This window comes from Homalodisca vitripennis, chromosome 1 (genome assembly GCF_021130785.1).
Source record: "Homalodisca vitripennis isolate AUS2020 chromosome 1, UT_GWSS_2.1, whole genome shotgun sequence".
Lineage (NCBI taxonomy): Eukaryota > Metazoa > Arthropoda > Insecta > Hemiptera > Cicadellidae > Homalodisca > Homalodisca vitripennis.
The window spans coordinates 213,616,748-213,688,836 of record NC_060207.1 but is presented as its reverse complement, the minus strand read 5'-3'; the positions used below and the strand labels follow the sequence as shown (position 1 = coordinate 213,688,836).

Here is a 72,089-nt window from a genome sequence, read left to right as displayed (position 1 = left end):
TATTCAGCTTTTGAAATTTTAAGGCATTCTCGATGAAACCAACGATTACAGGCGCCATCACAGGAAACTCCCTCATCCGTGTCCAACACTTTCTTAACACAGAATGGACAAGAAGAAGACATTATGCAGTATATTCAACTTAGCGTGGATGATATACAGAAGGCCGTGGAAAAAAAGTTGCAGCGCTCTTTACTCTGTGACACTGCAGTTCAACAAATGGAAATATGGAACGGAACGGAACGCAGCGGTTTTAGACTTTTAGTTCTTGTTAGATAGAAAACAACGTACAGAGATTGTTGGCAAGCTTGTTAAATATGGATTGTTAAATATAAGCTTGTTAACTAATGTTGTACTTTCTACGTACTCTTCTAATTTTCTCCGATAATCCCGGCACATTAGGGATTGACACAAACGCAAATTTATCATAATTCTGTTTTTCTGACTCAGGAATGATTCTTCCTGGTTCGTTTGCACTTATTAATTACTAATTGAGGGTATCCATTGCTTCTGATATCCGATTCAATTTTCTTAAATTCTTCTTTTAGTCCATCTTTAACCTGAGCACAAGCTCTTTGCTCTATCAAACAACGAGTAGGCTACTCCTTCTTTGACATATTTTTGATGGTTGGATTGATAATTTAAATATTTTTCTGTGTGTGTTATCTTTCGAAAAACAGTTGTCTTAAGGACATCCCTATCTCTTAATACACACACATCCAAAAAGGGAAGCTTGTTTTGGACTTCCACTTCCATTGTGAGGCAGATGGAAGGAGAAATATTATTAATGTGATTCAAAAAATTATTTAATTCAATGTCCTCCATGAGAAAAAATAACAAAGGTATCATCCACATACCTCGACCAAATCTTCGGTTTGAACTGAGCTGAAGCCAAAGCTTTTTCGCTCGAATTCCTCCATAAAGATAGTGGCGAAAATAGGATTACAGTGGAGAACCCATTGCCATCCCCTTATATTGACGGTAAATTTTACCCCTCTAACTTAAAATAATTGCATTCAGTGCATAGTTCTAACAGTTCCATAATTACTGGCACGGGAAGTTTAGTTCTATCCTTTAATATTTGGCCTTCTTTGAGACGTGATTTAATAATTCCGAGAATTCCGAGTTTCTGGAACTGGTACATTGGTACACTGGTACATACTTTCGACATCAAAACTTACCAGTTTGTCAGTTTCAGTCAACTTTAGGGATTTTGACTTCTCTACGAAATCCCTGGAATTTTTGATGAATAGAGTCAGTTTTTTCCTACCAATGGCGTTAAGATGTCCAACAGGACTTTTAGACAATTCCCTGCAAGGTCAATCACGAGAACTAATGATGATGGCCGGGAGAGGGATGGTAGGTTTGTGTGGATTTTTGGGTAAGGCCCATACATATGGGGGATTTTTATTGGAGTGGTGAGGAGTTTTAATTTAGATCTAAATTTATCTGAAAAAAATTCTTTATGTTTTCTTAAGGTGTTTGCTAATTTGCGTTCAAATGAATCAGTCGGGTCTTTATTTGAAACTGTATATTTGCCAGTATTTAAAGTTTCCGCAATCTTTTCTTTATACGCTACTGAGTCAAGTACCACAGTAGCGTTGCCTTTGTCGGCAGGTAAGATTTTAGTAAGATTTGTTTATTTTAACCTAGTTTGTAATTATGTATTAGGTTAGTTCTTTACCTGAAGAAGAGATCAGATTGCAGATCTCGAAACGTAGTGTTACTGTTTTCTTGTTTCACTGAAACGATGGCAAATGTCCGGAAAAAATCCTGTTTCCTTCACAATCCTTCCATCGTCAAAAATAACCTTTAAGCAAAGAACACGATTAAGGTATCCTCGTATTTAAAACACATTAAAAGAGCGATATTAAAAGAAAACATACATTTAGAATGAGCAAATTTTCCAATACAACTGGGAATATACACGTATTTTTACAAGTAACCTTATGTGTTACCTTTTCTTATTATAATATCTATTTAGTGAAATAACTTTTGTCAGAGCAAAAATCTATCTATATATAAAAAGGGATAAAAAAGGAACCTAATATAGATATTTAATGTGATACTTATGGGTGTGATATTTAATTACATAATTATGACGCAGCTCATAAGGGGAAAAGATTTCTTTAAAATAATGGAAATGTATTAGTTTTAAAAAGAGTTATCGTACTCGTTTAGTGTCCAGGGAAAAGCGTGGATGTATTGCATCCTAGAATTTTAAGTGTGATGTAGAAGTCGACTGTAAACGCAAGTCTTCCCGAGATGACCCATGGTCTGGCGTACCTGAAGGTAACGTCTTAGAAATATCAACTTCTAATCATCTGCGAGAGAAGATGAATAACACAAACTAAGTTTCTTAGTGCTAAGTAAAAAATGTACAAAAAATTACATTTAATAGCTGTTTTAATACAAGATGAATTCTTTATTCTAGAACATGGTATGCTGTGCATCATAAAATACTGTTAATTGTTCCTTATTGTATCTCTAGTTGCTTATTAAGAGTCTTTAACATTCATTATTTAGAGTGTAACTGCATCTGTTTTCGCTTGATTAGCTGGTATTTATATATTAGGTATGAAATAATTAATGTTATGCAAGGGGTATGCCGTTTAAAACCATTATACATTGGTGAATTGACTTACTTAACTGTTAACAGATTTTGTTAACACATCTACACCTCTTCTCATAAGTATCAAGTTCAGTTTATTTTAATTTCATATAAATTTAATCAAATGTAAAAATAAAACAGTAAAAGTTTGATACTACTGTCGCATCATTTAAGGTTGCCTTATTAAAGAAAGTAGGCGAATAAAATAAATGTTGCTTTTAATTCTCAGAAACATTATAAACCTCCATACGTAGATTAACACACTCGAAATATAAATGGTAGTTGATGGTCAAAAGTAACACGAATATTATTATTTTCATTCCTTAGATAAGTACAGGATGAAAGTAAAGGACACTCTCTTTCATTTAATCTCAAAGACGTACCGGGAAGTCTTTTCATTCTCTGTTTTGATAAGTTTCAATACAGTTTTCGATGATTACTTTACCTTTTACAGTTAAGCCAATGATTTATAGCTCACTATAAAGATATGAGATCTATTAATTCAAAGTTTTACTATACAGACACTCTTAAAAATCTTTCATAGACTGGTTGACACTTACCATTTCATTTACGACTCACTATTAATTTATCTATAAAATCTTAGTGGATGGATGTATACACAAAGGAAATATTTTATTGAATAACCTCATCTACTAATAATAAATCTAACACTGTGGTGGTAAATGAGAAAATTATTACTCGAATTCCTTACCCTATATTTATTATTGTACTATTCAACAATCCACAGAATAAAGTTTTATTTCAGGCTTGTTTCTTACTTCTTGTTGAACCTAGACTGGGTACTGTACAATTTGTAACTTATGTCTAAGCAACTATACGGATGTCAAGGAGCGATGTATCACTAACCATACTCTTAAGATATTAGGCATTGCGAATCAAATAGGTCGTCTCCTGCAGAGGTTAATTGATGGAGTGGGTAGAGCTGCCTTAGTATTAAATGGGTGTTGTTAGGCCTGGAGAGGCTGAAGAAGAACATCGAGAATATCGAGTTTATATCATTTGTTTGAATTAATAATCCAGGTAACAGTTTATTATAAAAGCTACCCAAACAGTAAGAGTACTAATTATTTTACTGCGAGATAAAATGAACATAAAAAATAAGACAAAATACAATGACATATATTACATTTAAGAACTGAAACTAAACAATAGATGTAACTCTGTGATAATAAATGACAACAATATCTTCCTTTTTGTAACAATGGGATAAGCTGATCTCTTTAATACGCGCCCTGCCGACCGCACCAGTGAGAAAAGAGCCTGATTAATTACAGCAATGAGGTAAGAGAGGCGGTGATAAATAAAGATCGCTGGGGCTAAAATTAATATATTAAATGTAATTATTATATATTTTGTAAACCTTTGTTCACGATTTGTATAGTTCATACGCCAATCATGTTCATTTCCTCCAGCTATATTGTTAATCAAACAATAAAAAATAACAATTAAATTATAAAATGTTTAATAACGGCAAAGGTCTAAAACATCTGAGTTTATTACAGCACCTGGTAAAATAGTTCTTCAGCTACTATGTGGCAACTATGTATTACGTGGGCTGCATTCGCAGTCTCCACTATATCGGCAGTCTGCAATGCGTGGCATTCACTACGAGACCTACATAAAATGGATTCACAGTAATTATTCCCAAAGCAAGCTTCGTGAAAACAAACGATCCAAGCAAAACAAATTACGAAACGATTTCATTGGAACATTTTAAATGAATTATATTTCAGTTAAGTTTGAAGTAAGTTTACACTTTTCACCCAGATAAAAACATTGTCATAGGTAATGTAGGTCTGAGAGGTCTACTTCGGTCAAAAACCATCTGCTTCTGAACTTTTAACCTCCGTATGTGCCTCATTGTGCAACAAAGAATCTAACAACAAATCCAATGCAAAACACTCCCCGAGATTTTTTACACACAAACCTATGAAAATACGCTATAAATAAGGGTATCTTCCATTAAAATATGAATTACCTTTGTTGGTTATAATTTTCCCACGAGGATATATATTTAATATGTAAAAAAACTACTTATAATCAAAATCCAAAATACTCCAAGGTTGCTTTACCTAATGATTTTTTTGAACTATGTCGAGTAGCTCTCCCTAACTTTGAAGGTTACGGTGTAGTGTGAATATATAAAAGCCTAACAATTCTTTTGCACTCTGTGAATGTTTTGTAGTATTTTATCTATATCCCTAAATGTTTTACAAAGCTTCATTTATATACGTACAGGCAAACTCTTGAAAATGTCTTATGACGAAATATAGAGAATTTTTATGTTCTTTTCTTCTATTCTTTTCTATTCTTATTGAAGATACATAACCCACTTGGGATTTCCCATCAAGCATTCAACGTTAAAGCCATTTGGTAAATATTACCTTCTTATATACTATACTTCCTACTTCTTAAACTTTACTCTTATTCCTTATCTTTCAACTTTCCTTTATATAAACAAAACATAATGAACTCAAGCAAGTCATATTTTGTAAAACAATACCGATATCACTTTAAAAAAATGGCCGTATTACACTGTCATATTTTATTTTTAAGTGCATGTTTGAACTTTGGTATTACTCCGCATGGACTACGTCCAAAATTTCCCATTTCTGCTCTTCCTCCAAGTGTGCACAACGAAATTAAAGTATTTGCTACACGAACTAGTTTTGAGCTTACAAATCTAGTTCTACAACTTTATAAAGGATTGTTTAAAGAACACAAACAAAACAGTGAAAGAATTAAACACGAAGCTTTTATAAAATTTCCAGATATATATAATCAATTTAATGAAATAATTAATGAAGCTAACAACATTATGTCCGAAAAAGCCCAATCACTACTAAAAAAACTTTCAAAATTGTGCCTCGAGAATATAAAATTTGGTCATTCTTTACCAACAATATTTTAGGATATGTTTAATCCAAATTCAAAAGATCCTTTAATAATGGACAATCCATCAACCAGTAATACAGTAAAACCAGTCATAGCAAGAAATGATCAACAAAATGCAACAAATGTTAGTGAAAGTTGTAAAAAAGCTGAAGATATCTCAGATATCTGCAAATCGATTGTAAATTTATCCAGCTACATACCTAACAAAGCTGAAATGTCTGTGCTTTCTAAAGGATTGACCTTCTCACCTACTCCTACATTCAATCATATTGACTTAGTAGCTGATGCTCTTGCTTTCGCAAGAGATGTCCGTGTCAAATTTTACTTCTCGCAAAACCAAATTCCACTTCAGTCTCATGTACATGAATCGATTATGAAGTTCAAGACAAATTCTGAGTGGAAACCTCCTAACCTACCGTCTGATCATCCTGTGGAACAGTATATTAACACCATAATATCAAATATAGCAAATCCCACATTTGGTGATTCACTTCCAAAAAAACAAAACCTGAGTTATAATGAAAGAAAAGCAATCACTTCATTAAAACATAATAAAAACGTAGTAATTTTACCTGCAGACAAAAACAACTCGATTGTTATTCAAAATATCACTGACTATACGTTAGAGGCTGAAAGACAACTCAGTGATACTACTACATACAATTAATTATTGTCAAAAGATCCAACTGAACAATTTAACACAGAAATTTCTGAATTTTTGAAAATGAAAGGCCCAACTCAAAATTTGTCCGACCAAGAAATCAATCTATTAACACCAAACTCACCTAGAACTCCAGTTTTCTACACGCTACCTAAAATACATAAACCGATTCGCCCTCCGCCTGGACGACCCCATTGTTTCCAGCTACGATTCACCAACAGAAAGAATTTCAAGCTTCGTTGACGCTCATCTGCAACCTTTGGCCAAATCTTTTACAGTCACACATAAAGGACACCAATCACTTCATTGACAGACTTTCTGAAATACCCCAGCCCCTGGACGGTGAACTAATTTTGGCTGCAGTTGACGTGGAATCATTGTACACAAATATTCCTCATGACGATGGAATAAGAACTGTAGAACATTTTTTAAATTTAAGACCTAGGAATTCAAAACCTTCTACTTCTTTTTTATCTGCCCTAGTAACCTTTATACTTACCATGAATAATTTTAGATTTAAAAAACAAAAATTACTTACAAATGAAAGGAACCGCAATGGGAACCAGAATGGCACCTTCATATGCAAATTTATTTTTGGGATTTCTTGAACAAAATTTTTTAAACATCTCAAAATTTAAAAACCGTTAGTTTGGTTCCGATTTATTGACGACATTTTTATTATTTGGCAACATGGCATGGATAGTTTAACACATTTTATTCAACAATTAAATTCATTTTCAGTTTTAAAATTCACTTTCAATATTTCTAAAAATCTTGTTACGTTTTTAGATGTCGATGTGTTTTTAGAACCAGGGACACCTAAAAAACAAAAATCCATGTCAAAGACACAAATCCAATGCAATATTTTACACTACTCAAGCTGCCATCCTGGTTACGTTAAAAAATCTATTCCAAAAAGTCTAACTATTAGAGCAAACAGACTCTGCTCTAATAAACATGATTATTATTGTCACACTGAAAAATTAAAAAATGTTTTTAGAAATAGAGGGTATCCTAACAAAATTGTAAATGATAACATGCAAAAATTAAAAAACTCTACTCCTAGGAATTATAAAAACCAAGGAAAATTTATTACCACCTATCATCCAGGGCTATACAAAATTAATGGTATAATAAAAACTGCACACAATATTCTACAGGCTTCACCTGTAACCAAAAATATATTCACTAATCCACCTAAAGTAATTTTTAAAAAGCCTCAAAATTTGAAAAACATATTAGTAAGACCAAAACTACCCTCTGATGAGCTAACTCAAAATTTAAACAAACCTTTTGGCTGTGAACCCTGTTTTAAGCCTCGCTGCAAAACATGTAATTTAATAATAAGTTCAAAACATTTCTGTAGCAGCACAACGAAAAGAAAATTATCCGATAATTGGTTAAAATGACTTGTGAATCCAGCAATGTTATTTACCAATTGTCATGTAAAGACTGTCCGAAGGACTACATTGGTCAGACTATAACTCCATTGCACATTAGAATGAACAAAAATCGCAGCGATACAAATCTTGAAATTAAATCAAATCCTATTTCGGCCCACGCAATGGAGCATAACAAAAAATTCGATGAATGCTTTTTCTCTAAAAAGTATTAACAAAATTCAGAACCCCCATAAACTTAAAATAAATTATTTAGAAATAGCTCATCAGAGGGTGCTACAAACTAAACATCCGGATGGTCTAAATTTGAGATACGGATAGCAGTATGTATAAATTACATGTTACAATTTTAATTTATAACTTTATATTCCTTGTAATAAGCAAAATTATTTACTCTTTGTACGTAATTCAAAATTAGTTTTATTAACATATGATGTTTCTTTTGTTTATTATTTTTTGTTGATATATTTGCTTATTTACCTTCTGTATATCTCTTGAAAATGTATTATGACGAAATATAGAGAATTTTTTATGTTCTTTTCTTCTATTCTTTTCTATTCTTATTGAAGATATATATATATATATATATATATATATATATATATATATATATATATATATATATATATACATCCAAAAGAATGATGACGTAAAATTTATAACAAAATATTTTCCTGGTTTATATAAAACAAACAATATTCTAAGAACGGCGCACAAAATTCTTGAATCTTCACTAATTACTAAAAACTTATTTTCAAAACCACCCAGGCTAGTGTTTCGTAGAAATACTAACTTGAAAAATCTTCTGGTACGGCCCAAATTGCCACCTACTGACATTTAAAATTCAGAAAAGAAGAAAAATTTTAAGTGTCAACCCTGTAAAGACAAACGATGTAATACTACTTTTACCAGTAGTAATAGAAAGAAAACTTACCGTATTAGAGGAGAAATTAATTGCAAAAGTAAAAATGTAATTTATCAATTAACATGTAAAAATTGTGCAATGGATTATGTTGGATTGAAAACAAATCCATTGCACATAAGAATGAATAATCATCGTTGTTCGTCTAAAAAACAGGATGAAAAATTGGTTTCACAACACGCATTAGGCCACCAACAAAATTTTGAACAATGTTATTCACTGAAAGGTATTTGCAAAGTACCCGAAGATGGAAACAAAATTGACTTAGAAAATTTAGAACAGGCACATCAGTTAATATTAAAATCAAAAGTGCTCTTTGGTCTGAATAAAAGATGAAAAGATAAATTGTTTTTATTATGTATTATTTTTTCTAAATTATTTTTCTAAATTCTTTCTCTGTTCATGATATTATTTATTTCTCTTTGGTGTTAATCACATGTTCAAAAATTCCTGTTTATTTATTTATTTATGTTAATTTTTATTTATTTACTTTTGTAAATTTTGTTGCTGTGTTTGTTATTTTTTATTATACCTTTTTGAAAACCGTAAAAGCCGAAATATTAAAGGAACTTTATATCAAGAAGTCTAATATTGACATAATAGAGCAATTCTGCTTTTATACACCCGAAGTGTATATATAAATTTCATTTGTATACTTTCTATTATAGACTTGACTTAATTTCTCCGTAGACAAGAAAGATGTACAAGTCTAACTATAGGATTTGGCTGAAAGTCATTGTATAATGTAATCTGCTTTATGTGGATTATAAACTTTAATAATTGTAACTTAGTTTAAAGGTATATCATGCATTCTAACAAGAATCAATGTTAAATTGAAATCAAATTTCTGGAATTATCAACATGAAAATCCGTTCCAAGAGCCTTTTTCTTTATACGTATTGAACTAACATACACACTAGCTGTAACGTTATTAAAATATACATTAAGTGTAAAAATATAGCACAAAACAATGCAATCTATGGCTTTTGATTGATCCCCCGTGTGATTGCTCCTGATAGACCCAATCAGTGCTTCATGCAGCTACACAAGATCAAAACAGCTCTGATTGGGACTATCGGTAACTACCTCTGTGCGTTATTCAGAACCCGTCACAGTTCGCAAGATCAAAACATTTCTGATTGTTTCTATCAGTAACTAACGCTGTACTTTATTTAAGGTCCTATATATCCAACTATTTTATACTAAGATACGACAAAGAACTAACTTGCTTCAGATACTAGTCAATAATATTAAAACTCAAACAGTTAAAGCACCGGGATTCAAAACCTTTTTCAAATTTGTTTTTACTGTCTCTCATAAAAAACTCCAGAAGTTATATTTGATATTTTACGCAAATGTCAATTTGGGTATGCTTAAGTTGAAAAGACAGTATTGAGTGAAAAACAAAAAATTTGGTATAAAAACCATGTGGTAAACGTCAGAAGTAATGTTAAAAGATTCAATACTTATTAGGGTTATTGTATATATGGCAGTAATAAGCTATTACACTCTTTTGATAGTAAGTGGACATAGCTCACCTCATGGGGTGAAAGCGAGAAATTATTTTCACTGCGCAAGTAATAATTACTCAATCCTATCAAGTAAATTCTCGTTTATTGTTGGTTTTAATGAATTTTTATGAACTTTACTTATTGTAAATAGCACTCACAAGGCAGTGAATAACTATCATTGTAAAATAATAAGAAATTAACAAGGCAGGAGTACACCATCCCACTTTTCGTGCAGCAGGCTTCGCCGGAAAACTTTAATTAGCATTAAATTGATTGATTGTTTTTTCGTAAGTGTACTTGTTAATGGTACAAGTTAAAATATTATAATTTATTTTACTTATAAGCCAAAACTGTGGTTTTCAAAATTGATTGTTCTAAAGTAGTTGGTGAAATTCTTTGTTATTTGGTGTTGTAATTTTAATATATACTATATTCTTAAGTATAAAATTTGCTCCTTGAATAATGCTAGTTAAATTATTTTAATTCTAAAAATAGTCTATCCATCTATATTTGCTATTAATTTGTACTAGTTACAAAAATTATAATAGAAATTCTTCAGATAAACAAAAGTGTACAAGGTAAAAAAGAAACTTCGTAGTTTCGAATAAATCTTCCTTTATATTAGAACTAGTAGTTAACTATGACTTCGCACGCGATTTCTTTGGCTTTGCACGTTTACGAGCACTGGTTTGAGTGAATTGTATTTCCACAAATGCTGATTTTGCCTTGTTCTTGGATCAAAGAAATATAATTAATGTATATTTATACACACAAGCAACTTTCTGTCAAAAGACGGTTAAGATAGATTCTGTAACAGTCTTTATATTTATAGTTAATGGTAAATACTAATATTATCTTTAAAATCTATATTAAAGACCTGAACAAACACTGCACACTTAATATTTGCTAAAATGCACAGTTAAAAGTAAAATGGTAATACATTTTTTTTCTTATCTGGATATTTTCTTACTCATTGCTCAGCAGTAGTTGCAGAAAAAGAATAATAAGTGTTGTTACTATCCTCTATGTTTTCAAGACTATAAAATGTAAAGAGATTAATAATAGCGGTTATTCAGTTATTTTAATGATTTAGCTAAGATGAGTTTATTTTACTGAATAGTTACGGTATTTCTTACGAAGTTAGGAACTACATATCAAGTATATAAGTATAAGTATAAGAAAAAACATGCAACGAGTTACCATGTCTCTTTTGATTGAAGTTAAATATAGGTTTCCAACAATTCATCCTCCTGACGTGACAGTCAACCTAAGCGAGTGTCATGTTCCATCAAATGAACATAACAGCTAACACCGACGTTGGCAGTATGAGGCCGAGAGCTGACATTGGCTTTGATTTACTGTGGATAAACACAGTTTGTACTTGGCAATACTATTCTCTTATTTTAGACAAACCGTGCCAAATGTACCTTAAAACAACAATTACCCTGCCGCGAATAGCAACGAGACCCACAATGTTTATTATTGAAATTTTTTTATTTAATGATGTTTTCACACTTTCTGGCTAATAAAGGCTGTGAGAGCAAACCTGTGGGGCCGCAATTGGGCTGTACAGCACCTACCTGTAGAAAACCTACCTGTACAGCAAAACCCTAATATAAAAGGTCGACGCCGAGACCACGCCAAGTGTCGTGTAACTGGCTTCGCTGAAGCTGCATCTAAAATTTAAATCTATACTTAATTTCACTAGTATATCATTGTTACTATGCCAAATGTTAAAATGGCATATTATCGTACCCATTTTGTTCACAAATTTCCTGTTCGCTGCGATTTCTTCGCAGACCAATATAAATGTTTTCGTTAACGCTCAGCCAAACACTATGGAGTGACTTGCACAATCATTAAACTAATGTTACCTTACTAGAATTTCGAAATTGTCCATACAAGATTTCAAGTATTTACCCCAATTCATTTTTTCAGATATCGTACGAACAGAAAGACAGAGATAAAATGTTTATTGCTCCTCGAGCAATATTCTTCGCTAATGCTCAGCCATTCACTGGAGAAAAAAAATTTGAGATCAGCCGTGGAGAAAAGCCTCAGGACATTGAACGTTATTTATATGCATTATGTGTATTTGTTATCATTATATTACATGTCAAAAAGTAAAAGTTAAGGTAGCTTGTTAGAAAAAACATATCCTTCAAAAAACATTTATTTATGAACTTTACATAGTTTACCCTAGCGTACTTTACACTTTACGACTCAGCAGTCTATGTTAATATAAATGTTAATCCTGACATGCTATACTCATGGGACTGAACGTGTTAACTGAAATCACATATAGTCAATGGTCATTGTGTTATTTGAAAATAAAAACTGGTTAAGTCTTGTATAAATTAATTCATTTAAATTTCATCTTTAAATTTGAAGCGTACGTTTATTTCTAACACAAAAGTTACAGAAAATTATACTTAAAACAGATAATATGAGTAAAGAACCAATTGAACACTTATTAGGATTAAAAGTATTTTAAATTTCTAGTACTGTATATAATCAAATATTTATAATCGTATTACTGGTGTGTTGACTGTATTAATAGGACCGGTGTGTCTTGGTTAAATAAATATAGGTCATTTATAGAGGCTAGCATAAATTTAAATATTAAAATGATTAAAACACTTTAATGTAGTTTAAAAATAAAGGATTTTATACACTTCATGTCTATGTTAGTTTGATCCAGTAAAATATGGAATATTTAAACTATTTAATTTTCAATATTATAAATTGTAATATTACTGAAGCATTAAAGGTATTCATTCTTTATTAAGAAAAGTGGAAAGGATATAGAGAATTAAAAATTTGCATATCTCAGCATGTGGCTTGGAATAAACCCAAACCTACCTAATCACAGAAGACGTATAATTTATCACTTATATAAAAATATTTCCTCTTCATATTCACCTTTCATAATAGGTTAAAATGTCCTCAAAACACAAAGATTTTATCAAATACGAATAAGATTCACTAAACAGATTCTTCTCGCGTCCATGTGTAAGTAATATTACAATTATTCCTTATGCTAAAAACACCTTTGTATACTGCTAAGAACATAAATGTTAAAGAGGGGCTAGATTGAATGGAATTTGAATGGAACATGAGATCAAGTATTTTATATGGAACTTCAATGCAATAATAGCAATTTTTCTGCATATCCTTCAAAAAATACAAATGAAAATACATTTACAATAGGGTCATTATTTATTTACTCCTGTATACATTTTCAAGGTAAAAGATTCTACAAATTAACGAAAATACTTAAAATGTACGAATTTGACAATATTTTAATACTATTTTCTTTATTGATAAATTTTTAACTAACAGCTACTTGTCTTCGCACGCAATATCCAGGCTTTTGAAGTATACGGTCACTTCTGGTTCGATTGAAAATATCGAGTTTTGCCTTGCTTTCGAGTTTAATAAATACGTTAAAAAGTGTATATTTATAGTCATTGCAATTAATTCCGGTCTGACTATATTTTTGACAAATAGTTTGCTATTCCCTTATTTTCGTGATCAAAAAAGTATATACATACAAAGAACTGGGAAATTATATTTTGTCTTAAGATAACTAAGATTAGTTCGTAACATTCTTTAAATTTATAGTAGAATTTAGATAGTAATTTATATTTAATATCTAAGTTACTGTACTGAATACGCAGCGTGCACTTAATTTTTGCTAAAATGTACAGTTAAAAGTCTGTTTTTTAAACCAAAACTTTCAATTTTCTTTTCTGTATATTTTCCCACTCTGCAATTACCAGCGGTTGAAAAAAGATTAGAACATTTTACCTGATTTACAGCACAGTAGGCCGTAGCCTGCAAGAATTTTCGAAATAAGAATTGGCCTATTTCTATACCAGGGAGCCTAAAATTACCAAGTCAAATTTCAATACAATAGGTGAATATTTTACGCTTGAAAGTAAAATGAACAAATATAGGAACTTTCTCATTTATAATATAATTAGGATTTTAACATTTATGAAATAGAAAATATATTCATTTCAATCATATGCTTTCAATCATATTATACAGAAAGGCGTAGCCACAGTTTATGTAAACAAGGTTGCCAGTCTGGAGTCAAGTTGGATTACAGCGTAACATCCAGGCGCGCTCTCCGAGGGTCAAATTTGCATATTGCCGCAACTCTTGTTATCAGCAGTAACCTCTCCTTTCCTTTGCCGGTTTCACCGCATCCACTGTTTATATCAGTTCTAAATTGTAACTTATGCTTCTTCCTTCGGTCTTTTCTGAAATTAAAACATTAAAACTTTATTTTATTTGGTTATAGTAACAATGATGTTTAATTCTTCTTTAAAAACTTGTAAAGTGATAAGGAGGCCTGGTAACCACAATGGTGATCCAATGGTGATAAACTCAGCCGGCAAGTTCCTTAAATCTATGCGTTTCCTGGATACCTAATCTCCTGGAGTTTGTAGTATTACTATTCTTCCTACATAAATTTGCACGGTTTTCTCCAAGAATATAGGGCCTGAAGCAGTCAACAATATAGTGTAAAATTCACCAATAATCTCATCCCCACAAGTTATTCAGAAAATACGATGTTGTTATTGGTTATGAACCAAAGATTATAGAAATACATAATTGTAACAATAAATTAATTATATCTGTGTCTGAGTATTTTCCCACCTCTAAAACTACGTAACATAAGGATCCGTTATATCACATTCGAGTTACTGAAAAAACTTCATTCTGATTTTTTTAAGGAGTCAAGTGCTTGAAAGGAGAACAAACTAAACATAACCTATACTCAATATATGAAAGAGATCTGGTCCATATTCTAATATGCTGTTGAAGCAATATAATTCAGGATCTCAACAAGCAATTAAATCTTACGTTCAATTTTGAAACTCTCTGGACAAACTACTTCTCATGTAGTAACTGGTTTACCGTTCACCGCTTTCATTCTTAATGCCAGTCCTCAATCTTAACTGTTGCATCTCTTTTGGGTTTTTAGCAATTTTTGAAAGTAAGAACATTGTTAAACCTCATTCAACTGTCAAACAGATTCCTTAAACCGTAATTAATTTTGATAATGCTTTAACCGTGAATTGAGAGGAATGGAACAGTTTATTGTGTGAATTTCCTAAAAATAGATTTAAACAATTTCTGACTGAAAAAGGATCGTTCATGGAGAGAAAGATTGAGAAGAATTAAGTGTTATAAATATTTAAAGTAACATTGAAAATTGTTTAAACATGTATATCTATATTACTTTTTTTACAGACATTGTTTATTTCACTTGATGATTTTGGTTAAATATATCCATTTAGCTTTTGAAACTATACCATTTTAATACACAGATAAGTTAAAACGTATCTACCTGAAGAATTATCGTCAATATCAAACGATTAAAAAATTTAGTTTTTATTGCATTTTGAAAATATTACTCCTTATTGAACTAGAGACCACATTGTTTAAAAAATATGGTTGTGTTGTCATAAAAAACTGTTTACACAGAACAGTTAATTATATTTATCAGTCTCTTTCAATTAAAAACATTTTTTCTTGTACTACAATTCTTATGGGATTTTACACATTTTGGATCTTGTAGGGCGTATTCCAGTGTGATTTTAGATATAAAAATATGTTTATATGTTAACCAGGAACCTTAAGAATGTCCATCACCAATTTCAGTACAATCGGTACAGTAGCTTTTACATGATTGAGAAAAAAACATACATACAAACAAACACAAAGACAGAGAGATATATCATTATATTTTTATATAATAGTATATATAATGTGAAATTTTCTTAGAAAGCACTGAGAATGTATGATATTTTCAAAGAGTAAAGGTTTTCCCAAGATCAAGTGTATGTGTTTAATAGTTTAATTTGCTGTATTCATATTTATTTAGTATTAATGATAAATAGTATTGTTAAAAAAGTAGTTTATTTATTTTAACTCTATTTATCACAAATTCTACGCTTCTTTATTAATATAATAATATAAAATTCAAAAGAATATTATGATTCCTGTGCATAAGTAAATCAATAAAAATGTATAGAAATGAATTTAACTTACTGATTATTATCGAAAAATAAGTATACAGATTGTAGTGATAATTTATATTTGTTACATGTTGTATCCAAACAGTAACTAGAGCGCTGGTGGTGTGACAGCTTCAGGTTTAGTGACGCAATCTGGGACTGTTGACATTACATTGTATATTCATGCCGAAATGAAATCATCATAAGGCAATGATTGTGTTAATTCTGAATACTGAGCTACATTCTTGTATATTGCTTATGTAATTAAAACAGTATATATCAAAATATAAAAAATGTTGGATTCTGGCTAAAAGTGCTAAGAAACATCTACAAAGGAAATCAGAACTTGAATTCAGAGAGCACAAGTAAATTAGTATATGGTTTGCATCTGTACAATCACCTATACAAATATCGGCAGTTAAATAATTTGTAAAAATAATTCTGTTTTAAAAGTAGGGAAAATTAACGTAGTAATTTCTAATGTAGGAAATAGATTTATAACTGACTTATTTTATGAACTTTGTAAATATGATTTATATAAAGAAATATATTTATATATATGTTATAGAACAGGTGTTAGGAAATAACAGTGTTGTACTAATTCTTAAATTACATAAAACTAACAATATTACTATGAAGTTTTGCGGTAATGTGTTTCTTAATTAGTATTTAACCAAATTTTAAATATTATTACTTATAAATTTGTTTTATTTATCTCATAATTTGATACTTATATAATATAAGCATGTTAATAGTATAGCTAAATACTTTGTACAATTATTTAAAGCTTGTTTTGTCTGTTCTTGTATTAGTCTAATTTTCGTGGATAATTCTAGCAATAAAATAATGATACTTTTCTAAAAAAAAGGTGTGTTTTGTTATATACTTTTAATCTACGAGTGCTCCTTCTCTTTTTTTATAACTTAAGTTACGATTATATAATAATAAAGCGTTATCTGCACAACATGCACTTTTCATTTTAAATATCAATATACGAGTTCACTGTGCAATCACTCTAAAAACTTATGTCAGCTGTGGTTATATTTAGTAGTTTATAAACTACCACTCAATAGTTTAGTATGGGTTTTAATAAAGCATATTACAATCCCTAGCGTTAACTACAAAATTTATTGTAATATACCTAAACAATATCATTTGTGTAAGGGCCTATATCTGTACTTTTCTTACCCAAATTTAAACCACCCACACTAATTCATTTTATACCTTAACCCATATCAGCCCAGATAATAAATAAGTCATGAATGCTCCGTGCAAGTACTCAAATTATCGCTGAGTCTATGTTAACTACAGATGAACGATGTTAGTTAAAGAAGAACTTGGATTGGGGTTATTAAGTATAATATATCTATATGATTATAAAACCAACATTAATTCAAGCGGTTACTATGTTATTACCGAGGTAAGTCATAATGGTTCTAAGTTTTGATTACAAGATCTCACCTTTACGATGAACTGGTTCGAAAAGACCTTTATAGTGATGCCGTCTATAATGTTATCGTTAACTGCTAAATCTGACCAAAGGACGCAATAATGAGCCAATGCTTATCGATAAACACCTCAGTCTCTGTATACTACCCTATCGTAATACATCACATCAAGTTTCATTGAGCTTCCAATGAGGGAATTACTAATTTGATGTATGATATACAGAACTCTGAAATAATGATTGATCAGCCATTTCTATTTGGGTGAAATTACTCCAGTTATATCATGAATTGCTTTATGAAAAATATATAAATAAAACTAGAACGACATTTTAACTCCAACAATGAAATTTTAGTAAACCATTTACTTTTCTAATTAAAAATCAGTAATGATCCGTTGTTATTTTATTTCTATCCCGTATATTCTAAATAAATGAGTATTTTATACCTCTGTCCTTCATAGCTCTAAATGTCTACTATCAGTTCGTGTTCCCCAGCAACGAAGCCAATAACACAGCCATGTGCTCATCTTGTAAAAATTGTTTTTATTTCCACGTTAGAGCATACCTAATGTTCTCACATTTTGTAATATCTCTCATATTTTTATGTAATTATAAGTGTGTAACGAATTCATGGTATGCTTTTGTAAGAGCTGGTGTATAATCCTTCGAGATTGTAACAATATGATATGAAGCCTCAATAGGACACAGCCATTCTTTTTTCTTAGTATAATATTGATTTCTGTATTGAGAATTTATTTTAGTGTGAATATTCTTATTTATTATGTGTCCAATCGTTAGTAGTACCTTTGACTTCAGTCCAAACACTTGCGCTTTCCGTCAGTAAATTTATTGGCATTGAAACGAAGGGGTTTGTACTTCAGCTCTATGCACCCCTGACATTTAAGGGTAAATCTCCACAGTGTAAGATCACCATGAATAACTATATTGCTGTTCTACTTATACCGAAAGGAGATACTACCTAGTTCTAACTAAAAATGTTTTAAAGGTGAAATAAAGATTTTGGATCCAAATAAGTATCATTTCCAAATATATAGAAATTATTCAACTAATTTCTATGCTGAAATGTTACTATTGAATTATCAACGTTATTAATTACACAAATAAATTCACGAGCGTAATTATGTTAACGTAACAATCATAATATTATTTGTTATCATCGGTTTTAATCATTTACCAATATAGACCCCCTAAGGATATAAAAGGTGTGAATTATTTTATTAAATGTTATTACATTAAATGTAGGCGTATATCGAGTATACTTGCGTTTTCAAGAACTACCATTGAACAGAAATATATTCATTCGGCGCTTAAAAATATTTTCAGCACACATTTAAATAACTTTAGTCACAAAAGTATATAAATCACAAGAATAAGGTTAAATACAATTATTAAAGAGTACTTCAAACATCATATCGTAATTTGACATGATCATTATGAAGTGCACTGCAGACATCCAAGCTAAGTTGATCTTCTTCTCATACTTTGATCTTATTTCTAGGGTAATTGACTAAATCGCAGCTCTGGTGCTTGCTATGAACTTTTGATATATGAACGTTATGACGATGCACACTTATAGATAAGTAAAACGTACTCATTATAAAAAAATATGTTTGTAAAATTATAATACAGTTAATTTTCACACAGAATAACAACAGCAGAGTCATACTTCTTTAATTTGTCATGAGATTTTAAAACATAAATATGTGATGTTTGTAATTATTTAATTGAAGTCTGCAAACTTAATCTATATATAAACTGTAACTGTAGACTTAGGGACATCCAAATCACGTCCACAATTTCGAATAGATATTTTGAACTTCTTACAAAACTCTTTTTAATAAACTCATTTCGTCTCATGTGTTGTTTCCATAAAAACGATAGCCCCGCATTACTAGATGACCACAATTCGTAACTCTTGTAATGAAAACTAATGTTTAAAAACAAATATTTACATTTACAACTGTTTTATCGACCTGCGATCAATAGTAGGTCAGCTGTTAACTATAAATTTGTGATATGACCTTCGTGTGAGCAAGTCTCTCGAAGGCATTGAACATCATTTTGGTATTGCCTTTGAGTTGAGCCTCGAGTGGGTGAATTCAGTGAGTCTGGCGCTGGCAAATCACGAAACCGAGGCCGTGCTAATCACCAACACAAAGAAGATGGAAACCGTTAACCTATGAGTCGTTGATCATGACATAACGTACGGACCATTTATTAAGTGTTTGGGAGTAATGCTCGAGCCGTGACTCAAGTTTAAACAAGTAAAGCATGCGGTGCTATGGCGTCTATATTTGCTAAAGTCCTCTCAAAAGAAATTACCCTACCCAACGTGAGAGGTCCCAAAATGAAAAAGAGAGCACTGCTATTATCTGTTGTCTCATCGATCTTAACATATGGCATTGCGATATCGGCTGACACCCTAGTGCTACAACCGCCTAGAAGGAAGATGGCATTGATTTATCGGCTGAGTGCTCTACGCATTGTGAGTGCATTCGGGGAAGAACGCACTATGCGTAATCGCCCGAGTGGTACCTACCGAGACCCTGGCTGAGGAGCGTAGATCTATCTATCAAGTAAGGAAGTGGTACGAGCACAGCCATGAGGCAGTTAAATACTATCTAACGCAGATGCTTTCGGAACACGGGTTTTTTCCGGGCGTAATTTTATAAATACAAGTATGTGAACTCCTCGGAGTGTCCACCCAACAGTTGAGTCGACGAGAATGTGGAGCATGTGTTCTGTATATGCCTCAGATTTGAATCACAGCGCCCAGATCTAGGAAAAACATTACCCCGGAGAACCTCGTTCCGTTAATACTTGCATCAGCCTGGGACGACCTGCCTGGGTGACAGTCGGATCCTTTGTCATGGAAGTCCTCATTGAACTATGACCAGAAGAACAGGATAAGTTCAAACAGACCTGATGCCTTCTCCCGAAAAGTAATACCAAAACGTAGTTTCGAGTGAGGCTATATAAGACGTGGTGAAGAAGGGATGTTTTTTAGTCGGTATGGATCTTGGTTTCAACAACATCTAATAACTGGACCGAGCCCGACACGAGAAAGTGCGTAAACGCTTTTCCCTTCTGAAAAAATATAGTTCTTCTAGGTATTCCGATCCAATTTAAACCTCTATGGATGTTTGATCTTTCAGAAAATGCTTCAGTTTTCTATTCCAGCGACTTTACTTTCTATGATATTAGATGTTTAGAGAATTAGTGATGAGTGTTTGAGTGTGTGTCAGTGAGTGATAGCTTTACATTTTATATATGTGCTGGCTAATATTTTTACCGTTAATATGTGACATACGCTCTGTGTGAAGGTGTTAACGCAATTCAGTAAAATAACAGTGAAGAGGAGTAGCGATGCTGAAACCACCATTCACATATCGCCCATTGTGTCGCGCTTCAATACCGACACGATAATGTACTGCCAGACAAAATGTGTGTAATCCAAAGGAGAACTTATCGTCCGTATTGGGCATTGTTATTGTTATTGACTTCGTGTATGATTCATACTGGTTGTTATTAGCATATAGTACGTCACTAAGTTATCATAAATATTGTAATTATTAGATGGATAATATATTTATAGTATTTTCGAACGTGTTTTATATTATTTTTGTGTAATAAAGTGAAAAATTGATATTATTACATAGTTTATATGTTTAATTATGATACTGACAGCAGTTATTGTGTTAAACAGTGTGTACCTTGAAGCGCTGGAGAAATCATGAAAATTTCATTCATTATAGTAATCTGTTGTAAGCATCTCATTTGAACTAAAAGTTTTAACGAACAGAATGTTTTTTCAAAAATAATTTATTAACTAATTTAATATAAATATAAATAATATATTCTAATAATAATGTGGGTGATGTGCTATATGGATTTTCATGACCATTTATAAACATTATATCACTACAAAACTATAATTTACGAATAATTGAAAATTACTAAGCAGTAAGTTGTTATAAAATTTTGTTCTTGCAAATATAAGTCTCTATTACCTATCTTGTATTGCTAAAGCCAACGGAAAAGAAAGACTGTTGCTTTATATTTTCTTCCTGCAGTAGACCGAAATAATGGTATTTGTCTTATAACATAAGGTCACTGGTACCAAAATCATCGCTGGGTATAACGTCTAATTTCAATGCGATCGGAATAATCAAGAGTTTAGTCTTTAAGTATTGGAAATTGGATTTCATTTTCGTCAGTATATCACAGGTTTTTACATCTCAAGAGGAAAAGAAGAGATTCATTTTAGAAGTTCATAAATATCATAAATGCTGAAATTATTTTTAAAGCTAATTTATGTTGTACATTTATTATAAAATATAGGAACATATCGCATTCTACATACCATTGGATTGCGAGAGAATGAGTTTGATATTCATGCAATAGACCTTAGCATCAAGGACTTCTTCTCATAAATGTCACAATATCGAGTCGCGTATTTTATAGCTGTAATAGACCGAGATTATCTTTAGAATTAATATTTTGCATTATAACAGAATTAAACATTTTCTACCAATTTCTGGAAATACTTATGTATTATTATACGTGTAGGAACATCAAACACCACAATATATACTTGTGTGAGAGATGGAGATAAGTGCATTGTTTCAGGCGAATTTACTTCGAAACATTAGGGCTCTATTTTTAGAGTCACTAAGAACTGTTATATGCCCAGGGATTCAGTTGTAGAACCAACTGAGGAACAGATATACCAATCCACATTTCTTTATAAATCGAAACTTTTTTACATGTACACAAATACAGGGTGTTCACAAAATGGTGTCAAAAACGTGTGTGGCTAATTGTAGTCATCATTTCAGGCAAAACTTTTCATAAAGAAATAGGTCCAGAAATGTCTCGATTAGCCGCTAGACGCCATTTTGTATTAAAAAATTGTTATATTTGAATCTAGTTAAGCTCAAGAAACCAAATATTTGAAGACTAGGTTTAAATAGACAAGAAAAAAATGTTACTTTCTTTTATATTAACAAAATATCGTCTTTTGAAACATTTAAACAGTAAAATAACAAAAAAAAGAAAAAAGTTATTGTCATAAAAAATGCAGAAGACATAAGATGTTTAGTAATTTTTATATAAATTCCAACGGAGTCTTTTGTTTCGAAATTCGTCAATGTATATGCGTGCACGATCAATTATGCTTGCACAAGCCGAAAACAACTAGGATGTTGTCTTTTGATAGGCATCAGCTGTTTCAATTAAAGATACAATTTAAAGAAATTACTATGTTGAAATTTTAAAAAACACTTTTTTATCGAAGTTTGTCAACGCATAAGCGAGTACGATCACTTTAAAGGTACGCTTTAACAAGCTATGAGCACAAACACTAAAGCGAAGTTGGCAAGCATGGTCGAGCTCGGAGAGGCGCTAATGCCTAGTGGATATGGTAGGACGTGGAATTTAATTGTATCCAGTAAGAAGGGGCAGTTGTTAGGTGATTGAGGAGCTTGAATAGGAAGATTAAATCAGCCACCCGCCTCCGACATTCAAGACTCATAATACTATAGGTATCAGACATCTAATCGACTGGGACCTAACGAAAGCCAAGTCAAGCACGACATCCCAGAAATCTGATGAAACATCTTTGCACCGATTGGAGATAGTGAATGTGGCAGAGCTGATATGGTGACCAAACTACAGAGGCATACTCGAGTAACTGGCGGAAAATTGACCTGTAAAGAATCGCACAGGCATGCATGTTCATGTCTTGCACAATGGGAGACCAATCCAAGCATTCGGGAGGCCCTGCCGTAGATGTGGCTCATGTGGTCAAATGAAGAGACGATAATAACCCCAGTGGGGGAGTATTGCATTTCTACACCCGGTTACCATCGAGAAAGTAGTCGGCTACCACTGAATTTAGTTTCCTGTTGAACTTCATCAACTTGGTTTTGGAGGGATTCACAGCCATGCCATTCGTGAGACACCAGTCGAATACGTCATCAAGAGCACCCTGCAAGGACTGGTAATCAAGGAGGGATGCAACTTCTATGAGTAGCTTGATGTCGTCTGCAAAGAGGAGAAAGGGGGCCTTGATGACATGCTTAATGTAGTTCATGAAGATGGAGAACAAGACTGGTCTAATGTGAAACCCCTGTGGAATAACAGAATCTGCATCAAAGCTAGTTGAGGCGACGGCATTAAGGCGCACAATAAGTCGACGATCGGTATGGTAGCTCCTACATCATTGCAACATTGTGGCAGTATACCAGTAGCCTTGTAGCTTAGCAAGAAGATTACGATGGTTGATCTTGTTAAACGCCTTTCTGAAGTTATATAAACGGCATCGACTTGATTTACGTTGATTAACTTGATTACTAGAAGTATTCAGCGAACATAAAACAGTTTTCTCTATAATCAAAAGTGACGTAGACACACAAACACCGCAAACAGACAGACATCAATTATCAACAACTACACAGACGCTCAGATGGTCTAGTGCTCTAATTGCACCCTTGTACACATTATATAGAACTGTTTAATCTATAATGAGAAGTGACGTACACACACAAACACCGCAGACAGACAGACATCAAGGATCAACAACCACAGAGACTCTCAGACGGTTTAGTACCCTAATGGTACCCTTGTACACATTAATCTCCTCTCCCGTACCATCTGTCGCCAGACATGCATTATTTGAATTATCGGTGACATTGCGTTTCTATTTATACCCTGTTTATCTATATGCAATGATCTACTCACTCATATTTTACCCATATCTTGTAGAAAGCATTCCTTTATTTAACAGTGTAAAGAATTTTAGAGAAATAAGCTGATGATAAGTTGATTTGTGAATATTATAACCTATTCATCTGATAAGTTGGTTCAAGAACAAAAACCCATTAATAGCCTTGTGAATAAATCATATATAATTTATTTATCATCTGTTTTTAAACTATGCAAAACTACTCTCATAAGTTTAACAATTGAACTTTCGTCAGCAAAGTAATACATATTTAAGGTCTAAAAAAAGCTTATCTAAAAGTAAAGGTGCTTTCGACTGATAGCAAATATGTATATAACCACTTCAAAAATACTAAAAATCACCATAAAAATAAAAATATACTATGGAGGGATACATGGGAGATATGTATTTATTCTTACCTGTTTTACTATAAATTAAGAAAAAATAATTATTTTGACCTCTACAAAAGTAAATGAACTCCTAAACTCCATGGAAGTGCAAAGATTTTAGTCACACAAAAGTGATTATTGTATCCATTATAAATTCAACTGGAGATTATAAATCAATTAGAAGTGTACTCTCCTGAGGATTGTCTGGGGATCTTAAAACCAATCCTGGCACGCTATATCCTGTAATAATATTGATAAGTACCTTCAGCTGCATATTGTGTATGTAACAATCATTAATGAATGAAAATTGCCCAGATGTTCGGTATCTAAATATTGCCATCCACTACACGTGGGTGAAGTTAAGATAACTACAGTAAAGCATTGCAAAGTAAATACCCTACCTTTGCTGTACGGCTATTGTTTGGGCTCATTAAGGTATAAATCCGTTTATATATCTGTGACGCGTTCATAATGTTTTAGCGTATTTAATAATCCTCTATCGTTCTTCATGTTTAATAACAAGGATATTGTTAATCAGTTCACAAGGTTCCTACTATAGTATAATTTTCAGTATTTCCAATTAAATATAATAAATACATAGTTAATAATCGTATTATTTTTCAATAATTTTAATTTTTGGTAAAGTTGTTTAAGCCTTTTCTAAAGCAGTTTAATAACTCTTCATTGAAAGCTTTAGAAGTGTAGAAGTTCCTATAACAGAAAAACAGCCAAGGCAGATATATAGAATTGGTTTAAAGAATTGGGTCCTTGACGAAATCTAGGAATAACGGTAATACTATTTTACTGTAAGGTTTTTGAAGTATATTAATGACTAGGGTTAATTTGAATTGATAATATAATTTTCATCTTTATCTAAGACAAAAATTGTAACACAGCATTTTGAGGACCAAAATCTATTTTTTTCTACAGGTTTAAACAAATGTCGTTTTGTGATCGCCTCACTTTTATTTTCTTTTTGCATGTTTATGTATTGTCATTTTAGACACCTGAAGAAGAGGGCAAATTTCAATCCTTGAAACGTTTTGTTATACTTTGTGTGACATATAACGATATCTAATGGCAAAAATAATATAGTATAAAGAAATTTAAATTACAATGCATTTGTTTTCTCTTAATTTTTTTAGTCTTTTTTATTGGAAAACAAGAAGAAGGTGGATGAGAAATTACACGAGGCACTTTACGATACGCATTAACAGGAGATTAGCCCAGACCTGGCGCCGAGCCACAACACATTCTCTGCCAAATGCGCTAAAACGCTTGTTTACAAGCCTATTTATCCACACGTTTATCTTTTCAACACTCTTCCAAAATGGAAGTAGGGAATATATGATATTTATAATATGATTGAATTGAATATAAAGTAAATTTGTTTTAAGACTGTAACTTGTGGACTAAGTAAAGAAATACACAAAATGGAACTTTCGTATTAGAATTTTTTATTATATACGTATTTTGTAACTAAATGAGTGACATACAAATATTGATATTGAAACGCCATAAGTAATGCTCAACTCCAAAAGCATTTTCCAACAAACTACGTATTTAAAAAAATAAATTACTACAAGGAATCGAGATATCAGCGTTTTTTGAATTAGTTCTATTATTAAAACAATTGCTAAGAACGTTTAGATAAATTTATGTTAGTAGTATTTTCTTTTTCACTGGGCTCAAATGTAATATGACCTCAGATCTCAGATAAATGTCTTGTGAACGTTGTTCGTGTATACTTGTCCAAGAAAACGTAACTGGTTCTGCTAAACATGGTGGAAAACTTTCTAGTCGCTTCCAATTCTAAATTCTTACATTGCAATCACAATAAAAGTTTTAATCCACAACTCTTAGAGGTCATCCGAAAATTTTATTTTGTGAGTCTCAATATGAGTATTGGTGAATAAAGCAACCATGAAAATAGAATAGAAACATTTTACCAACAAAATAAAGTTATTTTACATCAGTTTCTATGGCGAAACCTTGTCCCTTCTCTTGTGATTTAAAGGTGTGTGGATCTGAAAGGTAATCTGTTTCGAAGGCGAATTAATAAATTGGGCCATGAGTTTCTGACGAAAGTGTACGCGTGGACCCGGGGAGGACTGCAGCAAATACCAAGTGGCCAGTCTCTAGCGACAAACGCGAAGTAATAAGCTTTTTGTGACGTTGCGCGTACTGACGGTGGTTCGTGAGAGGATTTTCAAACCTCACAAAGCTCCTGAGAAAACTTACTTAAATGCGAAGCTTTGTCTGCGAGGAGGACTTCCAAAAATATTTGGCAGTTTGAAAGAACTGGTTAGTAATGCTCCAATCCTCGGATTGCCAAGGCAAGAGGATAGGTTTATATTTTAAACCGATTTCAGTAGCACCGCAATTGTGAGTGTGTTGTATCAGGAGCAGGAGGATGAGCAAAGACCATCGGTTAGCATTCATCAAAGTTTTATCAAAGCCAGAGCAAAACTACTGAGTCACCTGAAGAGAGCTGCTAGCTATAGTAAAGTTCATCAGTCATTTCCGTAAATATCTTTGTCAGCCATTTTCTTATGAGAACATGTAACGCTGCTTTGATGCGGCTGCTGAATTTTAAATCAACGGAAGGTCAATTGGTCCGGTGAATATAACTTCTGCAGGAATGTGACTTTGAATCGGTTCATTGCTATGCACCTAATCCTAAAGGCTCTTCTGCGTGCCCTGAAGTATACCATAAAGCTAACTAGTTAACGGTTTCGGCAATTTTTTACTATTGTACATTTTGAATAAATGTAAAGGTAATCAAAGTTAATAATTATTATTGGGGCTCAAACATACTGACGTAAAGGTGTGTAATTTTATAAATGAATGCAAGTGCAAACATTTATAAAATTCTAGGAGATGACTGATATTTGTTTTATTAATTTGTAACTTCTGTAAGCTGTTTAATTTTTACATTTAACTCCACACTTTTACACGCGGCACTAGCAGCAAGTCTCTGCAGCATTTCAGACCTCAATTTTCTTCGATGAGTGAGTGAGTGATTGAGTGAGTAGTGAGTGAGAGAGAGAGATCTTGTTATATTGTTGATCAGGTTTATATATTGGATGTTTTGTCTCAAGGCTCGAGGTAACTTTGAGAACTCTGTTCTATGGAACAGAGAAGTTTGCAGCGGCTGGAAATTATTGTTATTGTTCAGTTGTTGAGTTTTATTGTTTATTCTAGGAACAATAATGGTCGCTAACTTAATAATTTGAATTAAAGTATCGCAAAATAGATTGAACAATCTGAATAGTCTGTTGGATTCAAATATTTTTTATACAATTACCTTATCAAAACTATCACACTTTTCTCCATTTGCCGTAATTAAAACTTTACTTTACTAAGTCAGTAATCAGGCATAACGCGCTTCTAATATTTAAGAATGCCATTCAATATTAAAGGTTTTTATGCAGAAAGATTATTTTGGATAATTAAAACCTCTTTAAATTAAAAGGTGTGTATGAATGTATAAGAGCTTGCATTAATTTCAACACTGTAAACAGAGCTGCTTTGAAACTTAATAACACTACGAATACAACTAGTAGAGATCCAAATTTATTTCATCTGTGCATTTGAAAAATACGCAAATTAAGTTATATAAGATATTCAAGTATAAGATTTTGTTTATATGTCATTCTTTCTGTAAATAGAATATATTAAGAGCAGATTCTCGTATATTCTTGCAATATTGCTTGAACATTCATTTCTACATATGCAATACTAATTTCCATACCCAGCGAGGCCTCTCATGTAATATGTAGTCCAACATACTATGTACGTATTCTATGTTCGCTGAGCGTCAGCAAAGCCTATTACTCGTGTAGGTCGAAAAATTCAATTTTCTGTATGTCTTTGTATCCGTCCACACGATATCTCAAAAATTAACTGGTCTATAGTCTTTGTATCCGTCCACACGATATCTCAAAAATTAACTGGTCTATAGTCTTTGTATCCGTCCACACGATATCTCAAAAATTAACTGGTCTATAGTCTTTGTATCCGTCCACACGATATCTCAAAAATTAACTGGTCTATAGTCTTTGTATCCGTCCACACGATATCTCAAAAATTAACTGGTCTATAGTCTTTGTATCCGTCCACACGATATCTCAAAAATTAACTAGTCTATAGTCTTTGTATCCGTCCACACGATATCTCAAAAATTAACTGGTCTATAGTCTTTGTATCCGTCCACACGATATCTCAAAAATTAACTGGTCTATAGTCTTTGCATTACGGTTCAATTCTACATTAGTGCCACTGAGTTTAAAGATCACTGTGCATTTCATCCCATTATATTTGGCTAGCGTTAGGAAGTATTTCTACATTGGTCGTGTAGAACGTTCCATAGTGGGAACGAGAAAAATAGCAGAATATATAAATTGTATACAAAATGAGTAAAATAATATGAGATTTTATAACATGACATATTAAAATAACTGGATTATCAAAATAGTTAACATAAGTCAAAGTTAACGTTAAAAGTTGGTCACAAGATCTGACATCAGCGTACTCTAGTGTTGTAGTATCCTTGCTCCCTAGCTCACTGGAACATAAAACACTGCTATCAATCCTAAATTAATGCACACAAATTTTATAAAATCTTCTGGTAACAAATGATAAGATAATTTGCAGTCTTTAAATTCGGTGTGTAACTTCATTTATACGTATAAAAGAATCATTATTTATGAAATGAAAAATGAAAATGAAATGAAATATTTCTTTATTTTAGGCGAAATTACGGCCTCATGGCCCTTTCTTACATTTAACTTCATATAGAAGTTAGAACAAATATTCTTATTTTTCAAATAATAATCAAACTAAATATTTTGCTTTAACCATTTTAAATATGAATAACAAAAAGTATAAATTTATTGAAGAATATAACAAAAATGAATAATGATTAAAAAGGGTATATAAACATATTTTTAAACACATACTCACACAAAATAATAACATATATTTTTATATATGGAATTTATCCAAATGTCATTAAATATTATCACATAGTAGGTTGACAGATATATTTTTTTGTATGCTCGGTATATGTAAATATTTCTTTCCGTATGATGTTTGTCTGTCTATCCGACCGTAGAACATCTCGGGAATTAAATATGCCTACCACACGCATTGTGGTGTAACGTATACCTACCATGCATTATGATACATAGTTTTAAATCTTGTACCATTATTGTAAAATAATTTGAGTAAAAAAGCTTATTTAATACATTATTTGTGTTATTTATCTAATTATAGTATTTTTATTCACTCGCTATCATTACGTGTCTAAAAGTTGTGATTTATACCTGTATATTGTTAAAAACCAGTTTTCCGATTTTAGGAGTAAAAATTCCCCATAAATTGTCCATTGTCCATTTCCACTCCATTGTGAAACGAAAGATCCAGACTCAAATAGGACTGATAATAAATCATTTCACTTCAGCACTCTTTGCCGCAAACTCAAACAAAGGCTGCTTGTCAATAAATATGGGGAACGTGGTTTTACCCTGCCAGCACTAACCCAGGGACAACATAAACACTAAATCCTGTATATTATTAGATGACTGAACAGAACTGCGGCTGTGGTTGTTCTTGCAAATGACAGCTTAAATGTCGATTTAGCACAATTGATCTCTTTGCACAGGAAAGTCCAGTAGTCATACATTTAGATAAATAAGTATGCAGCGAGATACTCTTTATAATAGTTATGTACACAAAATGTTTCCATACTGTGATTTTATTTAATGATTTATATAGATTACTTTACTGACACAAGGTCATTCAATTGTATCGTTTGATGCTCTAAAGTATTGCTTACTTGACTTTTCTTAGTTGTTGATTATTATCAATGTCATACGCATGAATGTTACTTTCAAAAAGAAGATAGGCAATCGATGATTTTTGTTTATATTAAGGGTTGAAAACCTGAACCACTGGATGAATGTAAAATCTACAAGAATTTTGAAATCGAAACCATAAATTTAGGAAAAACGCTTTAATAGCAGTAACTGAAAGGGTTAATTACAGATTCGACAATAAAAAAAGTTAACAGGGCTCCTTATCGATTTTAAAACTGATTTTGACTTGGTTGACCATAAAACGATACTATCAAAATTAAAAGCAACAGGGATTAAAGGAAATGCTTTGCAATTATTTGATAGCTTTTTTAGAAATAAATCACTACATACTACACACAAATTCGTACTTAAGTTCACATCTTTGTGAAGAAGCAGGGGTACCTCAAGGTTAGGTATTATCAGCAACATTATTGTTAATTTTTATGAATGATTTTCTAGAACTGCTGTTTCATGGTCAGTCAAGCGCCTTGCTGATGATATAACATTTTCACGAGTAAAATAACCAAATGTAAAAAATATGTGGGGTATTATGAATGAAAACCTACAGTTCTGAGTGGTTTGTATTTTTATACAGACTGAAATTTAATGTCAGTAATATCAAATTCATCAAATTTAGTTCAGTAAACTGTTTTAGTGTTCACTACATGTTTCGGGACGAAATTCCTATCGTCAGGAGAGTACAAATCCGAAAGTTACATAAACATTAAGCGACATAAACATTAATTTAATAAAATACACAAATTCAGTAAATAAGACATAGACATGATAAGTAATTTACGGGGCACGTAATTCGTAGGCCGAACGCACATGCACAACCACGGATCCGAACTGGCCGGTCCACAGAGCACACACTGAGGTTTGAAGATTATTTCATCACACTTCCTCTACTTCCTGGTTCATTCAGGTTTCACTTAGGTTGAATAAAATATTTATAATTTATAAATCATTTAATTGTCTTCGGCATGTCCATTTGAAAAATTAATTTACACAACAATCAACAGTACATCATGATTGGACAAGTATCATTATATAACACATTCTTGTCTGTTTAGAAATTAGGTTTCATGCAAAATTTGAAGTTCATAGATAAATTATTCTAGATATACCTTGCCACGTGATACATTAACATTGTTTAAACTAAGATAGGTTTCATAGCAAAGTTTAAGTAATAAAATTTCAACTGAGTTCAGGATAGAACTACAATGCAAGAATAAGCTGAAATGGAATCCTATCTCCGAATATTACGTTAAATTTTTAATGTAACAATTTTTCGCCTTAATCTATGAACCGAAATTTCACACACTCGGATCACTTTTAATTGTACGCATTTCGTTTACACATTTATTTATTCAGCTTCTTTTGTTGATACCATTTTCAACCATACAAACATTATTCGATAACACCCAGATCACTTTTGTGTGCTTGCAATTAACTTACAGTATTTGTAGTTTTACTGTTAGGATAACAGTTACGCCTGATTCAAGCTTGTGACATAATTCTCTCCTGTCACACACGGTCCATGTTATGTCACAGTCATTTCATAATGAGTCATTTGTGGCGTTAATTAACAGCTGATATATCGAGCTGCTCATTATCACTGACTGGCTGCCAACCGTCCAAAATGTTGGTTAGTTTACCTTATTACATATAATGTGCTGGATAAATCATTAGTTATTTAAATGTAATATGTTTCTTTGTTACAAATAAAAACGTATGTCTTGCTTAATTATGATTATGTAAGTTCTATATACATATAATTTAATTAGTTAACCATTTAATTAATTAACCAATTAATTACGCGGTAAACCATTTTAGAATTGAATGTAGAGATACATTATAAACGCTTGTTTTCCATTTAACATTATTTTATTAACCACTACCTTCTTTAAATTTCTCATATACGTTCGGTAAAATACATATTGAATATTGGCTAACTTAAAAAGTAAAATTGTTTGTGAAATAATCGATAAGCTATATTAAGCATATAGGTATTGCTTATTGAATTATTTTAAATACAAAAAATATAGTATAGTTAGCAACAGCCACTAATTTCTACGTATTTTAGGTGAACGTATGAAAAAATAAAGCTAGTACTTGGATTAACTCTGGATCAGATAAAATCCTTAAACTTTTTACCTAGAACAAATTGAGTTCAACTGTTATTGAGGTGGTTATTTACTGACACATCTAAGCATTTTCTAAAGGGATAGGGGTGGAATATAATATAGATTAATTCTTTATATGTTCGAAAAGATAAAATTTTATTACAAGATTCAGTGTTAACATTTTATTTTAACAGTGAGGTAAAATTCCAGGAATTTTGGAAATTTGACACCTTAAGGTGTTATAAATATAATATTCATGATTTATTCTGGTATCTATCTACTTTAACGGGTATAAAGGAACTTATAAAAAGCTTAAGAAAAAAATGTATTACAAAAATCACATGGGGATGAACTGGTAAAGGTCAACTTGACATAATTCAAACATCCTTTACTTGTACTTGCAAAAATCAAGGAATTACCTGAACGGTCAAAATAGTCAAAAGAAGGTGAGAGACTATGAAATGAATTCAACCACCACATCCAATGCATTATCAGCACATCATATGAAAATATAAGAATAGTGATGTTTACTAAGGAGGAAACGTAGTCTCCTACATAAGTCTTACATTTTTGTACTACTATTTATAGTGTGTATTGGAATTTTCACAAAGTTTGAAAAGTAAACAATAATTGATCAAACACTTGGGAACTAGATAAATAATGTTGAGGGTATCTCGCTTTCCCCTCCCCAACTATTGTCAACTATTTTTGGTACAGGCATATTGCCTATAGCATAGGCGCACGTAATATGTAACTATAAAGTTTAAAATAAGAACAAAATATTTTAATTTTAAAATAATTTTAATATGAGTAAAACTGTAGATATAAGCAACGTGACTCTATTGTTACATGTTCAAATACATGATTGGCCCTTTAATACAGTTTTTGTTTTCTCTAGGTTCTTGCACCATTAAAGTAATTGACTTTGTTTATAATGTGCAGTTCAAAAATAAGTTAGTTACTAAACCAGTACAAGTTTTCAAATATAACAATGAAAAAGAACTTAAAAATAATCAAAACGAAAAATAACAACAATATTGAATAATATGTTTTTTATTCGTGTTTCCCAGCAACGAAGCCAATAACACAGCCACGTGCTCCTCTTGTTAGAATTGCTTTTATTTACACGTTAGAGCATATTTACTGCACTGTTCTCACATTTTATAATATACGCCATATTTATATGTAAGTATAGGTGTATAAGAAAGTCATGGTGTCAAGAGCTGGTGTTTAACGCGTCTAGGTTGTTAACAATATGGTATGGAGCCTCAATGGGACACAGCCGTTCTTCTTTCTTAATAAATTATTTATTTCTATATAGCGTATTTAAGCTATTTTTATTTTATACTTTTTTTAAATTAAACCTCTTTAACGTCAATTTAATAACTGTGACCACCAAATTCTAAATAGTAAAATTATAAAACCTACTGATAAAATTAAGAAATTTTCGGTCAGGTGTCTAATACATTCGTTAGTACTGTCTTTCACTTCAGCCCAAGCACTTATGATTTCCGCCAGCCAATTTATTGCGGTGGATGAGTTTTCCTTATGTAACTAATATGTTGTGTAACTAATGCACTCAATGTTACTACGTACTGAAATAAAGTGGTTTGTACTTAAACTAAATGCACTCATAAAATTTAAGGCTGAATCTTCCCAGAATAAGGCCACCATGAGTAACTAAGTTCTGTTATGTTTCATATCGGAGGGAGACACTATCTAGTTCTAATTATTAACGGGTCACAGGTGAAATAATGAAATTAGTTACTTTATAATACATTTCCAATAATGTAGAAATTATTTAATTAATGTCTTTGATGAAGTGTTAATATTTGGTTATCAACGTGATTAATTAATCAACGATAACTAGTGTAATAATCACACGTTCATTTGATACCATTGATTATAATGTCATTTACCAATATAGAACCACGAAGGACAGAAATTTAAATTATTTGTTTAAATTGTATTACTTTAAATATAGGCGTGCGTAGAGTGAAGGTAAGTTCACAACAACTGCACTTGAAAAAAAATATACATATAGTGTGTCCAAAAAGTCACTTCACACTTTTATATATATTTTTTTTTATACACCTCACAAGATTGAGGTTAACATTTGATTAAAGAGTACTTCAACTAGTTTTACGTCATCACATCGGAGTTTGACATGAGCATCGTGAAGTACCCTGCATACGTCCAAGCAAACTTGATCTTCTCCCATACTTTGATCTCGACTTCTTGGGTAATTGACTAAATCGCAGCTCTGGTTCTTGCATTAAACGTTTAATATATATGGAAGTTATGACGATGCACACTTCTATATAAGTAAAAGATAACCTCATTATAAAAAATGAGGTTGATAACATTTTAATTCAGTCCATGTTCACACGTAATAACAACAGCAGTCATATCTCTTTAATTTGTCATCAGGTTTCAAAGCATGCAATATCGGGTTATTAATCATTAAATTGAAGTCTGTAAACTTATTCAAATCTTTGTACACTGTACACTTAGCGATATCCTACTCACGTCCTGAAAGATATATTTGGACTTCTTTATCAAACAGTGAACTCACTCGAAGTCCTACCTGTCCAAGTGTTTTCCAACAAGCTATCTGCTTTCTTAAACTTATCATCCCATCTATAAATGCTGTGAGTCACATGGAGCTCCTTACACACGACATTCGACGATACCACGTTGCATTGAAATACAGGAGTAACTTTGCTAGCCACAAAATAAACTGAAAATTTCTTTTCAAAGTCGCCACGCCTATTTTTTTTACTCTTGCAATCACAATTATTCGGATAAAGGGAACTTTTTAATGAAATTATTACGGTATAAAGGCACTATCACTAGGAGTTCTAACTTTAAAATAAATACTAACTTATAAGTTTATTAACTTGTGAAAACAGTTAGTAGACAAAGTTACAATTACAATAAAATAATAAAGGCTTACTGGTATTTTTATAATAGATGTCTTTAAATAGGTAAGTTTTATTTCTATAGCGCTAAGGAATGATGTTTTGTGTCAATATCATAACCTCTTGATATATTAATTAGTATATTTTTTGCATACAAGTGATCTGATTACATTTTTGAGACATTTTTATCTCTCAAGGGTATTAGCGCCTTGATAGTTTTGAAAAGATTATATTCCAGTTTGCATGCTGGGAATAATGTTTCGGCATTGATATAAAGTGATCTCGAGTAAAACTACTGTGGAATGTAATTTTATTAAAAGATTTTTCCTTACACAGTTTTAATTATTTTACACGCCATATAAAAAGAGCTGAGTGTTTATCATAAAGTTTATTTTAATGTATAACAAACAAGCTTCATGGAAATTACAAACATACATCTGGATTATTTTTATAGCACTGACAAGTACGACAAAGGCAATCACTGTTATTATCCCTTGATAATAATTACATTGGACACCCACCAATTTGTTAAGCCGTTCCAACAAATTCAACTCTGACAAGTGTCATGTTCTCTGAAATGTGCATGTCAGTGAACGCCCATCCTGACCATTGTCCGCCCGCGAGCTGCATCAGGTTTGGTGACACTGACTTTGATTTACTGTGAATTTTCAGATTGTATTTGACGTAACCACTACCAATATTTTCAGAACAATTGTTAAATGATATTTGTGAGAGCAATAGGTTTGGTTTTACAATTTAGCATGTTTCAAGGATTAGAATATGTTCTTTTCATCGATTTACAAACAAGGTATGAGGTTAAGCTTGTAACACATTTTTATGGATTATTACTAAGCTGAGATTTTTAGAGTTATCAAACTTATAACACATAGTATAATTTTTTTGTTTGAAGTTTGTTTTTGACGATGGAAGGATTGTGAACAAAACATAATTTTCCTGATATTTGAAATCGTTCAGTGATACAAAAAATCAGTAATACTACGTCTCGAGATCTGCAATCTGATCTCTTCACGTTGCATGTCATTGTTGGTCTGAAGACTGTCACATGGATTGGGATGAAACCAAAATAATACATCAGGATACACATTTAAAAATGGAAATTAATCGAGGCTTCAAACCTTAAATTGCCTCACCAACCTATTAGTCAACCAAAAGTCGCTTTGATTGCCAATTCTGAAAAAAAAATTAATAAAACGAAAACTAAAAGTATCAAACACATTAGTTATTTGTATTAAACCAATGCGGAGTCACAGGATATTTTTAAGAAGTTCATCTAACATGGACCAACAATAAAAAAAGGCTCCCTCCTGTTCCCTCCTTTTTCCCGCCATCTTTCCTCCCTGACGCTATTTATTATTAGACTCTGGTCAGTCGTACGTGGTTGGTTGGCAAATACAGATCTATTGTGACCTGTATTCTGTAATTTAATTTTAATAATTAGTGCTGTATTTTGTTATTTATTAAGTGCATGTTTTACAGTTATTGAAATTGACACACATCATGGTGGTTGTGATTCCTGACTTATGCTTGTCACAACGTTCTGGTATGATTGTTTTATTTAAAACTAGCTTGTAATTATGTATTAAGTTATTTATTTACCTGAAGAAGATCTCGAAACGCAGTGTTACTGATTTTTTGTATCACAGAACGATGGAAATTATTATTTTGAGATAAAAACTAAAACGTAAGCAGAATGGGACTGTCTTTATCCCTTCCCATGTATCGCCTCCTGCTCCCTTATTTGTTTCAGATGTTCCGCCTCATACGCTGACACAGGAAGTGCCCATATAGCTTTTCCTGTCTTAAATTGGCATTCAATTATGGATTTAAGTTAATTATTAATGATATTCTCGTATACTTATTTCTACGAATAGACGTAACATGGGACAGCTATTCGTCCATAAATAAAACAGCTACCATTCCAACTACTTTATTTATGCCTTCCTGCTATTTTTAATTACCTAATCGTTGGCCATCTACTTTTGTATATTTGCGTTTAAATTTAAACAAACTAATCACAGCAAATCTCATAATACATTTGATATTAGATTAGCTGAGGGATGTTTTACTCCTCTACGTTTGATCTGTGATTGTGTAGTGTATGGTTGGTAATAATATTTATAGATTATTTAATAATTCTAAGATTCTGGAATCATGAAAAATTATTTTAATACTGCAACCGCATAGACCTCCCATGAGTTGATTTTGATAAATGCTACATTGTGAGATACTAATAAATTGGTTTTGGTACAGGTAAGACACATTATTAAATCGAATAGTTAAATTTTATAAAACAATTCAGTTTTAATATTACACCATATAACAATTGTTTCTGGCTGAGATATTAGGGGTATTTATTCACTTTAGCAATATATTTCAGTCGTTTATTAGCAATACATATATTAGCATAGTTTCGAAAATAAAGTTTTTACCATGGCATTGAAAGTATATTAGAGACGATTGATTCTTTATTTTATATACACATTTAACAAGTATGGTATTTGAATTTAACTTGGGTTGAAAGCTGTAAGTATAATGTAGAGAACTGAAGCTATACAGATCTGTGTGTGTGGTTTGGAAAGACCGCAAGCCTGTCTGATGCCAGAATACGCATAATTGATGACGCATCAAAGACATGGTCTCTTTATGTGTACGGTTCCCTTATTTCCAAATAGAATCGTATTCAAATATTTTCATTGTTTTTATGCAAAAAAATTCCATATCGCATCCATGGTTAATATATTTCCAAGTACTATACAAAGCCAATTTGATTTGTATAAACACTCAACCTTAACCTTAATCTTTTTTTAATTGATGATTCTTAAACTTAGCTTGGTATAAAATTCAATCGACATTAGATGGAGTTCGAAATGGCAGGGTACCAAAAACATTTGAAATTAGAAATTATAATGTTATTACTACATATATATAACAGTATATATAGTACTTTTCGTTAATTTTTATTGATAAACAAAATAGAATCCAAAATAATGATCATCAATACGATTAATCTTTTAAAATTCCAAACCACACAATTCATTTATAGAACATAAGGTGGGCAAACATTATATGATTTTGAGATTAAAATGTACAACAGCCCTAATTTATCAATGTTGAATCAGAAGAAAATGTAATATTAAATATTAGGCTTGTATATTATACAGGGTGTTCTGAAAAAAGGTGCCCATAAGTCAGGGCGTGATTCCTCACATCAAAATAAGAAAAAAAGGTTTAATTAACATAGGTCCGAAAATGCTTAGTTACCAAGTTATACAGGGTGAAAGATTTCGTCTGAATTTCAGTTCCCCTGCTGCAACGAAGCCCTACGGGTATTTGTTGGCTGTTAATTAAGATGTACAATTTAGCGTACTTTATGTAAAATGAACTGAAAAATTGAATAAAACCGTTTCCAGACCTGTAGCTGTAGTAATTTTTAAGATATGTGACGAAATACGCGAAACTTGGTCCCGAAAAACAAGTTACATTTAGGTTTGAAGCAGATTTACTATGTTAAATGTACAATAAACACAAAATATTTTTTCACGGTACTTGTAGAAAATTTAATTTCGAAGAGAAAGATGTAAAATAAGTCTATAATAGACAAACGCAAACTTTAAAAAATAATCCTTAATTACATACAAAACGCATGAAAAATAGACAAAATCTGTTAAGCTCTCTACAAATGTAATATTGAAATTAAAACAGCTGTTTTATTAAAACAAATTAATGAGTTACTATTATTTTTTATCAAGTAAATATTTTTAACAATCATACATAAAAAGTTATCTGAATTATCATTCAACAAAAAAGTTACACTTGTCCTAAAAAAACTAACCACGTCAGAGTAGATGTTCAAAATGTTTCCCCCTCATTCAAAATACAAGCATCCAGCCGTCTTCTCATAGACTGCCGAACTCTTTCGAAGATCCCAGGTGTCTCACGTATCCTTTGAATCCCGTTAACAATCATTATTATTCGCAACTCTTCTATGGTATCCACAGGCGAGTCGTAGACAAGCGTCTTTAAATGTCCCCATAAGAAAAAGTCTAGAGGATTGAGGTCAGGTGACCTTGCAGGCCATGCTACTGGGGCTCCTCGACCAATCCATCTGTTTGGATATGCTTCATTTAAAAAATTCTCTTACTTGTAATGTGTAATGAGCTGGAGCTCCATCCTGCATGAACCACATGTTGTTGCGTGTGTATAGTGGCTACTCGAAGATGTGCTGTATTTAAAACTAGCTTGTAATTATGTTTAGATGTTACTTGATAAAAAATAATAGTAACTCATTAATTTGTTTTAATAAAACAGCTGTTTTAATTTCAATATTACATTTGTAGAGAGCTTAACAGATTTTGTCTATTTTTCATGCGTTTTGTATGTAATTAAGGATTATTTTTTAAAGTTTGCGTTTGTCTATTATAGACTTATTTTACATCTTTCTCTTCGAAATTAAATTTTCTACAAGTACCGTGAAAAAATATTTTGTGTTTATTGTACATTTAACATAGTAAATCTGCTTCAAAACCTAAATGTAACTTGTTTTTCGGGACCAAGTTTCGCGTATTTCGTCACATATCTTAAAAATTACTGTAGCTACAGGTCTGGAAACGGTTTTATTCAATTTTTCAGTTCAATTTACATAAAGTACGCTAAATTGTACATCTTAATTAACAGCCAAAAAATACCCGTAGGGCTTCGTTGCAGCAGGGGAACTGAAATTCAGACGAAATCTTTCACCCTGTATAACTTGGTAACTAAGCATTTTCGGACCTATGTTAATTAAACCTTTTTTTCTTATTTTGATGTGAGGAATCACGCCCTGACTTATGGGCACCTTTTTTCAGAACACCCTGTATATGATATGGTTTTATAATAGTATCATAGAGTAAACTATACTTTTAAATATTTTTTACTACACAAGAAAATAAATAAAACTGATCGTGGTCACCAACTATCAATAAATGTGATTAAACTTCTGCAATGATTGACATATTACAAGCTGACAAATGCAGACGTGTTCCGACACCAAACATTGATTAGCACTGGTATGGGACTCTTTCCAGTCAAGTTCATAACATTTGTAATATATACTTTTTAACAGTATAAAAACCAGTAACGCGGCCTTTGACAAAACATTTAAGGGATTTTAAGTTTATCAAGTACAATTTGATAAAATTTTTCTTACCTTTACGTAGTTTTTACAAGATTGTAGATCTTCTATTAGTTTTTATCATTGATGTTTGTAAACATAATTATATTATTCTAAACTAATTTATTTTTAGTTATATAAATAACGTGGGTATTCATATTCAATATTTCACTTTGTACTAAGTTCATAAGAATGGCAGTGTGAAGCACAATGTTTGGACATTTGGTGCAAGGTTCAAATAATATTACTCTAAACACATTGTGGTAGTTACACATTGTGTATAAATTACACAAAATAATAATAATTTTTTAGGCATTCTAGCTAAGAATTTGACAAATTTATAGTCTGAAATGTTAGAAAATTAGGGTTACTTAAAGGCGATATTGTTAGACGTTTTTTTATTGACACATGTAAGTAAATTTATACTTAATCAATATAGTAGCAGTTGTATCAAGGAATATTTTTACTGTAGTAGTTGCAAAACAGTGAACCGTTAAAAGGAATGTATTGAATAAATAAAAATTTGCTAATCTATTAATGTTGTTACAAACTACTGGAAAGAAATTATATTGAAGAAATATTTAATAAAACATAAATAAATTGTAATGAAAAATTATTGTAGAGGGAAGTGAAATACTTATTTTTTAAAAGAGTAACATTACTTCTAACTTAGCTATATAATTTGCAAGAAATAAATTGTTAATTTAAGATGTACAAAGACATGAATTAAATCTTTACTAGCTTTAACAACATTACCCATCGTTCCGTTACACAACAAATCCGTAACACAATGATTAGTCATTTGCAATTTGTTTTTCCTCTTAGGTAGACGGCTAAACACAGAGAAAAATACCATTTAATTATGTATAGATATAAAACATTTTAAACTGCTATTGAAATTTAAAAATTGCTTTATATACTTATTTCCAGCAGTTTACTACGATATACTTATTGCGGTTCTTAGTTATGTTAGGGGAACTATATCTGGGAAAATTAAAAAGAAAAAGATCATTTAATTAGGTATAGATATAACAAATTTTTAACTTATATTGAAATTTAAAAATTGCTTTATATATATATATTTATTTACAGCAGTTTACTACGATATAGTTATTGTGGTTGTTAGTTATTTTAGGGGAACTATTTCTGGGGAAATGATACTTTTACCGACTATATCATTATATAAACGTTCTAAACATGAAATGTGCAACTAATCCTTTATAATTTATAAAAATATTTCCATTCAAACCTCTTTAATAATTTGCAATTATTTTAGTTATTAATGTTCCTACACAGGTATATATTAAAGCATGTATAATTCAAAATTTCGGACAGTTCCCATTTTTATTGGTCGCCAGAGCTTCCATTATTCAAGTTCTGGAAGTAAAAGTATTTTTTCCCAAATTATACAACAGAAAACTAGGTCACTGAAGATTATTCTTATTAATAAACCTTCTTAAAATAAACAAATTAGATTTCACATGGATATTCATTTACGGTGACCAAGGATAATTAATTGCATTGTCTATAAATTCAGTCGCACAGCCTATGAAGGATTCATAATTCACTTGTCACAGAGTATTTATTTCCGGTTCCGACCTTAATTAACTTTGGTAAATAAATGCCTGAATGGGGTTAGGTAAAAATATGACAAATATTTGTTTGAAAATAATGCGTGATAGTAAAACGCAAATAAATAATCTTTGTTGGGGTTCATGGGAGAAATACGTCCCACAGCAGCGGGAAAGGTTAGAGTGTGGAGATTAAGGTGGATTTCTCCAATCCTCACTTACTTCAGAAATACAGGGCAAACTTTCCTGTTCCACCTTTATAGCAGTCCTGATTACCGAGTGTAAAATTGTTTTTAGACAATATTTTTAATTCAGTTTTAAAATCACACATTATTTTCATTACAAAATCCTTTTTAGTGTAGCAGATGATTCTTTTTATCCACTCGTGTCAATTCTTTTTTTCAAATTAACGCAATTCTGCAAGGTCATTAGCATTTCTCTGTAATACTATTACTGTATATTTACTTTTTAAAACTTTGTTAATATATCCATTTCCACGTATAAAAAGAAAGACATGTTAATTCATTATTGATAAATTGGATGATTTGGGTGAATAGTTCTTATTGGATGTTAATAATTGTTCGTCACGTTTCAGAAGAATATGCATAAGTTAAAAACAATTATGTAACTTTTGCCCTAACACGTATCCACAATTTTAAATTTTTATGTGGCGAATTCAATCTAAAAAAAGATTATGTTATTTTAGATTTATATCCCACACTATTCGAAATATCAGGGGCCTAAAACAACGTCTTTGGCCAAACAACTTATCAAAATTAGTGTAGATAATGTTTAAACATCCAATATAAAGTAACTCTTAGGTTAGGAACCTAGTTATACATCAATCTATTAGACACCAAGTTATTTTCATATGGAAATATAATCGTATACTGAAACAATGAATAAAACCAACATATATAAGCATTTGTTTTAATTTACGCAATAAATGAAGGCTAGTGCTGCAAGACATTTTTACTTTTAATTTTTCACATAAAAATATATGCCTTCTACGTAAATCGTTCGTTGAATACTCAATCTGCCTTAGTTTTATAGTGGGAGGTAAAGAGAAGAGTAAATATTTGCTTTCACAAAAATTTCCTGTCGTTTAATAAATAATTATATACAATACCTAAATTTTGTAACGATTTAAATGTTTGTTTTAAAATTTTCCTTAGCTGTTATTCGGTTTGAATTGATATAACTCTGATAACGGGCTTTCAAATTGTTTTTTTTTTTTGTTGTAAAAGCAAAGATTCCAAAAAATGAATAAATCATATTGTTATAAAGTTTTAAATACATGCATAAATTACATGACGTTGTTTTTTATTCCCAGTAACAGCATTATAAGTACATTTTAATAAAAACACTAAAAAGTAGACCAGTTTTGACTGCTATGATGCCTGTAAGAACTACAGACGGATTGTTAGAAAAATATTAACTCAAAATCTAATGAAAAGATAGTTTATAAGGCTCACCATGGTTTCAATTCATTTAAATTTATCCTAAAATGTTCATATATTTTTAAATGCGTAAAATATAAATGCATATGTTCATATACCTTATTTTAATACATACGCTACTTATAAATTCCTTGCAAATAATATGAAATTATCATATGTTAAAATGTAAATACTTAATTTTCACTACATTAGGCAGGAAAGTGTAGCCACAGTTTATATAAACATGGTTGCCAGTCTCGAGTCAAGTTGGATTACAGCGTAACATCCAGGCGCGCTCTCCGAGGGTCAAATTTGCATATTGCCGCAACTCATGTTATCAGCAGTAACCTTCTCCTTGAATTTGCCGGTTTCAGCGCTTCCGTTCATTGTATCAGTTGTAATCGGATTATATAGACTTACTGGTGTTTTGGATTTATTTAATTATTTACACAACTGAGATTTAATTATTACTTGCTACCACCCCTGGCACGAGTTAGTTCTCCTGATAATAAAGACTACCGCATTTAATATATCCCGATTATCTTCGTATTTTAGTTAGTTAAGCCTACTTTGTGTTTGTACAGTTAGCTTTTATTAAAAATTAACCGCTGTATATTTATGCATTGATAAAAATGTTTGAAATCGGTTTATTGACCTTTTTCATCTTAATATCCGTTATCATTTGTTTAAAAAATACTAATATAAGTAATATTGCATTATAAACTACACTACTTCGAAATTATAATGATTAGCAGATGTTGATTATTCATATATTCGTCATTTGTGCTTTCTTATTCATAGGAAAACAAACAAAGCGGGCTTTCTTGCATCTTATCCAACAAATTATTACTGTTTGTAACTATAGAGTATTCTTTGTATAACATATTAATGCAATATTTTACCAAATTAATTCAGACAATCATAAAATAGATTTCTTTGAAGATTTTTTTGTATTTTAAAATAAAATATACATTAAGCAAATCGCGTTTTATTTAAAGTATAAGAAAACTTCTAAAAAGATATTGTTTAGACCGTGTTCCTTTGTATCTCATATGTAGAAACGTTACAATTGAATGTTCTTGCTCTATTGGTTGCTTATATGGAACTGACCGTGTGAAAATTAGGTTTTGGTGAGTCTACACCAATTTTACCGATTGATTGTGATTGGACTTTATTTATTCTTATTGAAATCGAAAGGATCCCTGGAAATAAACTCTAAGTTTATGCAATATTGACGCATACATATATTCCACTAAACTACTATTAATTACTCGATTGAGTTTTTCCATTTGAGTAAATTTTCCATATAACCACAAATCTAGCGTAATTGTTTTAATTTGAAACAAATAATCAAATAACTAAAAAAATAATAGTTTTTACATTGATGTTATGTGCATCCATGACGGTAGCTAGAGAATCGTTAAATAAATACATTTGTAAACAAACTGCGAACATGTGATATACTTCCTGCAACTACAACTACACGTAGCATAACTACCTCAGCGTCATATTTTGGTAATTTGGTATGAAGACTTTTTTTGTACAATGGTATGAAACTGAACTTATGGAACATAAACTTTTAACGTACTTTTGAAAAAAATTTCATAAGTAGATTTAAATTTTGCTCGAAACCTCATTACTACATAAAAATTTGTGAGTTTTAGGATTGTGCATGACGAACCGTGGAATTTGGTTGACACGCTTTTTTTCTACCTTAGGGATGTAAAAATATTTTACTGTATGTCTAAAAATACGAAATCTTGATTATTAAATGCGGTGAAGAGGAAAAGTTTTGCAAACAAGGTCAAAGAACCGTGACATGTGATGTGCTTTACTCTTACCTTGATGAACTAGTGTGTGAACAGAGCTGGATAAAAGTTTATTCTATCCAAAACTTAGGATTAAAAAGGTTGGAATCACTCGTTTTACAGTATTTTTATAAATTTTATGTCCATACAATTGATATAAAACGTATTAACCCTCCAACTGGCGGTAATTTTTTCCTGTAGTGGCGGCATGTTTTCGAGCCTCGTGCAAGGGTTTTTTAAAAAATGTATTAAAAATATAAATTAAAAGTAATATATATATATATATATATATATATATAGAAGTATATATTTTTGTGTTCAGAATTAAACATATAATAATATTAGTATTTAAATTTGGCCTTAAAAAATGTTTACTAAAAATTTTATCCATGAAATTCAAAATTTACATTTTTTTTATTTGGGGGGACCATACCTAGCAAACCAAGTTATAGTAAGAAAACTATAAAAGTGAGATAGCCATTTTGTGTCAAATTTATTCTAGTTTCAGAAACACATAAGCATTATACAAATTTATGAAACTATAATAACACACTATATAACAAAAAGCAGCGATGCGAATAAATTGTGAAAATAGGGTGTATATGTAAGAGTTTGCTAATAAAAGTTTTACTAATCCAGTTTTACTTCAATACATGTTATATTGCATATTTTATTACTCATGAAGTAAACTATACAGCAGTAGTAAAATAAATTCCATAACTTTTTTTTTTAAGAGTTGAAAAAAGTTTCATTTTGTCATTACTCAAAACTTTTGCGAAAAATTTTCAAACAGCAAAGTATAAAATGTGTTTCAAAGCTTGTATTATATCCAAATTTATAAATCTATGGTTTACATATGATGGGAATATGTAGTTTTAGAAAACCATAAACTGTGTCTAAATATATTACATATATTTTGATTCTACAACTACATGTATTACTAAAAATAACAGTATATAGCCTACGCGACTAACAATGACCCTGGAATGGTCCAAACAGTTATCATACATAACCAAAGAAAATTACGGTAAATATATATTTGGTTGTAAACATTTTTATTTCAGAACTAAAAGAGTGCCTAAAATAACGCTTAGTGAGTGAAAAACAATAACAAACTACGTGAAATGAATTTTAGCCAAGTCATTTTGCCATACCCTACACAGATTCGATAATTCATCAAACATATTTCAGTAAAAAGAAATTTATTTATTCTAAAATATATTTATTTGCACTACTGCAATATCTAACAACTCACCACACACTAAACACAACACTAAAACACAAATAAAACTTACTAATAAACACGACTCGTCACATAAACAAATCAGACGGTATCGACAACATGGCGGTCACAATGAATTGCATCATCTTCTTTTACGTTCCAAACTCCGAACTTCCGAACTTGGTACGTTGCAACTACAATACAAAGAGGAATAAAACTATAGTACTCCTTAGGCTTTTTTCCCGAATCCAATGGTGCATGAATCGAATCGATACGTTGCCGGAATATACTGTAATGAGTGAATATGCAAGGGATGCTTTTTAATCAAAGTTTTGACGAACAACAATCAACAATGGGAGTTGTCCATCAAAATTTTGATGAACAACAGTGGCAGGGTTAATAAATATATATTAGAAGGAATTAAATCGGTTTCTATTTTCCATTCTTTGTTGTGATAATCATCCCATATTAAAATTAACTATTAAAGATTATACAAAACTAAAATAATATTTCCTTAACTATATTAGTAGAACACGCTAAGAATTTATAATATATATATTATACAAATTTAATGAATGTAAATGGAAGTCATTTGTCTGGTATTTGGTCTTCCGATCATATGTTAGTTTGGTTATTTAAACACATATGAGAAAGAAACGGCCAAATACAAAATAATTGAATCGTAAAAAGTGAGGGCTCTGTGGTGTAATGGTAGCACATTCACCCGGCAAGTGAGAGATCCGGGTTCGAGTCCCGGCGGAGCAAGTACTTTTTGCGATTCAGTGTTTATTGAAATTAAATTACGCTATTGCCACTAATGACCTTCATGTATGTTTTCGTACTTATTTGACACAAGGTTTATTAATTAATATGTATAAGGAAGAGAATTTGGAGGAATTTTAAATAAATTGTTTAACTGAATACCTATAGAAGTATAGTCGGTTATTTCAAGGAACGGAGACGTAACTTGGCCAAAATGAAAATGTTATAACATAAAATATTTGTTGACAGAGAGATACCTCAACCTAAATTTGCCAATATTTAAACTACTATTTTAATATCGCGCTTCCTAAATAATTCATGCTTCATCAATGGTTTGTGCTCCTACATTCCGTAAATCTTGGTATTTTTATTTTCTGACTGACGAATTAACCTTGAGGTTCGGGTTAATAGAATGTAGCTTTTGAAACGTGTATTAATATATAGGATAAGGCTACTAAATGACATGCCACTATTGTGTAGAAATGTTATTTATTTACAATATATTTGTTTCTACATTTTCAAACATTCCAGTACACATCACAGACCTTTAATTCCTCTTATGAGAATTGGTATATTAAGTTCTGGTGTTATTTACTCGTTATTCTTGTTTGAATACATGATATGTTTTGAGTCGTCACTGCGTGTTTGGTCCCTATTAAATACTAGTAAAATAAATTAAATAACAATACATTAAAATACAACCATGTTATACAAAATACACTGCTTTGAATAAACTTCTCAATATTTCCATTTTAATATTTTTTTATGTGAAATACATATTTTTTATAAGCATAATATTAAGAGAACTGCAGTGACACTGAAATTAAGATATCTTGGCTATCAAAATCAAAATATATATGTAGTTCCTTTATTAGAGAAATTTACTCCAAAAATAAAGGCAATGCTGTGTTTTTACCTTTGATGAGCCTTAAATTGGCCATCCACCAATTCAGTAAGCTATTACGACAAGTCACCCTTCACAAATGTCATGTTCTCCGAAATGAATATGTCAGTAAACACCGCCGCTAGCATTGTCAGCCCGCGAGCTGCATCAGGTTTGGTGACACTGACTTTGATTTACTGTGGATTTGCACATTGTTTTTAACAAAAACACTCGCCGCTTTTAAATGACAACTGGTAGATAATATTTAATTTAAATCCAGTGTCCGAGTTTTGAACCGTTAAGTATATTTGATCTAGTTAAACATTAACTTCACAACAAAGAAAAATTACTCTATTAAAAAAATATATTTTGTCATTTATTCAACTTCGTATTCCTGCATACCTTACATTATTCATTATATTCTATGTTAATGAAATCAAATTTCTTTATTTACTCTAAAACCTTAGTTAATATTTACAAAAGATTTAAATAAGCAGTATAAATTTTGTGCAGCAAAATAAATAGTCTCAAATATATGTAATTAAAATTAAATTGCATTTACTTACATCTCAGTTCGACGTCAATATCACTATTTCATCTGTTGCAATTTACATTTGGTAAGGGTGTTTAATCACTAAGCCATCGTTATGTCCTAGAATCTGCAATATTAGCCTAACCTTTCATTTACTTATTTTGTGAAAAATCCAAATAAAGATCTTGATGGAAAAGTGATACGTTATATTATCGTTCATTAGAAATCGAAATTTTAGCTACAATTTTGTTATTGTACTAATATACTGTAGTTGTTTTCAGTTTAAAATCTTACTATAGTCTTGCAGAAAATGTATCAATCAACGTAACTGTTACTTTGTTGTATTTAGCATCTCCCAATCTTTACTTGTTATATGTCAGTAGTTCTGCCAGTTATATTCATATTTATTTAAATTAGTATATTAATGATATATTATTATGTAGATGAAATAGTTATTATAGAAAGACATTGCTGGAAAGCGTTCCTAATTATTCATAGCTATTCAAAGATGATTTTCAGAAATAGAATAACGATCACTATCTACATTACTTATGACAATCTGTTAATCTAAGAAATCTAAGATATGGTACTAACATTTGGTTTAAACTTTGAATATGATTTCCCGTGTTTAGCAACCAAAAAAAACAAGGTCAGACTATCTATTGTTTGATATAATTTATTTAAAATCCATAAAATATATAACAAATTTAAATCTGGCTCTCTTACTTACCAATAAAATTCAGACTTTCAATTAAGACTGTCATTAATTTGGCTTCGTATCAAAAAAGGAATTTTTTAGGATAGTTTTGAAAGAAGTATATTTAATATATAGGAAGTGTAGTGTTTGATTTAAAAGTGAATTATGGGCAGTGAAGTTGATGTAGAGAACTTAAGCTTTGCAGATCTCTGCATGTGGCTTGGAGTGAACCCAACCCTGCTTGGTGCCAGAAGACGCATAATTTATGACATCACAAAAATGTGACCACTTTATTTTTTTATCTCTCTTGTGACATAGAAATAAGACATACGGTTACCTAATATGTCAATTCTGTTTGTTTAGATATTTATTATTCCTGATTATTATTGTTTACAAGTGAATTAAAGTACGGATAGTAAGCTTAGCAAGTTTATTCATAATATTACGATGCCTGGGATATTGTTAACTATGATCAATAATTCTTACGAGGTTATAATAATTGCAATACTTATAATTATAAGCAAATAAATGTTAAACTAATAACATTGTAAACTATGCAGGTTACAATGATTAATAGTAGTAATATTTGTTTTTTGGTACTCAGAACTCGAATTACAACAATATACAGGTATCACAGGCAAGGACGTATCTTGTACGGTACGTTATAATTTTAATACTTTAATAAAAAATTTATTAAACTTCAAATGTGGGTTTTATGACAAGGTAAAATCTAGGATGTGTTTTTAGGTATTTTTAAATAACTATGGATTATATTACAGGTTAAAATATGCGCTCTTTGAGGGAAATGAAATTAGAATTAATTGGATTAAAATTAGAGGGAATTATTATTATGTTGTTAAACTTCAATAAACGATAAATTAAAACGGAAAATCAAAGCAGATATTTCTAGTACCTAAAATAATAATAATTTATGATAGACATTTGAGTAAAATGTATAATTGATCATCAAGTTATGGTTGACTTAAATTTTACTAATATAAAGGTACTGAATTATATTTTATAATGTTCCAATTTACAGGTATCACAGTGAAAAAACGTGAAGTAAAGTTACTGCAATGTTTGAAATGATACAGATTTATTACACTACAAATAATAACTATACGAGTATTTTAGTTTTATAGGAAATGCCATGGAGAAATTAATTTTTCAATATTTTGGATGAGTAAGGTTAGGGGTAGAGACTGCCTCCTATCGAAATTCATGAGGAAGAATTTATGTCACTAATCTCAAGTCATGTCCCCTTGAAAGAAGGGGAAGTCAGCTCTGAACCAGCATCTCTAGTTAAAGCAGGCATGGGATGGCACACCCTTACTTTGAGGCTAGCAAGAACCTCTGAGGTTAAGGAACGAATCCCACCAACTCCAACAGTCATCTCCCGCAGTAGACTAGACCTATCGAATTGCCCTTGCACCCTAGAATCTCGCCATTTGCGGTTAGTGATGCACCGTTCCTGAAAATTCGTAAGAATGTCCAGATTAAAGTGACACATTATTTTTCGCTGAGCCCAGTTTTTGAAATAACACCAATTGATAGCTTACGTGTGTAACAAAGTAAATAAAACATTAGAATTTAAAATAGTATATAATGTGTAAGATATATTATTGTAAATTCACTGCACGTGAGAAACTTTTAAACAGTAACCGTAAAAATACTTTTGAAATGTGTTTTGAAAATCAATCGGCTCGGAATTTACGTTAAATATTCAACACGTACTCAATACCAAGGTGTTAACTTAATCCATCAAACAGCAGTAGAAAGGGGTAACGACGCAGAAACACAATTCACACTTCCCCCATTTTATCACACTAACTCCCTACTGGATAGAGTATTGTCAGACAAAACTTGGGTAATATGACAGAATAGTCGTCGTCCAAATCGGTTATTTGCATGGACTTGCACACACCGATAGCTACCAGCATAAAATCGATTTAAAAAAATATAATTCATCAATAACTGAAATGTATGATGATTATTAAATACGATTCACAAATAATACTTTAGTCGTGCAGAATTAGTTTTAAAACGTCTACGCGCACAGGATATATCAATATTTAGCCTCATTAGTGCATCGGATAAAATATTAAATCTCCCCCCAAAAATCCTGTATACACCTGATACAGGAAAATTCAATATTTTTACTAAAAACTGAGTAATAATTTGTCAGAGAACATTCTTAAAAACAAATATTGGGGTAAGTAGATAACTTAATCAGGTTTCCTCAGAATGATTATTGTAGTAGTGTTGTATGACTATTTTCCAAAAAATTAGTTACTAATTTAGCTAACACAATCACCAGTGTTTTATGTATATAAAAGGTTTGAGAAACCAGGTAACTATAACAATGTAATATTTCTCTGCTATGTAACTAACTCAGGTTATATGTAAGGTAAAGAGACAGAGCAAACATACAAAGCCGTGGTTTGGGATTAATAACAAACTCTAAAATGAAATTTGAACAGTCCAGCTATTGTGTATTGAAAAGTTCCACGACGCTCTTGATTACTATGTATTAAATTCTAAAATATTATTACTCCATTTTTTTCTTCCTTCCTAAGATATAACATATTTGCACGTTGAAAATTGTATCTAAAATTATAAATTTTAATATTCTTCTAATTATTCTATTAATTATTCTATTCAACTTGCGAATAATTAATTCCATCCCTAATTCGGTTTTTGAGCGAGTAGTTTACTGCAAAAATATTCTAGCTGTATTAAAATATTACGTGAAATAATATTACAATATAATGATGCGTAATATAATAGATCTTGTGGTTAAGATGAATTTTGGTTAATTTGGCTATTTCCCCGTTGTGATAAAGAATACCTATTGCTTTTTAGTCTTAATATCATACTTATATTAGTAACACCTAATGAGTCACGTTTTAGTGCACTAGCCAATGGCGTAGTGTAGCGGGTACGGCGGTTATCGCAAGATAACCAGATCAAGCAACGTCGAGCTTGGCTGCTGCTTGGATGGGTGATCGCTAAGCAATCCTGTCCTTGCAAGCAGCCCGCCTGCCCGGCCATTGGTGGTGGTTCGGAAGTCACCTTTAAGCCGTTGGTCCCCAGGTTAAGTGTTAGAGAGGGCTTCTTAGCCCTAACTGCGCCTGGTAAAATAAGACATTCTTTACTTTACTTTACTTTACTTTTGCAATTTTATATTTCAGGAGGAATAAATTTAAGGAAAATCTCGATTTATCCTTTCCTTGTCAATTTTGCTTTATACACAATATTTAAATTTTCTGTATCACTAAAGATAGAGATCAAGTCTAATTCCTTTTAATATGTATATTAAGAAGTATTTAAAATCTAATTTAATGGAAAACATAGTTTACGTAGCATGGAAATGACAATATAGGAACGATTGAAAGTTAGTTCGACTTATGTCATTGGAAAACTTAGCTCCACATAAGTTAACAATATAATCGTAACGTTTCATTGATGAATGAACAAACCATCAGTAACATAATTATAATATTACTGAGCTAATATTGTTAAAAATATCAAATGCGTTTATTCCTCTTCTAAAAATACTTACGACTTAACATCTAGTTCTTTAATATAAAAAAATACTGTTTTTTATGTTTAGCATCCCCGAAATATATATCTTTATCTCCAATAATTTATTACAGAAATAGAGATCTTTATAATGTGGCTATACAACATTTTCCGAGTCTTTTTGGCTGAGTTTCGCTCGTTGAGGTGGACAAATTTAATTTCTGCCTGTCTCAATTTCCTCACAATATTTATAAAACGAACTGAGATGTAGACTTAAAACTATGCAACAGGTTAGGTGAAAGAGAGGAGTTTTAAGTCATACTTCGCCGCTATATAAAGAATTTCGTCTCATATTATGAGGCTTCATTTTTATATGAGGAACACTAAGTTTGATGATGGTGCATGTCACTCTATGGAATTTGGATTAGCATTATCGAAACATACTAAAGCGAGAATATAGCACAACAAATAAATTTGGTAACAAACCCAATACTCATAATATAAGAGGTTTAAACATGTGAAATAAGTAGTATAACAGTATTTTACAGTGACTTGGTGAGTATAATTTCATTATTTAAACACTGATATTTAATTTAATGACAAAATCTGAATCTATCATATGGAAGGATATTTCAAGAAAGATGTAGAAATTTTGCATAAAATATCATTTCTACAAGAATGAGATATATGATATGGGAATTTTTTCTCATGACTCTCTTTCTGTCTCTCCGCAAGACATCAGGAGAATGAAATGTGCTATAGAATTGAAATGCTACATGCAACCTCAGTGGAACCATTTACGACACGTGGTGTGGCATACTTCTACCTTATACTAATATCAGATTTTGATATATTAGTTTTTCACTTCGATCAATGTTCTCCTGACAAATTTCCATATGCTCATTAATCATATAATTTATACACAAATGCATCGCAACTGTGTTATTTTATGTAACAGTTTACCCTCAGGAGTAATGGTTCAAGCTTGATCTAATGTTTTTCTGTAGTATTGGTCAGATAGATAATTTTTTTTTTAATTTTTTAACTAATAAGTTCTTGTCATTTCAGTAGCAGAAAAAAGTAGCCTACTGCTGTTTTGCCAACATCAAAAATACAATATAGACTAAAATAAAATTGAAATTAATTAATACAGTTAATAATCATATTACGACTGAATAGTTTATTATTTAAATACTAAACTTTGTGAAACAACGACAAAGTCTAAATATAATATATATTTCTCAAGTAAAATGAGTGAAAACGCAATCATGTACAGGGAATCCACTGATCTGCGCAATAAAAGAATATGAAAGTTACAAGCCCTAATAAAACCCGAAGTTGACTGCAGCACAAAACACCAATAAACAACGTTATAACAAGGAAACTGAGTTATGTTGTGACATCTCGTTGTTTAAGTAAAGTTCCTAAAGCTGTAAAGTGGACCGCGGAGTGTTGTCAGTGAATAAAGCACGCACCAACTAAGTTTAGTTTTCAACTATAGTTTGTTCTATTTTGTTAGATGTTTATTACTTTACCACTTACAAAATTTTATCTTTACGTTGTAAACTATTATTACTCATGGCATTATTTCTAATCTAAATATAAGTGGTTCATATTTATTGTTTTATTATTAGTGTTATTATGGGTATTGTATACATATAAATACTCTTTCATAGGGTATACATAAATGTCTACTTGAAAATCTTTTATATCCACTTGGAGCTGAAAGGGTAATATATAAAGAGTCCGGAATACCATTTGCTTCAGTAGATATCCAATTGAATGTGATAGATCTTATACCTCTAAATAAGCATATGAAACTATTGTGTTGGATCTAGGACCTTTTCCCTCTTATTTAAAAGGTCATAGGCTATTCTTCATTTATTACTGTGAAGAAGAGGTTCATTAACTTTGGTAGATATCAAATTGAAAATCTTTGAAATTTGTGTTAATCATACTTTTTAACCGGTGTCGTCACCCCATTTACTAAATAGCATTAAAAAACTATGATTGGTTAATATTCATAGTATACAAATCGTTCACGCAGAATTTGGTACATACATCCTAACCAAGAGGTGTTTAAATGGTTCTACTGTGGGAAATGCGCCTTTATTTGGTTTCTTGCCAAATAAACCCCCTCCAAAACGATTTTAATCTTGCAATTTAGAAAAATATTCAATTTACCTATTATAGTCCGCGAAATTGTTTTTAAAAGAATCAGTTAAGAAGTTAAACCACAATTGTGGTAGATGGATTGATAATTTTACAAGCACGATAGTAAAGGAAGTTTACTGTATAAAGTATTATTCTCACGGATAATATTTAGCTTCAGTACAATTATATATATATATATATATATATATATATATATATATATATACTTTCATTAAATTGTATAAGTGGCAATAACCTAATTTAATTTCAATAAACATTGAATCACAAAAAGTACTTGCTCCGCTGGGACTCGAACCCGGATCTCTCACTTTCCGGGTGAATGTGCTACCATTAAACCACAGAGCCCTCACTTTTTACGATTCAATTATTTTGTATTTGGCCGTTTCTTTCACATATGGGTTTAAATAACCAAACTAACATATGATCGGAAGACCGAATACCTGTCAAATGACTTTTATTTACTTTCATTAAATTGTATAAGTGGCAATAACCTAATATACTGTATATATATATATATATATATATATATATATATATATATATTTATATGATTTGATTTTGTATCCTAATTGTGCCACGTATAACTTCTAAAGGTATTGATGTTACTACTAGTAAAACATAATGTTCTTCTCTTATTATATTCTTATGTATGTAAAAATGTATTTCGTAAAGTATATGAATCAGGGTGATGAAGCTTTTTCAGCCTTTAGCATACGAAAACTGCAATCTCCCTGTTTTACATCGTATCAAAATTTAAATCTGTTCCTTTAATTTTCAAGTTACATTCAAGACATAATTGCTAAGATTATGTATCTTTGCCCATTGTCTTCCTTATGGACTAAGATTTATAGATCCATTACAAGTATTGTTTTAAGTTATATTTTAATGTATGAACGATTCAACTATTAATAATATAATCTATAATATTTAATTTATACAGTAAACGAAAAAATATTTAGATATTTATAATTACATTATATTAAACTGTTAATGAATTGATCTACCTTTTTGCAAATTCCTTAAAATTAGAAGTAGTTTTTAAAACAGTTACCTGTATAATCTACAATCTATTAAATATATTTAAAAAAGAGTACATTTTTAAAACTTCACTTTATATTCTAACAACTAACCATAGTAGAGTGAAATCGAAAATGATTATCCTATAATATAAAAATCAGGTTATGTTACAATTAAATCAAAATTTTATATTTAAACTGCTTGGTTGTAATTACAAAAATATTTTAAGATGCTGTTTAGCTTAACATACTAACGTCTTGTTTACTTCAGACTAACCCAGTAAATAGATAGACCACAGTATATGCAAGCTTTCCTCAATTAAGCAACGTATACGAGTACGAAGGACTTTAATTAAGAGGTGAGACGTAAAAATGTAAATACTATGTAGATTTAATGATATTCATTATCATACAAACAGGGCAGGTCTGCGTGCACTCCACAGGATGATGATGGAGGGGGTGTGAGTGTATTATATTTTTTAATGTTAAGTATGAGTCTAAAATGTATTGTAATACCTAACTGTAAATTAAACTTTAATTTAAAAGTAGCAAAAATGTTCTACTACTAGTGTTACATAAAAATAATAAATTATAGGTTGTTTCAATGTGTTTCGTATGTTTAAATTTCCTAGGTATGATATTTGCCGTTATCTATTTTCAAGATAAGTTAACGTAAAAATTTTTAAGTAACTACGATACGATACTAAAATAACCTAGTTTTATACACATAACACAGGTTTGGTGGTAATCTGACAGTAACATACATTTATCTCATGGAATCGGGAGTAAAAAAAAAATAGTATTTGTAAATACAGGACTCAAAACCTACTCTCCACAGAACTTTGAGTAATGTATTATTTAAGATCTGTATCGTTTTGATATCAGAGATAAGACATAAGGCATTTAACGTACATTTAAATACACGCTTCAAATCAGTAGCTTAAAAACAACAATGCAACTAATATTTCAAATTAGTACTGGCATTATTAAAAGTACGTTTTAATTGTTTATAAATCCTTTTTTGGAAGATATATTTGAACAAAGCTATATCGTACATAACAATGTCCTATTTTACTTACTTGGTATGAAACGGAGCGTGTACCTTAAGCTGAGGAGTCAGGTTGTGGTGTCGGGTGTTAGTGATACACACACTTTCATCCCTTGCTACTTTGTCCCTTCTCACCACATAACACAGGTACCATTTAATCGGTAAGCTCAGAATCAGACTGCGGTACCTGGTGTTAGTGGTACACACACTTTCATCCCTTGCTACTTTGTCCCTACACTCCACTTAAAACAGGTACTATTTAATCGGTAAGCTCAGAATCAGACTGCGGTACCTGCTGTTAGTGATACACACACTTTCATCCCTTGCTACTTTGTCCCTACACTCCACTTAAAACAGGTACTATTTAATCGGTAAGCTCAGAATCAGACTGCGGTACCTGGTGTTAGTGGTACTTATACTTTTATCTCTTGGTGCTCTGTCTCTGCACTCCTCATCCACACGTTTTATCGATCGTTAAGATCAGTACTCGTACTGAGGCGTCATTTGTTAGTGGAAAATACACTTTCAACGTATGGTGCTCTGCCCTTGTAACCACATACCCTTATACCACTCATCGATAAGCTCAGGAATCAGACTGTGGCACCCAGGTGTTAATGGTACATACACTTGTAGCCATTGCTGATCGTATCCCTACACCTTACATATTCCATTTACCACTAATCGTTAAGGTCAGGAAGATGACTAAGGTACCGGATGATAGTGATAAGTAACATTTTATCACATGCTCACTGCTCAATTGTCACGTAACGCAAATGTGCATGGTTGGTAAACTCAAGGGTCAGGCTGTAATATCAGGTGTTTATTGATACATACCTCTTTTATACGAGCTTAATTAAATAGAATTCGTAACACAATTTTGGAAATGTAATAAACGTGCCTAATCCATTTAGTATTTGTAATACCTATCTGTATTTGTTATGCATGACAAGTTTGTCTGAAAATATTCAGAAAGGTTAAATAAAAAAAAGATAATATATTATGATATTACAGTGTGAAGCTTCGTATGTTGATGATGTAAGAAATTATGATTCTGCGTGCCTAAGAATAAATTACGATGCATGTTTAAAACGCTAAGCAACCCATAATTTCAAAAATTGTCTTGGAACCTGTGATGATTAGCAGTTCTAAAATTATTTCACAATATAATAAAGGCAAATTATGTTTTAGTGAAACTAATTGTTGTCTCTTTTTCAAAACAGATATGCACAGTCTGATATGAATTTAACACACATTAATATAGTAAAAACATTGCTGTTTTTTACTCTAAAATATAAAATAAATTAAAACAAAAATAATAAAAAATGAAAATCTAAACCAATTTATTAAATGATAATAAGGAGTCCATACAGTCAATCTATTAGTATTTTACTTTAATCTATATATATATATATATATATATATATATATATATATATATAAAAGAAAGTCGTGTTAGTTACACTATTTATAAGTCAAGAACGGCTGATCCGATGTGGCTGAAAATTGGTAGGGAGGTAGCTAAGAACTGGGAGAAGGACATAGGATACTTTTTATCCCGTTCCCGATTCAGGATTCCGCCCCACTGGTCTCTAAAAGTTACAGAAATACCCGTAAGAAATGCATTGCAGCAAACATATGTTATAAGTTTCACAATCATACTCTTTCAATGTTTGGATAGTGATGAAAAGATAAACGTGTGGATAAATAGGCTTGTAAACAAGTATTTTAGCGCATTTGGCAGAGAATGTTATGGCTCGGCGCCAGGTCTGGGCTAATCTCCTGTTAATGCGTATCGTAAAGTGTCTAGAGTAATTTCTCATCCCCATTCTTCTTGTTTTCTAATAAGAGATACAAAAAATAAAGAGGAAACAGATGCAATGTAATTTAATTTTCTTTTCTAATGGCCATTAGCCATCGTTTTATGTCGCATAAATTACACAACGTATCAAGGATTGAAATTTACCCACTTCTTCAAGTGTATAAAATACCAATATATTAACATGCACAAACAAAAGAAAGGGGACGGTTGGTTGCCATCAAAAAATTAAATTTGTTTAAACCTGAAAAAAATATATATTTCAATCCTCAAAATGCAGTGTTATACTTTTTGTCTTGGATGCTAATGTCCAATATCATATTATAAATTCTAACTAACCATATTCAATAATGTACTTTAAACAAATTACAGTAAAACAGTCTATCAGTTCGATTACATCTTTTCGTCAAGAACAAATGTTTTAAACCAGTTCTATTCTCTTATATGCCTTGGTTGTTTTTCTCTTATGAGACTTTTTACACGCCTAAAGCTTTCATCGAAGTGTTATTATAGATAGCCTACTGCCGAGGTTAGGTTGCGTAAACATGGGAACACCTTCCACTGTCCTCTTTGTTTGGGGAAGGCTCAAACAGAGCTGGCATCCCTTTCTTCCAAGATGATGAATAAGATATCCTTCCTCTTGCGATTTCTACAAGAGATACCCTCAAATTACTCATGCTGAACACCATTCAACTCCAGTGTAAAGTTCCTTTTAGAACTAAGGGTACTATTATTTAAACTAAATAACCGTATTATCGTTGTATTACTGTTATATTTCGTGTGAAAATAAACCATGTAGTCGTTTCTAGAAACTATACAGTCTATTTTAATCTATTATATATTCTTTAGAGGGAAAAACTGTAAACATAAAATTCTGTATATTATTTAATAATTACAAATATTAAATCAGTAGTGAACTTTTGAATAATATATTGCACAGTATTAATTTAATGAAAATAAATATATTTTAATACCCATAACATAATCTTATCACTAAAAGATTTAAAATATAAAACATTAGAAAAAAATAATTATAGCACAATGGCACATTAAACATTTAAATAGTCAAACATAGTACCGCTAAGAGTGTCCTCTTCCTTAAAAAAGTAAAAATTACTATTTCAGTCTTTTAATGTTTAGAGATATACATAATCGATGAATCTGTAAAAATTAAAACTAGTCTTACTTTTATACAGGTCAAATAAATTACTTTTTAAAAGTAATAGTAAAACAGGTAACCAAATAAATATAAAAACAAAGTAAAAATAAAGGGTATCCCCCATGTATCTTCAACAATTTATTTATATTTATATAGTGAAAATTGGTACCATAGCTGTTCTTAACATAATTGGTATCAGTCGAAGGCACCTACACTTTTAGATGTGGCTTTTTTGGATTTTACATACGTACCCAGATGTACGTATGTATGTTTGGATTGCCGATGAGGTTCCTAAGTTCCATTGTTAATATTATATGAGTAGTTTTTTTCAGTTTGAAAACAGATCATAAATAAAAATTATATGTACTTTTAGAAGGCAATTAATGGTTTTAAATTTTTGAGCAAACTAATCTGCCGAATAGATATAATATCACTAATCAACTTATCATCAGCTTACTTACGTACAATGAATTACACTCGTAAATAAAAAAATCCTTTTTTTTTAAACAATATATGGATTAGAAATAAGCGTGACTAGGATCAATGCAGTGTAGATAAACAAGATATAAACAGAAAATTGCAATATCACTGATTAATTCAAATAATGTACATGTCTGGCGACTAGAGGGTAGAGGAAGAGGAGATTACTGGTGTACCAAGGGTACCATTAGGGCACTAAAACCGCCTGATGAGTCTCTTTGGTATGTTTTATCCTTGACATCTGTTCTGTCTTGCGGTGTTTGTGGCGCTCTACCTTCACTTCTCATTATAGAGTAAAACAGTTTCTACGTAAAGTGTACACGGGTAACATATAGGGCACTTAAAACCGTCTGGAGAGTCTCTGTGGTTGTTTATCCTTTATGTCTGTCCGTCTGCGGTGTTTTGCGTGTCTGACGTTCACTTCTCTTTATAGAGTAAGACAAGATCATAAGTAATATTTCTAAAGGGTGCCAATAGGAAATCCACTAGAAACCAGGAACACGATACGTCCCCTTAACAGTAGTTAATCCTTCAAGTCTATTTTCGATTCTTTTGTGTATACTTCAATTCTCGTTACATTGTAAACAGCTCAGCCTAATGCCTAATAAAAAAACAAACCCAAAAACCGATATGTGTTACATGAGGTTGATTTGTCAATTGTCAATGGTTATGTCAATGTTCCTTTCACATTTAATTTCATAACAATTTTCTTACAAGGACTATCGTAGCTGGACTATAAATTTTTAAAACTTCTATTGTCCTCAGTTTTTAGTTGAACCTACTGTAAGGCTAGGAATTCCACCCAGGTCTTGTTGTTTTGTGATTTTGCTAATATAAACCATCCCACCTGTGTGGTTTGGTCCTGTGGAGGCAATTTCCTTTAGGAAATTATCTTCAGCTTAACAGAAAAATTTAAGAAATCTTAACAATTTGGAATTTAACCCGTAAGCGATTTTTGGGCAATTATTATTCATATATATATATATATAATATATAATATGATAGCCTTTCCGTTCAAATGGAGCTAAGTGCCAAAAATTTCCAAAAAAATAGGTTTTTTCTAATTAAAGTAAGTCCTATGTTTCCAACGTGGAGTTCCATATTCTAAAGGAGCCTATTGTGCCAACTATGTTTCATGTTTAGTCTGCAATCAATGAATCACAGATGGTTGCCGGTGGGCAACTCCCAGCTGGGCCTTCAGTGATATTGGAGCTAAAGTGCCGGCAACCATTTTAAAACAGCTGTGGAGTACTGTGGAGTTGTGTAATAAATAAAAAACGTTATAAAATTGTTATTATGCTGTAAAAATGGATAATCATAAGTTAAAAGCGTTTAGTGAAAATCCTAAGGATAATTAATCTTTTAAAATGAAACAACGGAAAGCAAGGAATAAGTGGAAAGGCCATACATTAATTCGAAGCAAAAGAGAAAGGTTACAAAGAAGTTTTCTGCAAAAGATCCACCTTTTACACAGGTAGGTTAATTAGTAAGCTAAAAGTTGGTTTTTTTCAATTAATTTTGATTGTAACTTAAACGAATATTATATTTATTTTGAGTAAGTTTTGTTGTTTGTAGTTATAGATAATGAATAAAAACTACATAAATTTATAGCAAACATAAAACCTAACATAAGTTATATTTTTTACCGGAATTTTAATTTATAAACATCCAGGAGTAGGTATGCACATGAACTTTGTGTAAAAGTAAGAATAATAGTGGTATAATTTAACAGTATGGCTACTGATATCCCGTATCTCAATTTAGCCCCACTACTACTCAAACTACACGGATAACGGTAGCCTATATTTTAAGAAATATTAGGCCTAGAGGGTAAAACTCATAAATCGTTTAAGCCGTAGATAAAATTCTTGAACTGAAATCCCAAAACCAATGTTTTATTCTTTTCGTATAATAATTTAATTAAACATTTATCCTATATAAAACTTATGTCAATCTTGATTACCCATATAACCATACTATTTCCTAAGCAATTTTATTACTTTCAGGAAAAGTGCAAATGCAAGTACAAATGCAAAGGTGAATTATCTGATGACTACAAAATGAAGTTATTTAAAGAGAATCTCCATGAGCTTGACAACGAAAACGACAGAACACATACCTTGCTTGGGCTGGATAGAGATTCTCCCCAGTGTTCAGAGGAGGCGACATGAGGTAAATATGATACCCCAAACAGAAAGCCGACGTCCCAAAATTACTGGTGAGTTAACATCGTGCCGAAATGGGAAAGGGACACCATATCAAACGGGTTATGTATAAACACATTTATGGCTATAATTTGGAAATTAAGTTCATATCCTAAAATAGTACAAAATCTTGTGGCAAAATAAAAAAATGGGCAAAACTGTTGTTGAAGGATACCATGGGAGGATTGAAAAACTTTCAAATACACTCTGGCTGATAGAAATTTTGGTCCAAGGACCCATATTAACATCCATACCATCTGAAACCTAGCCACTCATCAACAGAAAACCGATCCTCGATTATGGAATACCTGATCAATATCTCGAATCTGTATCGCCTAGTACAAGGCGTTTATTGGAAAAATTTTCCTAATATTAAAATCTCATACAATTTTCTATTCCACTAGTTTTATTTAAGAATGAATTTTTCCAAATCTAAAAATTGAGGAAACAGCTCTGTGTTGATCACAGGTAAAAAATGTGACCGCCTTAAAACTCGAAATGACAAGTAAAAAGACTCCAGTCGTTTTTAGGGACAAAGCGAAAAGATTGAACAAGAACAACACCAATCGTAAGAAAGTGAATCAGCCATATACATCAATGACTCTGACAGTATCAGTTCCGCCTCCTCTCCTAACCAGTAATACTTGCACTGTTTGTAATTGATCTTCAAAAAGTAAATTCCCAATCCCGGAAAATTAACTCATTCAGAACATTGTATTTATGCACGTCAGTTATCATGCTACAATTATGGCAATTCACGTTGACTGAACACCAGTGATGGCTAATTATAGTGCCTTTGGCATGAAGGCCAATCGTCTCGTGGTGGAAACCAAATATGGCGTCTTGTTTGTTCAGAGTAATAAACAACATGAGACATGACTAATAGAAGCGTCAGATCACAATTATTGGAGTGATAATTGCTGCGGCAAATAAAGAACAGAATGATGGTGTTTCATGTTAAATGTATTTGATTTCCCTGGACGTTATTATGAACCAAATTAACCACCAAGTTTTCTTGTGTGTATGGGACATAGTATTTTCTCCAGCTGACTAGTAAATTTTGCAATTCATTGAAAAACGTTTGGGGAAGGCGTGTACAAGCTGGAAACGCCATGACGATGTTAAGCGTGCGTATAATCACAATCCCGCCACGAAAGGACCATATCAAAGTTGTAGGAAGGCCTGAACAGCCATTTCCTTGACTTTGATTCAAGCTGGCTTCTTCCATACATAAACACCAAAAAGTTAGTATATCCTACAGCTTCCTTCCTGGATCCGTATAGAAAAAAGAAATAACCAGGAGTAGTAACAAAACAAAAAAGACGTTCAATTAGATTGAACCATGTGATAGATCACTACTGTTTTCAACCCTGGTGTAACTGATAAGGACTCTACAAAACAGTCAATCTTGGAATCCTTAACCTAGAAAACTGTTAGATTTATCAATCGCCCAAAAAAGAAGTATTTAAGGAAAATGTTTTACCTTTATATAAAAGAAGTAAACAGGGAAATTTTTTGAAAAAATTTGTAATAAAACTAACTGATTACATATGACATTTCTATATAATGTTAACAATATTTCATTTTTACCCTGTACGGTTTTTATAATTAATTGTAAACCTTTTTCATTAAACATTTTTTACTACCCATGAAATCTGTGTTCTTTTTTTAATAACCCTGGGACTTAAGCTCTTTTAAGAACATCTATGCATAAAGGCAACATCAGCTCTTTCCGCCAGAATTGTCAGATTAAAAAATTTTTTTTTTTAAATATTTTCATTACAGACATGGTATGAAAACAAGAACTAAAGAGAGTTCATCAGGAGTAGGGTATATAAAAACCCTCCACCCCCCCCCCCTCTCGCCACCCCCCCACTCAAAACCCGTCCCACGCCCGTAACCACACAAACACTCCCCCCATAAAACCAACCAAAACCCAACCTCCCCCACCAACTCCACCGCCACCCCCCTAGTAAATGTATGTTAACCCTCCCCCACGGACTTTTAAACACAGGCGCACATAGCTCCCTTTGAAACTGTGAAGAGCAACATATATATACAAAAGTATACATTATGTTGTTACAATTATACATATCAGTAACGTTTACCAACCAACTATACAATATATTACCTAATCTTACTACATGACCAAATATTTATGAATAAAAATGTGAGAACTTATATGTCTATTAGCAAACCGTAATGGATCAGACACTAAGTCAATAACAATGGCCCGGATATGAACGATTAACTTTTCCGATGGATCTACCACACATTTTGTTCTGGGCAGTACTTATCTCGGTCGGTAATGGAAACCGGCGACCACAATAGGCGATAAGTGAATTGGAGGTCTTCCTGCATCGTTGCTCCTCTTCACGTGATGTGGTTTACTGAATTGCGGTTAAAACAACCGTTCACAACCGAGCTTCTGTTACATTATTTAAAAACGACCACCTATTACCCAGGAATAAAAAAACATAACAAAACGATTATAGCTCTTACTCAAATGACCCACAAACTCACCATTATCACGAGCATTCCTGATTCATACACCTATTATATCAGAGAAAGTTAGAAATTTTTGACCGTACAGTTTGGCCACATCGCTCGTGAAAGAAAAAACTAAAGGATTTTCTTAAAGATCAAACATCCACATCCTTTTAAACTGTATCGGAATCCCTAGAAGAACTATATTATTTTTGATGGGGAAATGTTTTTACGCACTTTCTTGTGTAGAGCTCTGTCTGGTCATTGGATGTGTTTCGGACCACAACCTATACAGACTAAAATATCTCCCCTCATCACCTTACCTTATTCAGCCCCCGCGAAACTATCTTTAGGTATTACTTTTCGGGTTAAAGCATCAGGTATTCTTTCGGTTGTAGTTTAATAAGAACTTCCATGACAAAGGAGCTGACCTTCTTCTAGTTGGTTTCTGAGGCAATTATTAACAGAATTGGGGTAATTTAGTTTCTTGATACAACCACTAGCTCTGCGCGCTGTGACTCGAATTGTGGGCCTGTAAAGAACACACGATGCTCCACATTCTCGTCATTCTATTCAACTCCACTGTAGGACAGGCACTCCGGGGAGTTCTCATACTTGTATTTGTACTATTACTCCTGGAAACACCCGTGTCCCAAAAGGATCTGCGTTGGATAATAGTTAACTGCCTCATGGTTGTGCTCGTACTACTTGCTTACTTCAGGGATAAGACAACTTGTCCATCTCCCCTCAGTGGAGGGGTCCCAAGTTTTCTGCAAGTGTTATAGGCTCCTTAGCCGCTCTTCCTTATTGAGTTCTACAGCAATCAGTGGTGGCAATTCCTGAAGGTGATAGAGAGATCTCCGCTCCTAATCCACGATCTCAAAAGAAACTACTCCGAAGATTGCGCATAGTGCGTTTTCTGATACTGTGAGGAGTTGCACTCATAGAGCACTCAACCGGTAGACTAATGTCATCTTCCTTCTAGGCGCTTGTAGCGCTAGGTTTTCAGCTCTTAGGGCAAGGTCATTATGTCCCTATCGACGAGACAACAGACGACAGGAGTGCTCTACAGCCGATTGTACCAGGGAGTGTCGGGTAACAGAGGGGTGTCCCTCAGGGCTCAGTGCTAGGGCCTTCTATTTGGAACATCATACACGATGGGCTTTTAAAGGTATTTATTTGTAACTATTTTGCACTTATATTATGTTTTATAATTTTGTGTGGAATATTTAAAGTCAATGGTAGTTAAAGGCAAGGCCCTAATGAGAATTTTCATAAATAGTGTGTTTTATACTAATGATAGATAATTATACCAAAAGTTATCTTCAGAAATTGCAATCCTTTTATAATACATGTGCCACTAGTTACAATCACAGTAATGCAATAAAAATTTAAAATTGCAATTTTTTAATGATTTCAAATATTCGGACTAAATGTATAGGATAAGTTTAGAGAAACATATATCTATCGCACAATACAGAAGTATATATTTGAGTATATAATTGCATGTATCACACGCAATTTATTTATGGATGTATTCAATTCAGGGTATAGACTGGTGTATTTGACGAAGGCCTAAATAAGATTGCAGGATTTGGCGCTCATTACCCTAGATAAGCTGCCGTGACACATAATACTAGAAAATCACACGTTAGCTTTGATAAAATTGCTCTTTAAAAATCTTCTAACAAAAATCGAACGACTTCTGCAAATAGTCATAATCAGTGCGGTATAAAACTCATATTAATGTAAATCCGTAAGTACGTTTTAAAGAGTTACAGCATATCATACAGAAAGAATTTGTAAAAACGAAATCTATATTTGTTGGAACTCTATGATCTTTACGTATAAAATATGAATTATAATATAATGATAAGTAACTTATACAAACATGAAGCACTACCGCACTCACTAAAGGATTGTATTGTTTTGTAGAAAAAATGGGGTATGCAATCATATACATTTTTATAATACGTCATATAGTATTATGAGTCTTATACGGTATATATTGACTATATAAAAATGAATATTGTTATTGCTATGTTAGTCATCACTACCCTATGATATGAATAATTATACATAATAATACATTAAAGTGAATAAAACAACATTAAAACAGATACAGGGTTTCTATAAATGAACTCAGGAGAGTCCTTCGATTTTCTGGAACTTTAAGGCTCTCTTTAACCTTGACTTTCTCGAACACAAAGATTATTTTGGACCGTTCATTGGTTGTATGGTAAGAGTAAACATTTATAATTTTTTTTCTACCAAATGTATTACGTGCAGTTTTTCTGCGTAATTGCAATATTCTACCACATAAATGTTCTCTTCGGTAAATATCAGTCTGCATGTTTTTGGAAAATAAAGTGTTGTGCATATGCAAAGGTAAAACCATGTCAACGTATAAATAGATTTACATAATATTTAAAATAAAACTTTCAATATATTAGTATATTTGAAATTACGTTTTACTTATGTACGTTTGGTGTAGACCTTGTGTTTTTTAGTTCCCAGTTTGGTATATATTTGTTAACAGAGTTCGACATTTTTATTATGAATATATATGATTTTAAAATAAGCATCTTTATAAGTGTAGACCTGTTTTTAATACATCTGTAGTTTGATTATCACAGAAGTGTGAAGACACTTGTCATCACAAATCTTGACAAACCACACCCTCAAGCTCATCAGATATTCTTCAAACCCATGTGGGATAAAAGAAGTGGTGTCATTTTCAGTAAAGAAACAACAAAAATCTTTCAGAAAGTCTGTTTTTGAGGCGAAATATCTAGTTATTAACCGTAATGATGCAAAATCCACAAAGGTTAAATATTCGGAATTAAATATTAAATCATTCGGAACATTAAAAAATAGCTCTATTCTCCTTAAATTTATAAAAACGTGCTTAGCTTGCTATAAGGAACTAGAAGCATATTTTAATTGTACAAGGGTGAAAATTTGCCTTTGATATTTAATTAATAGTGAACAAAAAAGAATTTACTGGGAATGTTGACATTAAGAAAGAAGCATGCTGTGATACAAATGTCAACTATGCTCAAATAGTGACCACTACATAAAAAAGTGAAGGAAGGACATCATAACTCGACCTCGCACACAACTGATGGTTTCCGCTGGAAGGAAAACTTCATCAGCCACAGGAAATGAAACCTTTTCTTGACTTTAAATTTTCAGCTTTGACACTTTATGTGCCATTATAACAAAAATATACTGATGTTTTATAACTCAACCGTAATTAATTCTCTCGATTATAATTAATATTTAGTGGAATTGAAATGGATTTAAACCCTATACATGTATAACAAATCCGTAAGTGTTACAACATGTTTGAATGTTTAAGACGATTGTTAATGAGTACATTACTTATACATATAAGCATAGCATAGCAAGCATAGGAATATTTTAACTACGAAATACCACTCCCAAATACAGTAAAAAGTAATTAATTAAAGGAAGTTTTTATTACGGTAAAGATAGCTAATATTTTTGACAGCTAATAGAGTCACATTGATTTGTATTTGTATCAATAAATATAAGGTTACGTTGTGTGATGAATATAGTATTGATAAATTGGATTATATAACTTTCATTGTAGCTGTAAGCAGGGACGAACTATAAAATTTATTAGTTTACTCGTTTTACTTATCTACAAGAATTGTGGATGTATAACTTACATGTAAGGTACAAGAATTGGTTACCTTTGCTATTGTGAGATTGTATATTTACAGTAGTACCTGAAGGAACACAAAGGTAGTCCGGGCACTACATGCGCATGAATTCAACTGCAGTCTCCTATGGTATTCCTCACATTACTCTTTATATATCTCCATCTCCTCATTTTCCTCTTGAGACATTTTAGACAGTACCTGGCTGTGTTAAATTTTTATATTGCAACGATAATATAAAACACAATATACCATTCACATCAAGATTTATGTTATGCTGAAAGGAAATAAGGTGTTCTCCCTTCTTCTTATTTGAATAGTTGAACACTTTCAAACGTCTACAATGAGACTGACATAATTGTGCTGTGTTGATGAAATTTATATGTTTTTAATTACTCTCACCTCACTCTTCAATGGAAAATTTTAAAGAGAAAAATCAATTGAGTAGCATAAATTAACAGGTATGGACCTATGAAAGCAATATACCGTTGCTTACACTAAATTTAATGTTCTATCTAAGACTAAAAAATATGTATTTCTACAGTGGATAAATATACTCCCGTCTGTTTAACACGGCACGTCATTTACTACTTCTTTAAGCAATTAAGAAAATATGTGCTTTTTGGATGCTTTAAAATAATTCATTTATTATGATAATTTATAAAATCAGGTTCTCAGAATCTTGCTGTACGCGCGGTTTCCATAATGACCAATGAGGTAACACATATTTATATGCAATAATCCATCTTATTATTTAATTATTTTAATAATTTCAGTAGTTTTTGCGCCCTGAAATGTATGTTTATAGCTCTGTATTGTTGTAATTTGTTGGAGATCTGTAATAAGTTTGAAACGCAAACTATGCGTACATAGTATTTACTGCAATTTAGCAGTACGAACTTGGATAATCCCAACATGTGTTATGTTAACACTCCCAGTAACACGTGGATGCAACAGAATGATTACACGTGATGCAGATTAATATAGATAGACTGCTGGGGCTGAAATTGTTTAGTTTATTTCCTAAAAAAACATACTTGTTACAGTCTCTTAGCGCCATAGCAGGTCACTTTTCTCGCACGAAACTTGGCTTTCACTTTTGGAAAATATTTATGCCTATAAGCTCTCTATTACTGATCTAATACAGCGCATTTTCTCGCTTTTCGATCATACTATCCTTATTTATTAGTCCGCAAGTAAACTTTACCAATTTAAAACTCATTAGTGTAGAATTAAAAATCGTGGAACCCAAACTTGCTATACTCAATAAAAACCTGTCTTAAAAATTAAATTTTTCAGGATCAATTACTTGTTATGGCTCTAAAATGAGCCAGAGGCTCCTGTGTATGCTTTTGTTTTGCATTGGAACTGTCAAGTGCTGTAGATTTTGCATACATTTAACTCTAAAACTTGTATTTTTTTAAATATGGCATGAAACAGTTAGTTTTACTTACGTTTCTCATTATCATTGTAGAAGCCTTACGTTTTATTAGTCTAAACTAATGATATTTTGCATAAATACCAATTATTTTATGTTCATTCAGTCAAATTAATAATAAATACTATTTATTTATCATATTTAATATTAGGTCAATAGGTAATATAGTAGTAAATAATAGTAATAAAGGTAAAAATGCAAGATACAAGCAAACAGATGATCAAGGTGAGATTTATAAAACCCGTATTTACATAAAAACCCTAGTCTATAAATATTTAGCTCACCTAATTTTTATATCATCCAAATGATACCCACATGATCTTAAATCCTGCAAGATCATTTATTATTATGCAAGCTATGATTGTCAACACCTTAGCAAGTCAGAAAGTAGTTAAGAAGGAGGCATCTTGTTTTGAGGTATAACAATATTGATCGATTCTATTAATAGTATCTTTGAAATGCTCGTTAAACAATTCACTCAGTGTATAACATTCAATGTAAATAAAATTAACCCTATATATTTAAACAACCAAAACTTTAAAGCCCCAAAAATTTAAGAATAAATGGAAATATTCCACGTTTACAACGCAAAACGTTTAACTAGTGCTCAATTATATTAAAAAGAAGATTATTTATATAACTTCTACCCACTTAGAATATTCTACGGCATGCTGGGTAAGGAGGGATTCCATTCACTTGAGTGAACCAATATCTGAAAATGAACAGATGGCCGACACAATGCACCAGACCTCAGTGGATAGAGATGGACTCACGATATAAAACCTTACAAAATATCTGCTATTGTTGGAGGTCTCTGCCTTCAGGTCTACTTGAGCAATACATAGCCCAATATAAAATTATATACAAGATATCACCTCAAAAATTTTATATGGATACAAATTACGTATAAAAAAATCTTGTTCAATAAAATGATACAATAGTCATATATTTTGTTCCAAAACTCGTCATACGTTCTTTCCATATTAACAGAATTATATCGATGATTGATATAATTATACAAGAAATATTTTACTTTGTTCAAATTAGAAAATTACTATGTTATTATTTATATTGTGAGAAACGTCAAGAGAAATTTTAACCATACACAAACCTATGTTTTAGTGACAAATGAATACACTTAGTAAAGCTGAAATTACGTTCAATATATTTATATATAAACATTGATTTTTAAAATCTATTTTAACGAGAAGACTTGCGTACTATTTTATACTATAAAAATACCAAAAATAGACAGCTTGAAAAATATAAACTTTACTGCACTTAGTGAATGTAATAGTAAACTTAACATAAAATGAATGGCAAATAAAAGAAATTTTAATTAGAAAAATATAAAAATTTCAATAGCTTAGAGAAAAAACCTTTAAATTAGAAACTTTTAAAATACCTTAAGTAAAAGAGAATATATTAAATAATAAAT

The 72,089-nt window shown here is 31.4% G+C and overlaps 1 protein-coding gene across 1 annotated transcript; it reads right to left on the bottom strand.

Moving 5' to 3' along the window:
* Positions 1-23,369: 23,369 nt before the first annotated feature.
* LOC124354809 lies at positions 23,370-63,005 on the bottom strand. Its single transcript, XM_046805537.1, has 2 exons — positions 62,956-63,005; positions 23,370-23,733 (listed from the first exon to the last, which is right to left on the bottom strand). Exons 1-2 carry the CDS (start codon positions 63,003-63,005, stop codon positions 23,370-23,372), a joined length of 414 nt encoding a protein of 137 aa, XP_046661493.1.
* Positions 63,006-72,089: the final 9,084 nt, after the last annotated feature.

What these genes read in the sequence shown, in the direction of transcription:
- LOC124354809 (XM_046805537.1), bottom strand. Translation starts at nt 63,005, where the DNA reads ATGTCGCCTCCTCTGAACACTGGGGAGAATCTCTATCCAGCCCAAGCA. An exon ending in CTCTATCCAGCCCAAGCAAG is followed by an intron (nt 23,734 to 62,955) that starts GTATGTGTTCTG and finishes GCAATGATGTAG; the next exon opens with GAGCTACCATACCGATCGTC.